Source organism: Juglans regia, chromosome 10, assembly GCF_001411555.2.
Source record: "Juglans regia cultivar Chandler chromosome 10, Walnut 2.0, whole genome shotgun sequence".
NCBI classification, from domain to species: Eukaryota; Viridiplantae; Streptophyta; class Magnoliopsida; order Fagales; family Juglandaceae; genus Juglans; species Juglans regia.
The window spans coordinates 8498854-8563780 of NC_049910.1; the positions used below are offsets into that span (position 1 = coordinate 8498854).

A 64927-nucleotide genomic window follows, 5' to 3' on the forward strand; every position below is an offset into this window, starting at 1 on the left:
GATGTAATTTTCAACAATGCCTCCACTGAGTTCCCCGAAATTCCTGTTGTAGTTGTAGTTGCAGGTGGGTGTTCCTTTCCAACCACCACAAAAAATTTAGTATTTTTTCAAGAATTTTTTTTCTCAAGGCACACCATGGTGGAAAATACAGGGCTCTTCACACAAAGGATGTCCATGAAAAATGAATCAAGCTGTTGCAGCGAAATCAGGTCCGGCGATTGAAAATTCACTAGTAAAAATGATATTTTTGGGCAACTTTTTGTCCCCGCAAATAAGCCCGTCAGAAAAGGGCCAGAAATCTCAACTTTGTTAAATGTTGTGGCGATAATGAATCGCGACAAATAATTTGAAAATAAATACTAGCACTTTTTCTCAAAGGCACAATGTATTTCCCTTACAATTATTTATACTATTTATTTTCTATTAATCTTTTATTTCAATTGGATTTATCTCTACCATTAGATTTAAATCAACCCCAAATGTAAGGTTAGGATCTAATTTCTCAAAATCCTAATTTTCCTTCATTTTCTTCCCTCTTTTCTCTTCTTTCTTTTCTCCCCCTCCCACTGCACTGTCTTGTCTAGCTTGTGCCTAGCACCCTCTGCCTCCATTCTCTCACACCGACCACCACCAACAGCCACAAAGTCACCATGAACAGCAGCCACCGCAAGGCTCACGCATGGCCAACCACCCTCCACGTAGTCACTATCGAACACCACCCAACCCAACCGTTCTCTCTCTATTGACCTCTGTTTCCGTCTATGTTTTCTCCCTCAGTCGCCATCCTTGCGCATTGTGCCACCAGGCCACCACTAGACCGTATCACTCTCAGAACTCCTCTCTCTAGATTTCTACCTTTCCCTCGTGATCTCCCCAACCATAGAGTGCTGCCGTGAGCCACTCCTTCACACCCAACACTGCCGTTGCCCAGAACCGACACCGACTCCTCAAACCTCTAGCCCCCACCCTACCATTTCCTTCACCCATGGCCATAACCATTGAACCTAGTGGAGAACCTCGTAACCCTCCTCCAAATAGCCCTCAATCAGCCGTGAATGTCTGCCAAAAACCACCCAGCCCCTCTATCAGTGTCTCCAGCCATGACAGTCTGAGACCTCCACCATCACATTCTCTATTTTAAACACCACAGTGAGCCACCAAATCCCGACATTTTCGTGCACCAAACCTGTCCTCTGTCTCAACTGTGCAAGTCTACCAAGAACCCCCACACGACATCCCTTTGATTTATTATATATTTCTATCCCTTACATTTAGAAAATATTATATTGTGAAGCTAAAATTATATTGTGTTGAATTGGACAGATTTTCTATATATATATTGGCTGTGCCAATTGTGGTAGATTTGAAGAAGTGAAGTATGGTTGAGATAGAATTGGAGTTGTAGGTGAAGTGTGAAGATTGTGAAGTAGGGGGTTCTGTTGGTTTTTTGTTTGTGGATTTTGAACGGGCCATGGGTTTAGTATGTTTCTTTGGTGTTGTTTTGTTGTATATTTAGTTTAAATGGATAATGAGTTTAATTATATGTGTGTGTAGTTGCATGATATGGTGTTGATTCCATGAAGCAAGGAAGTTTGTAGTTGAGCTAGCAAAGTTTTGTAAATTGGTAGGTTGTTGGATATTGAGTTTATATGTGCAAGAAATTGATAGTATGCAAGAAATTGGTAGGTTGTTTGTGTTGGATTGATGTACATGGGCAACAAGTATGTTAGTATGTTTTATGAATTTAAGTTGTACATATGAAAGATTGGAGTGGGATGATGTGAGTTAGTACAAAATTATTGAAGTGATATATGGTTGTGTTTTTGTGGAGCCATGGATTGTAACTTAGCAAATTTCATGTGTTGGATGTGTTGGTTTGGATTGCAATAGAGTGGATGGTATACATTTGGATAGATTTAATGTTTAATCTTTGACTTTAGGTGTGCTTAATGTTTGAGTATGTAAATGTTATGGATTTAATATATAAATCTATTGGTCTGGGAAGATGGTTTTGCTAAGGGCTACAACCAGAGCTCATTTTCAAGATGTCCCATGAGATCTACAACCATGAAGAAGGGTTAGTGATAGCTATATATTTAATATATAAATCCATAAACTCTCAATTATAACTCTGTGTGGTTGTACTGAATTAGCCCCATACATCACTTAGAAAGAAAGCAACATGATGTGCTTTGCTTCTGTATGTGGTTGGACTCTGATCAGTGCATAATCCAGGAAGATAAAGGCATGGTATTTTTATTGCATTTCACTTAGAAGGGTTCCCTTTATAATTGTGAGGCTTTAAATACATTAATAAGGTCAGAAAGTTGCATGGTATTTTTATCTTTGATTCTCTGACTTCTGTGTTTTCATTTATGTTTTTTTTTTTTTTTTTCGTTTTAAATTTTGAGTAATGCGGTTTTATTTTTGTGCCTTATTATCTTATTGCAAGAAATGATAGTGGAAGACATGCATATACATATATATTCATATCCAACAATAGCTATCCTAAGATAAAAGGGCCACAATAGAGCAAGTTGAATCAGATGTAAATGAATTATAGAATTAGAGAAGAAACAATTGAATAACAAATACTTATGATGCAATAGCCGTCCACACATTTTTAAATTTTTTACAATTTTATTAAATTTTATATAAAATAAAATAAATAATTTAATTTTTTAAAATTTTAAAATAAAAATAATATTAAAAATATATTATAATAATATTTTATTTAAATTTTAATTTTAATTTTAATTCCAATTCATTCATGATTATCTGTAAAAAAGAAACGAAGCGTTAATAAAGAAAAGTGTGGGTGCAAGGAGAAGTCAGAGTTATTTTTTATCTACTTAAATCCATGGTAGGTTTTGATGGATTGATGGGTGGGCAGTCCAATTAAGTGGCCCACCATGCGAAATGACAGGAGCCGCCACGGTAGATAAGTCATGTTTCATTCGGCGAAATGATGGGGGAATGGTAAGAGAAAGAGGGCTAGGCAATGTTAACAGAGAGTGCTAGAGAGAGAGAGAGAAAAGTCGAAATGGGTTGGTGGATTTCTATTTCATTTTATTTTATTATTATATTTTTTTAAATTTTTATAAAAAATAAAATAAACAATATTTTATAATAATATTTTATTTAATTTTAATTTTAATCTCAACTCATCTATAAAAACAAACGAGATAGTTGACTGAAGAAGACTAGCACGAAAATTGGCAAACACCCAATTTCAACTATCAATTCTTTGTCTAAAAAAAATACTACTTATCGTCCTTACACTATATACCAACATGTGATTTATCATTTTATTTAAACATATACATATTAATGTTAATCTCCATTTTTTGAACCATATAATTATCCTTCTAATTGTCTATGTAGCATTCAAATTTATTCCCATTGTTTGATCTTGCTAATGTTAATGCGCACAAGTTCACAAAATGGACATCTCTTTTTCCTTGAAAGGGAAGAACTCCTAATCCTAGCTATGATCAGAAAGCATATATACTTTCACCCTCTCTCACCACATTTACTCCATCTTGCAATCTAAAATCATGCACGTGTCATGAAATTCAGCAACCCAAATTATCATTTGAAGAAGAATGAGAAATAATAGGAAAATGACATTCATGCAATAACCACATGTTATTCCCTTTTTTAATAAAAATTATTTCCATTTCAGATTGGGACATATTAATAACTTTTCCAAATTCTAATTAGAGAAATGATGATATATCATGACAAGAATCGAATTATATAAAATTATATTTATAAAGTGATATAGTTTGATATAGTATGTCAGATTGTAAATTTATTTTTATCATAAAATAGATTTAATGGATTATGTGAAACCACATCATCTGTAACACTTTTCTATTATGACTTATCTATAATAATCTATTCAAAAGAGATAGATGCTTAAATCTCACCGTGTTTAATATGAATATCAACATTAAATATTGTGAGATCTACATACTATGTTAATCTCTCTCTAATTTAACATATATAAAATTATATATATAATAAATATTTTTTATTTAAATATTTGATATATACAATTACTTTAAATTCATTTGGATCACTTTCCTTCAAATTTGGGCAAACTTTTTAGAGAGAAATGATATTTATAATTGTGGACTGCGTAATTTTGAAAAATATTAATAAATATGATATTTATATAAAAAAAATTACTTTTTTAATAACAGAACTCATTTTCTAAAATAAATATACGACGTTTACAGAAATCACGACTGATGTAACATTTTTAATTTTAAAGAGTTTTTCTACTCATCATCTTCACACATCACACATTAATTTTTTTTTAATTTTATTTTTCTTAAACTTATTGAATTCTTCTACTCATCATTCATATATCACACACACATTTGGTAAGAGAGAAAAAAAAGTGATATGTGGTGTGTGAGAATGATGAATAGAATTTTTTAATCTTAAAAAAAAAATTTCTTATCAATTATTATTTATGATCTCATATCTTACACTTTATATTCTATGAAAAATATTTCTATCTTATAAAAAAAAATTATAAATATGATACGTAAGAGTGAATAGTCGCTGAATGCCTCGTTTTAAAATGAGCAATGCTAGGTACAGTCCCCACTTGGGGATTGCATGTGCAGGCCTAGGCTATTTTAACTTTAAAATTTTGTAAAGTTACAAAATTATCCCTTTTAAAATAATATTTTCTCTTATTTAAACATGTGCCTGCACATACAGTCCCCACTTCAAGATTACAAATAGAATTTCTCTTTTAAAATATCGGAGTAGGGATTGATTTCTCCCCGTAACTCAACTCCGAAGATGCCGGAGTGGACAAATCAAAGCATGTCACTAAAGGCACATGAAGAAATAAAAAAGAGACTATTGAGTCAACTAACAAATAAATAAGTAAAAGAAAATAGGAAAATAAAACGTAGTAGAGTTGGTTCCAACTTCTGTCTGTGTCTCAGTCGACCTCTCTTTCTTTCTTTCTTTTTAATGGAGAGGACGGAACTCTAAAATTCCATAACAGCTAAAAATTCAGTTTTCTCAACATTCTCTCCACTTCCTATTTGCGGCGCAATTTTCGAGGCCGATTCTCTCCTCGTCTCGAAGGTATGGAATCTTAAAACTTCTTGGTTCTTAGAGTTCTTTCTATGCTTTTGTTTGTCTCCTGCTTTCAAATGAGAATTGTTTGTCCTGGGAATCGTGTTCTGTTGAGACATATGGATTTTTTTTCTTTTCATCTGTTTAATAATTTTTTCTATGATTGGTGGATCTGTTTTGGAATTGAACAAATTCCGCTCGGGTTTTTAGCATTTCTTGTGTTGTACAACTGAGGAAAATGTTTATTTTCCTTTTTGCGATTTTTATCTGTTGTGAAGTTCGTGGATTTGAAGATTTTTGGTAGAGTAGGGTATGCTGTCTGGAAATACGTTTGTAAACTGGATCGGTTTTGCTGGCTGGTCAGTAAATGTTGAGCACTCGCAGGTTTCAAGTAATTGACCTGGAGTAAATTTGTACGGAAATTTATAACGCAACTTCAGAATAATATGAGCTCATGTGAGCTTGTTCGCGTTTCATTGTTAAGTTGAAATGTGAATTTTGAGAATACCAATCGAACTCTATTTCTTAGAGTTGTTGTGAACAATTGAATGTAGCAAAAAGGAGGAACCTGTAACCATTTTGAAGTTCTTACAAACAAAGATGAAGTATTGAAAACATATTGTCCGTACTGTGGTTGTGGGACTGCTAATGTCTGCCCACGGAATGCATTTGAATATACATAATAATCAATTAGTTGCCGATGTTATCATGCTGTTTCTCATCTATTATATTCAAGCTTTCGTTCAACTGTTGATCTAACATGTTAACAATAGCTGTATCATTTTTTTGCTTTATTCCTTCTTTAAAATTTGTGTGCATTTGGTTTAAGTTTCTCTCTCTCTCTCTCTCTCTCTCTCTCTTTTCTTTTTTAAATTTAATAGAGATTATAGAAAATATTTCTAAGGATTTTTACTAAATATTTTGTGTATGTGGATTTGTTAATATTGTTCTAGAAAGGACCCTTAAAAAAAAATCTACAAGGTAGTTGTTTGTTAGCTGAGAAGAGAATCCTTTGGCCTTACCTTGTTCTAACTTTGGGGATAACTTGTCTCCTAATGCAGATAAAATTATTGGCTTTTTGACATTCACGGGTAGTATTTGCTCTCATGAAGACTGAGCAGTAAAAATAGCAGTAAAAATACTGGGGAAAAATTCAGTGATAAAAAAGATGAATTCAGCAAAGATGGCCGATAAGAAGGCAACTCTTGACACTGCCGCATGGATGTTTAATGTCGTCACATCTGTTGGAATAATCCTTGTCAACAAAGCCTTAATGGCTAAGTATGGCTTTACCTTTGGTATGTTGTAGCTTATTACTATTTTTGTACACTACATTTGAATAATTTTCTCCTCTGCATTACTTAACTAATAAATTCCATGCTTCATGCCTTAATTAGTAGTTAATTTTGATACGATCACCATGTTGCATGCTATTCCTCGAGGCATTCTTGTGTTGCACATAAGTGTGATTTATCACAGCAAAAATCCCAGTCCTTATGAGTTATTCCCTTCCCTGGCAGTGAAGGCAGATGTGGAAGCTCAAACATAATCGGCCATTTTCTCACCTGTCTAGGCACCTTAGCCAGTGGTTTCTAAAGCTTTTCCAGAGTCCTTTATCTCCAGTATAACACCATCAGGCCTTATGTCAACCATTGGAGTTAAGCCACCACAATTACAGTCCATTAGGATTAAAGATTACTTTATACCAGCTCAAAGCCTGACATCAGTCGTCTATAAATTAAGTCCAAATTAATAGAGTCCTTCTAAGTCATATGCTAGATCATTACCAACAAGTTCTGCAATCCGACTAAAATACAACCAAAGCGCCTTGTAAAAGTACAACTAAGAATGAAATAGTTGAGAATCCTTAAAACAATACTGTTCAATAGATCAATACTTTCCATGACCACTAAGAAAGAGTTGGATACAGCACCGGCCTCTAGGTTTTTTTTTTTTTGGGGGAATGACACTATAAGGTCCTCTGGTCAAGAAGATGCCAGAAAATGTCATTCTAGTTGACAATGGATAACCCATCAAGACTTTTTGTTTCCGTGAAGGTGGAATCCAATAGATACTTTCATATATCATACAAGAGATTAGGACAATGTTGAGTGAACAAAAAGTTTCTCATTGCTTGTGTTTCATATATCGAGCCTGACATTGTATTTTTCATGATGACTCCATGCAGCTACAACATTAACTGGTCTGCATTTTGCCACAACCACGTTGTTGACTGTTCTTCTTAGGAGGCTGGGATACATTCAGCCATCTCATCTACCATTTTCTGAACTTCTGAAATTTGTTTTATTTGCAAACTTTTCCATAGTTGGGATGAATGTGAGTTTAATGTGGAATTCTGTGGGATTCTATCAGGTCAGTTTGGGTTTAACCTTTTCTTTTGCTCCTTTTTTTGTGAAATTTTCAGAAATTACAATATATCTTTCTTTTCCAATATTTATCATCAGATTGCAAAGCTTAGTATGATCCCAGTATCTTGTTTTCTGGAAGTTGTCTTGGACAAGGTGCGTTACTCAAGGGACACAAAACTTAGCATAGTATTAGTACTCCTTGGAGTTGCAGTCTGTACTGTTACGGATGTGAGTGTCAATGCTAAGGGTTTTATAGCTGCTTTAGTGGCAGTTTGGAGCACTTCGCTACAGCAGTATGTAAGTATTCTTTGCTCAACCCATGATCCTTTATAGAGATGGCATCAGGTGTGATAGGTGTAGGGGTTGTAAAGTCAGTTGTGTGATAGGATTAGGTCTATGGTGTTTGCATTCTTTGCAAGTATTTCTTTCATATATGTGAGTGCAGACAGAAATGTGCCTACATACACACACGTTGCCGCCTATATGTGTAGTTTACATTATTTGCCAGTTTGTAATTGTGTAACCCCAGCTATCATATTATATGGTCTCTATATGGGTAGGGTTTTCACATTTTTATTTAGGAATGTTTTCAGTTTCAAAATGTAATTTTCAAATTAAAGACTGGGTTGAGTAGAGTTGGTTCATTTTAAAGGTCACAGATTTCTAATATGACATTGTTGTCTTTATTATTATACTTTTGCAGTATGTACACTTCCTCCAGCGGAATTATTCTCTTGGATCTTTCAACTTACTGGGACATACTGCTCCAGCACAGGCAGCATCCTTGCTGGTAGTAGGACCCTTTCTGGACTACTGGTTGACTGGTGAAAGAGTTCATGCATATGGCTATAGTCTCACATCTCTGGTAAGTTTCCTTTCCCTTTATTTTAATGATAATTCTATAATTCTCAGTTGGAATAGTGTCATAGTGATGTGTATTTCTCTACTCTACAAATATGATAGATGGTTAACTGTCCAACATCACACATATCATTCTGTCACCTCATGCGGCTGTGTATACCTTTACATACATGTGAAAATCTATATATTTTTATGCTTAGTTGCATGCAATGGGTAGGGTTTTCACATATCATTGCTGGTAATCGTATCGTATCCTTTATGCCTATCGTGTAAATATCTTGTCGGCAGCCAAATTCTAATGGCTGCAATTACTTGGAAAATGCTCAATAGATGAACAGTAGCGAACTGGATAGACCTTTGTCAAAGGTGGCCAAGGCTTGACCAATTAAGAGAGCAATCAAGGAGCAAAACCAGACCATTGAATCATCTTTAACATAGATGCCCAATTTCTTTTTTTTCAGATAGTACCAAAATGACTCTTACTAGGGCCAACCAAAAAGACCATACGTCTTCTGCAGAGCTCAAATAGTGTCAAATAGTAAGTTCTGCAAGGTGTGGTACTGTTGGAAGTTGGAATCACAGGTTAAAATCGGTCTGAGTGACTTATATGGTTCTCTATACCAACACATTAGTTCCCAACATCTGTAGCACATTAAGATAAGACTTGCTTTTATATATTTTTCGCACTGAAAGGTTGGGATTTGTCCTTTTTTTCATTGCAAAGTTGGATTAGTAAATCTCTCCTTACAGAAGAGAGGTTCAATGGGGATTCTCCATGAGATAGCCTCATATCCTATATCCTTATACTTTGTGCTTTCAAAGCAAGGTTTTTCAGAAGGTAAAATGTTCATAATTCTTTATCCCTCTTCAATCACGTTCATGGCACAAGGTGGGGTGTTTTTAGGACAGACATTTGACTATCTTTAAAAGATTTATACAAGTTTAACCGGGATGATGTCATATTGCCTCGAAGCCGTATTACCTCTCCCCGGCAAGAGCAGTTTCTTTCTTTGAAGTGACACAGTTATAGAGCCTTTCTTCTTCTTCCATTTTGCCTTCTCTTTGCTTCCTCTATGAAGTGCTTTTTAATTATTTGAGAATCCCTATCAGCAACATGAATGGGTGCTTCCCTTCCTACTGTACTCACTACACTTCTTTTTATCCATGTATAGCATAAGTCATGTGAATGTCATATCTGAAATATAGTTGGGACCAATGAATTTTTCATTAACCTCGAATTGCAAGGAAAAGAAAGGCAGTGTTATCGTGCTTCCGTAAAAATATTTTATGGTCTTTGTTATGTACTTTTTTTGGTAAACGTGTCTCTATCATCTATGTTGATATGTGGTGAAGGTGGGAAAGGAGATCGTGAGGATGGAATAATTGTGGGTTGGGTTTAGGATTTATATTGGACAGATGAGGAGTCAGAAGACGAGAAAGAGAGAAATTTTTTTCTGATATTTAATTAGAAAACTAAGAGAAATAGAAATTGAGTTTTTGTTAGCTGTTAAGCTAGGTGGTGGTATACGCCACATGGATTTAAATTACTATGTTGGCAAAAATCTCTCATATTCTCGTATTGGTTGAGTGGTATTCCAGTTATTTTTGCCATTTGGTTTGGCATGGTGATAATTCTTCCCAAGTTAGGGGTCAATTATCCAAATTGAAAGTGAACTATAATTTTTCCAAAAAATAAGGGATGGAAGATATCAGTCTTGTATGGGTGTGTGAGTTATACTTACCTTATATATATATATATATAAAGAAAACAAAACTAAAGATTGCCTCTATTTTGCCACTAGAAAAATAGAGGGAGGAGCTCATCATTGTATAGCAACTTTCAATTACATTGATATATTGCCAAGCTCATCGTTAGACACATCTTCTCCAATCCATCATAGTTGCCAAATATCAATTCGGTTGGGAATTAAGAGTTACCCGTCTGTTAAAATTACAAAATATGATCATTATTTTCTAAAGAAAGTAAAATTATGAGCTTATGTAATAGTTATCCCATCACTTGTTTGTTTCTTGATTTTTCTTTTTGGAGTTCTCCCACATGACAAGTTTTGAGTTTTGGGCTGCTTGCTTTGGTGTAAATGAAGAAAGTGAGAAAACATTTTCTGTCAAAATATTCTCAAGGAAAAGCATTCTATTTTCATTGCCTGCTGAAGACAGAGGAAAACATTTTGACAGAAAATCATTTGCATATCACCACCACCAACCCATTGAAAATTGATCATATCACTTCCACCAACCCATTGAAAATTGATCTTTTATGAACATGATATTCTCATCATCATTTACTATAACAGTTTTTTTTTTTGTCCAAATTGCCTCTGTGAGTGAATTCTGCCCTTCTCTTTCATCATTAGTGACAGCTTACAACCTCGTAAAACGATAGATTTTCTTCCATATTTGGCCTAATCTTGTCATGTGACTGACATGACTTTTAGAAGAGAGAAACTAAAAAAAGATTAGTTTTTCCAAATTGCCTCTTGAGTGATTTCTGCCCTTCTCTTGAAACGATAGATTTTCTTCCATATTTGGCCTAATCTTGTCATGTCACTGACATGACTTTTAAAAGAGAAAAACTAAAACAAGATTAGGCCAGCATTTCAATCTTCAAATGCCCTGGCATCCAATTCAACAGCACCCCACCCAGTGAGTCCTTCCGAATGGTCATTTACCATTTTACTTGTAGAGCCTGGGTGACATGGCCAATAGCCTTGCAATGTCCTCAACGAAGGAATGAACCTTACTATGTCTGCCTCTTTGCCCAAGGACTGGATGTGTGTACGGCTGGTGCACACATGCATGCTTTTATGTATATATGTACGTAGACGTGCTTGGCATACATAATTGCTCACGAGTTTCCTTATTTTTTTAACATGTAAGCACAAATATTGCTGGACATGAGAACTTTTAGTAAAAAAGATCAACAAGACTAACTTCATTTTCAGCCCCTTGCTGTTGTTTTTCAAACGGGGGACAGTAGTAGAATGGTCCTACTTGTTACAGTCCACACGTGTGCATGTCTGTATGTCTGTGTGCAATACATGTTTGGTTGCAGCTATTTGTGAGTACTGTAAATGATTTGGCCACTGTTTTTTGTTTGTCTGCAGTCATTCATAATACTGTCTTGCACCATTGCGGTAGGGACCAATCTGAGTCAATTCATCTGCATAGGAAGATTTACAGCCGTATCGTTCCAAGTGCTTGGTCATATGAAGACTATTCTTGTCTTGGTGTTAGGATTCATTTTCTTTGGGAAAGAGGGTCTCAATCTACAAGTAGTGGTGGGTATGATCATTGCTGTTGCCGGAATGATCTGGTATGGCAATGCCTCGTCTAAGCCTGGGGGGAAGGAGCGGCGTGCCCATTCCATTCCTAGCAACAAATCACAAAAACATGGCGTAACATCAGAGTCCCCTGACCACCTGGATGACAAGGTCTAAAATCTCAGTGAAAGGAAGTTCAAAAAAAAAGAAAGGGAGAAAAAAAGGTTGGGGTTTATTTACACATAGGAGGCAGATCCCTCGATTACCATAAGAGATTCTCATCACAGTTCATATTCTTCTTCAAGTAAAAGAATTCTGTTGAAGGGGCTGGCTGCAATTTCCCCCATTAAAATTATTGATACAAATATTGTCCATCGCAATTCCTTCTTTGATTTCGAGCCTTTGTGCTCTCTCTCTCTCTAAATTTAGTAATTAGCATAGATAAATGTTTTTCTTTTCTTTTATTATAAAAAAATTATTTTCATTAATTACTATTCATCATTCTACATCTTATAAAAAAATGTCTCTATATCTCGTGAAAAACACTTCTATATTCCTTCAATGGATAAACTACAGGAAATTCAGCTTTAACCAACAGTCGTCTACACAGACTGACACATACACGCAGTAAAACACAGTTCTGGCATGCTAAAAGTCTGGAATGAGTGATCCTGAATAATTGAGATGTACAGCATTACGCACAGGAGTTTCTTCTATGTTCACTTTATTGTGGCCCTAACTCCTACGTACTAACTCGGATCTGCCTATTTAACAACTTCAACTACTTGGATCTTCGGTTCCCCAGAAACTGGTAGACAATAAAAACATCTAATAAAATCTCGTTTCAGCCATTGGGGAACAACTAATGCATTCATTCATGTCAATCCGTATTGAATCCTGTATACATTTATGTCGATTTTCTTAATATTTTACTGTATAGATTTCTCCAACAACATTAATTATTGTGAAGTATGTTTATGTTTCTTTGCCTTGTCCCGAAGTTAAAATAGATTTTTTTTTTTAAAAAAAAAATTGTTCAAACTTGATTTTAACCTTTCCTTTGCCCAATTGATTTTATTTTATTTTTTTTCTTGAATTTAAGCGTCCGTTTAATGTTACTGCTTTGTGCAAGTGTGATCAGTTACACTGATTACGACCATTGAGTTGAACTTTAATATTGAAACCAGAAATTTCGGAGACTGGCAAAATAATTGAGAATAATGTTAGGCCTGTCGAAGATTTGGTTCAATACAGCTGCTTTCTGGGTCCCGCCTTTTTTTTGTTCCTTTGCTTCTTAAGGTTATTATTATTATTTTTTAAATGTCTTCTTAAGTTCTTAAGCGGTAACCATTCCGTTTGCTTCTTAAGACTGCCAGCTATTAGATTGAAAGTTAGATTCGAATTTAATATCTAAATATTTAATTTTTAAATTATTAAATTTATTTTAAGTTAAAATCTCTTTATACAGATTTATAATTTTTTTTCAATTCAACACTTTTTTATATATGAGATCTATAATTTTTTTTAATTTTTAATAAATATATATAAATTCATCTTAATATCTAATTAAATCTAAACTCATCTTAAGTGAATTTTATAAAAATCACTCTATTATTTCAACTCACTATTATTCATAAAGAACTCAACACATTTCAATTCAGCTCAACATTTAAACGGAAACTGAGTTTCTAATTGCCTTTTTAATTTACTTTTTAATAAAAATAAATTCCAATGAATACAAACTGATAAAGAAATTCTGCTAGTTACAAGACGTTAGATAAATACAAAATTTATCGTGGGACATATTACAATTATAAAATATACCAAAATAATATAAATATATATTAACAAATAATCTCAATTTAAGAAGAACAGCCTCTCGGTTCTTTACTATTTTCTTTAGAGTCGCTTGTATTAATAACTTTATCGAATTATTTTATTTTTAAGTTGGTATGTATAGTATATTATTTATTTTATTTAAATAATAAAATTTAATTTTAAATTTTAAATTTTAAAATTTATCTTTCAAATACTTTATTATATATATATATATATATATATATGAGAAATTTTACTAACCTGTCACGATTCACATGCCCACTGCCAACCGGGAAAAACAACACGTTTTTGAGACAATACTATTTGTATGTAAATTTACGTTGGCTTCTTGTTCTCTCTCTCATATTCATATGTCATAGAATCACAAAATAATTTGGTAGGGCCAGTCGCTCTCATGTCATCTCCATCTCTCTCTCTCTCTCTCTCTCTCTCGTGGCACTGATTTTCATTTTTCCAATGTACTTTTCCCATTTCATACAAAGATGGATAGACCAAAATGCTAGTGTGTGTGCCCCCACAAACTTTAATCATATAAACCCCTTCATTAACTTCCAAATTTTACCAATATCTTCTTCCTCTTTTTATTTATTATTATTTCACCCAAAATCTTATCTTTTTTCAATCCATCCCATCAAGATTACATACAAAATATTAATTTTATATTTATTATTCCTTGACTCTTTTAAATTAAATTAATTTTTACCGTTAAATTCTCATTTATTTTTCTAATTATAATTCACTCGTCATGTGATGCAACATTTACGTGTGAAATCGACATGCAACACTTTATTCCATGTCGATCGGTCATTTTACTAAAGAAGTAATACAAAAACATATTATAAAAACAAGACTTTCTATATAATTTGCCAAAAAATGCAACTTCTTTTTCATTTTATGCATAAAACACCCAACCCTATTAAGTGGGTCCCCCCACAATAATTCCATCCACGTGTTTGTGCACGTGCGGTGTTTCCTTCCTTCCTTCCTTCCTTCCCTTCTTTCATTGCTTTCTTTGTTCTAACTTCTCTGTCTTATGAATTTCGATTTATTTTCCTTGTTCATGCTAGAGTCTTAATGCAAAGTTGAAACTTCGAACAACTTCTTTTCTTTATTAGCTGTGGTCCGTTGGATCGCTGGTTTATTTGTGCTACATATGGGCCTTTGCGCTCAACCCAAGAAGCCTCTAAGTCAAGAAAAAATATCTGCATCAGCCGGAAGCCTCTGCACACTCAACATGCAGCGAGTGAAAAAAAAAAAAAAAATCTGTGAGATGTGCTGCGGCTTCCGGCTGATGCGCAACATACCTCCTAAGTCAATATTTTTTCACTTTTACGTATTATTTATATATTTTATTAATATAATTGACTGTATTATTTTTTTAATATAAAATAATTATTTTAATCAATCATATTAATAATACACAAAAAAATATATAAAAATAACTATATATAACAGAACTATAAAAATAAACACCACCGCGTATCGCAGCATTCAATGCTAGTTAATAGACATATTGCTGCTAGAAAGCCTTTGCAATGATATCAAAGTTTTTATTTTTAGAAATTCTAAGTATATTTTTTCAGAAAAATAAACGTATTATATGATATTTATTAAATATTTAATCATTTTAAAGACACGCACATATAACAATAAAATATTATAAGACTCACAATCTTTATCCAGTTGTTCCAGTAATAATATAGTGCTAAAAGTTAACAAAGCTATTTTAAAAATCTTAGATAAGAAAAATGATACATGCACAATTATTTTTATAATATTTTTGTATAAAATAACTTATAAAAATAATATTATTATATAAAATGTATGGGTCATTACATAAAGCTTGCCAACAATTTAGGTGACCCTAATGCTAGATCTAGTACAGTAGGTTTGCATGGGTACGAATTATTTATAATTTTTTACTAAAACCATTTGTTTTTAATAATTTAAAGAGAGAATTTATAAATAATATTTATGAAATGTACTGTAGGTAGATAATTTAATGCAACTATATAAAAGACTTAGCATTTAATGTGGATAATGTTTTATTAATTACGAGCACGAATGAAAGTTAGATATTGAAACCGCACGTGTACTTGAATGTAATGATGCTGTCAAATAAAAAAAAAACAAAACGCGTCTGGTGAGAAGGAAATGAATGACTGAATCTAAATGATATATATATTTTTTTTACTCGGCGAATCTGAATGATATTGATGAGTAGTGTGGTTTATCTCAGAGTTTGGATTCAGGTATATAGTACAGTGTTTACAGGATCCCCACTTCCTCCTATTTCAACATTTTTATCTTCATGTATTTATTATAAAAAAAATAATAGTTACGGTAATGCGTAAACGTCGTATAATTATTTAAAAAAATAAAAAAATATAGAATCTATATAAAAAAATAATAATTTTTTAATAATAAATCTTACTTTTTTTCAAAGCGACTACATAATACTTGCACATTTCATAACTACATGTTGCGTTACTCTTATTTCATTATTTTGTCTAAAATTATAAAATGTACTTCTTCATTTTTAAATACAAATTAAAAACTTGGTCAAATGTTGTCCATTTGCTGCCATTATATAATTGATAATTAAATATATAAAGACTGTACAAGAGTTTAATACAATATGAAAGCGAGTCGGGTATAAAAAAGTTTTACCAAATAATCACTCAAATCTTGTCGAAAATTTACTAAAATATGACAATAGGTATCTTTATCGGATGGAATCATCAAATTGATAGCTACAAATATACTCATGGTATGTTTGGATGTTAAACTCAAAGTTTTAAATACGGATGCTGTATCAATTAAGGCACTGGAATGAAATATTTCGATATCAGTACCGTTTCGAAATAGTCGATATATGAATAAATTATATATAAATACATATATATATAAATTATAAATAACTTAATCTGAATTAAAGGTAAAAAAATGAGTTTATAGTTTGAAAAAAAAATTTAAAAAATAAAAGCCGAAATATTGGCCGATATCAGTCGATACGGACCGAAATATAGGCCGGTACGATATAATATTTAAAACAGTAGTTAAACTTATATCAATCTATTTCAAATCAATAAATAAAGAAATCTATTATTTTTTTAATTTTTTATTAAAAATTAAACATATCTCAATTTATTTGATACATTCAAATATATTTCAATAAAATTAATAAAATATTATTATTTATAAATCATATGAAATTAGCTAAAACATATGCACAGACTTCCGTGCATAAAGGGCCAACACTAAAATTCATATAAAAGTTTAGAAGATTCTTAAGAGGGGTGCTCCAAAACTGAGAAAGGCAGCCAAAACAAAAAAAAGATGGCTTAAATTAAAGGTCGTGAATAAATTAAAAATGATGGATTAACTTAAGGGAAGGAATCTCATTGACAGTAATGGACCAGTCATTGATCGCACGTACGCGGAAAGCTAATTGAGAGAAAGAGACAAAGAGACTTGCTTTAGAGAGATAAATAGTCGAAGAGATACAAATATTCTAACAGAGAAAAATAAAAAAGAGAGCCTTCTCAATATGGAATCCAAATTTTTTTATTTAAGAATTACTGATAACAAAGTAAACTTAAATTACTAAAGCAAATCTCTCTACGGGTATTTATGAGTAATATTATATATAAATTTTAAATAGATAAATTTTATATAAATTTTTTAAAAAATTCTATACATCATATTACTATACACCATACATGATGCCAATTAAATAATAATTTATTATATATTTTTTTATCATCTAATGATAATGATTGTGTCATATATCATTTAATATGATTAAAATAGAATGACAGTATCGTGTATGGCATTACTTAAATTTTTTATAAAAAAGTAAGTCTTATTAAAAAAAAATAATTTTTTTTTACACTTTTTAAGGTGTGATCTACTTTTTTATAAAGACTTATATAAAATTTATATATTTAAAATTTATACAAATCATTTCACATTTTATAATTATAATTTAAGAAGTAAGTTTGGTTTTTTTTTTTGAAAAACTAGACGAAATATGATTGAACTTCCGTGTCTCATGAGTCATATCTAACGATTTCAGTTCTAACTGAAATTGGGTCAAACCTCTAGAGCCTTTAATAATATATAAATATGAGATAATAATCTAAATGGCATTGTAAATGTATTATTATATTTAATGTTGAGCTCATATTATATTTATTGTGCTTATTTGGCAAAACATAATTAGGTTAAAGAATTAGGAAAAAATATTTGATTAATTGCTGATAGTATTTAATGTGCTTATTTGGCAAAACATAATTAGTCAATAATTAGAAAAAAATATTTATTAGTTTATTTATTAACACAATTATTTATTAAAAAACAATTACTGTTAATATGGAAGTTTTCTACGTTATTTAATATAAAAAATATTGATATGTTAACTTTTTTTTATAATTATAAGAAATTTCAAAATATAAGAGGTGTTTATAGGTTGATTATAAAAGAGAAAAATAGTTATTTTGGATAACAGTTGAAATGAAAATTAAATATTAAATTAAATATTATTTTTTAATATTAATATTATTTTAAAATATTAATTATATTTTATATAAAATTTTAAAAAAATTATAAAATAAAATGAGATTAAAAAATTTTCATTATCTTATTTTATTGGCAGGGAAGTGAGAGAGACAAAATAGATGAGAGAGAAAAAAGATTATAAACAAAGAAAGGGCAGCAAAAACCTGATGGAAGAGAGGGTGGCATGGCATGTCATGTGAGCAACAGCTGTGTTCCTTCTTCTGTCCACTCCTCCCTCTTCCTTCCTCTTAGATAAATACCGATTCTTCCCTTTCTCACTCCCGCTTTTGACTTCCCTTTCTCTCTCCCTCCCTCTGATAAACCCAGTACTACTTTCTCTCTCAAAAACCAGAGTTTTCTTATAAGCCCCCCCCTCTAATGGAAGCCCTGAGACCCTAAGACACCTAATCCCTTGCAGCATCCAAAATGAAACCTTTCTGCCTCTCAAGCTCTCACTTCTGTCTTTTTCTCCTCTCCTTCGCTTTCCTGACCTCCCTCCGAGCCTCTCCGGCTTCCTTCTCTTCCTCACCCGGTGAAGACACCCAGCAGCTCATCAACTTCAAAGCCGCTCTCCCTAACTCAACCCTTCTCTCCGACTGGCTCCCCAACCGAGACCCATGTGCCTTCACCGGCATTTCCTGTAAAGCCTTCCGGGTTTCCTCCATTGACCTTAGCTCCACCTTTCTAAGTACCAACTTTAGCCTCGTCTCCGCCTTCCTCCTCTCCCTTGACCACCTTGAAACCCTTTCTCTACATTCCACCAATCTCTCCGGCACCATTTCTTTCGCTCCCGGATCCAAATGTAACACTGTCTTATCCACCGTAGATCTCTCTCACAACAGCCTCTCCGGCTCTCTCTCCGACCTCTCCAACTTGGGTTCGTGCTCGGCTTTGAAATCGCTCAACCTCTCTAATAATCTCCTCGACTCTCCTTCCTCCACGAAAAATGCACTGAAACTCGGTCTCGAGGTTCTTGATCTCTCTTTCAACAAGCTCTCCGGGGCAACCGTTTTCCCCTGGCTGTTTTCAGCCGGTTGCAACGGTATGCAACGCTTGGCCTTAGAGGGAAACAAGCTCGCGGGCGACATAGCGACCGTCTCCACCTGCGCCACCCTGCAGTATCTGGACCTCTCCTCCAACAATTTCTCTGTGGATATTCCTTCTTTCGGCGATTGCTTGGCTCTGGAGCACCTCGACTTATCTGTCAACAAGTTCTCAGGGGACATCGGCCACGCTCTCTCCTCGTGCAGCCATCTCGCGTTCTTGAACCTCACTAACAACCATTTCTCGGGTCTCATTCCGGCGCTCCCTGCAGAGAAACTGAGTCTCCTTTCTCTCTCCGGCAACGAATTCCAGGGTGTAATTCCCTCGTGGCTTGCTGGCGCGTGTTCTTCCGGCGTCCTCGTGGAGCTCGACCTTTCGACCAACAACCTCTCCGGTACGGTCCCGGCCGGTTTGAGCGTTTGTTCTTCGTTGGAGTCATTTGATGTAAGTTCAAACAAGCTCTCCGGTAAATTACCAATTGAAGTATTCGCAAAGATGAGCAATTTAAAGAAGTTGGACCTGTCTTTTAATAGTTTCTTCGGTGCTTTGCCGGATTCTTTGTCGAAGCTAGTGGGATTAGAGACGTTAGATCTTAGTTCCAATAATCTGTCTGGCTCTATTCCCATCACTCTCTGCGAAGCTCCCGGTTATAGCTTGAAAGAGCTATTCTTACAGAACAATTTGTTTTCCGGTTGGATTCCTGCGAGTTTGAGCAACTGTTCTCAGCTGGTATCTCTGGATTTGAGCTTCAATTATCTCTCGGGAACGATCCCTTCGAGTTTGGGAACGTTGTCCAAACTCCGGGACATGATACTCTGGTTGAATCAGCTACACGGGGAAATCCCACAAGAGCTCATGTACATCCAAACGCTCGAAAATCTGATCCTGGACTTCAACGAATTGACGGGGACGATTCCTCCGGGGTTGAGCAACTGCACCAACCTGAATTGGATGTCCTTGTCGAACAACCGTTTGAGTGGTGAGATTCCAGGGTGGATTGGGCAGTTGTCGAACCTTGCAATACTCAAACTGAGTAACAATTCATTCCATGGGAGGATTCCGCCGGAGCTCGGGGACTGTAAGAGCTTGATATGGTTGGATCTCAATACCAATTACTTGACTGGATCTATCCCGCCTGCGCTTTTCAGGCAATCTGGCAATATTGCGGTAAATTTCATTAGTGGGAAGACGTATGTGTATATCAAGAACGATGGGAGTAAAGAATGCCATGGAGCTGGGAATTTGCTTGAGTTTGCAGGTATTAGCCAAACCCTGCTGAATAGGATTTCAACCAGGAACCCTTGCAATTTCACTAGAGTATATGGAGGTAAGATTCAGCCCACATTTAACCACAATGGGTCTATGATTTTTCTTGATATTTCGCATAACATGTTGTCCGGCAGTATTCCAAAGGAAATGGGAAGAATGTTCTATCTATATATATTGAATTTGGGCCATAACAATATATCTGGAACAATCCCAGAAGAGCTGGGGTACTTAAAGAGTCTCAACATTCTCGATCTTTCTAGCAATAGACTTGAAGGGACGATCCCACAGTCCATCACTGGACTTTCTTTGCTCACGGAGATGGATGTGTCGAATAACTATCTCACTGGAATGATTCCCGAAATGGGGCAGCTTGACACCTTTCCAGCGTATAAGTTTCAAAATAATTCTGGTCTCTGTGGTTATCCTCTTCCTAAATGTGGGGGGGATTCGGCCTCGGGTCCGAATTCCGAGCACCAGAAGTCCCATCGGAGGCAAGCATCCCTTGCTGGAAGTGTGGCAATGGGATTGTTGTTTTCCCTCTTCTGTATCTTTGGTTTGATCATAGTTGCCATCGAAATCAAGAAAAGGAGGAAAAAGAAGGAAATGACACTTGATGATTATAATGAGAGTCGTTCCCACTCAGGCATAGCCAATATCAGTTGGAAGTTAATCAGTGCCCGTGAAGCATTAAGCATTCACCTTACAGCATTTGAGAAACCCCTTATGAAGTTCACTTTTGCTGATCTTCTAGAAGCAACAAACGGCTTTCACAACGACAGCCTTATTGGTTCTGGTGGTTTTGGCGACGTGTACAAAGCGCGATTGAAAGGCGGGAGCATTGTTGCTATTAAGAAACTTAAATATATTAGCGGACAGGGTGATCGGGAATTCACTGCAGAAATGAAAACCATTGGAAAAATTAAGCACAGGAACCTTGTCCCTCTTCTGGGTTACTGCAAGGTAGGAGAAGAAAGGCTCTTGGTTTATGAGTACATGAGGTATGGAAGCTTAGATGATGTTCTCCATGGCCAAAAGAAAGTTGGGATAAAGCTGAACTGGGCTGCTAGGAGAAAGATTGCCATTGGGGCTGCAAGGGGATTGGCTTTTCTGCATCACAATTGCATACCACACATCCTTCACAGGGATATGAAATCGAGCAATGTTCTGGTTGATGAAAACTTGGAAGCCAGAGTCTCTGATTTTGGAATGGCCAGGCTTTTGAGTTCAATGGATACCCATTTAAGCGTCAGCACTTTAGCAGGAACTCCTGGCTATGTCCCTCCTGAATACTATCAGAGCTTCAGATGTACTCCTAGTGGTGATGTCTACAGTTATGGAGTAGTCTTGCTTGAGCTGCTAACTGGGAAACGATCTACGGATTCTCCTGATTTTGGTGATAACAATCTTGTGGGGTGGGTGAAACAGCAAGTCAAAGTGAGAGTAAGTGATGTTTTTGATCCGGTGCTCATGAAAGAGGATCCCGGGCTTGAGATTGAGCTTTTACGACACTTAGAGGTTGCATGTGCCTGCTTGAATGATCGGCCGATGCGACGACCCACAATGATTCAAGTGATGGCAATGTTCAAGGAAATCCAAGCAGGGTCTGGGATGGACTCTCAATCTACCATTGCCACCGAAGATGGAGCTTTCAGTGCAGCTGAAATGGTAGAGATGAGTATAAAAGAAGCCTCTGAACTGATCAAGCAGTAGATCAACAGTTTCAAGCAATTTTCAAGAGCGTCCTTTGGAACCAAGAAAGAAGAAAGGTGGAGATGAATTTCTTAGCTTCCCCCAGAAATTTCCCCTCTTCTTTAGCACTTCAAGTGGCATAAAAACTGCTGCTGCTGCATCTGTGCATGTATCTCTGTGATTTAATGTATGTAATCTTGTTATTTATACATAGAAGGTTGTTTAACTTGCAAGTTATAAAACCTGTATATAACAGTCTAAGTTGTTGTTCTGTTCTGGTTTTTAGATTTTCTTCACGAGTGAACTTTTCATTCAGATCATGTAATCCTCAAAAGTAGCCATTTGCATCTGTTACCTCAGTGATGGTGACTATAAGTGGAGGGTTCTTTTGGCCCTTTCTTCATGCTATTGCTGCTTGACTTGCTCTCTCTCTCTCTCTCTCTTTCTCTCTCTGATGACCCAACTTTTGTTCCATTTTTATAATATAAATTAATGCCAAGAAATGTCCCCTTTGTTCTGCAAAATATACTGAAATCAGGGCACCAATGGAGTCATAGATTCGTAACTCCATCATGTGTGCAAAACCTTCACTGATTCAATATTCGGATATCGTATTTATGAATTTAATATCGTCTTCATCTTTCTCTTATCTATGTTCGTAGTCAAATGAATAGCTCCGAAACTGTAGAAAGCTTTCTGCATTCCAAGGAACATCCAAAAAGTTCAAAGCATAAATGTGGGAACCCCCAAGCACTGTTTTTTTTTTTTTAATTAATTGTATTTAAAATCCTTTATACCACATACCTTATTGGTCATAATTTAATTTGTAAAATAAATTTTAATATTAATATATCTCGCATTTAACGTGGGCTTATCTATTAAGTATTTACATTAATATTTATTAACAAAAGATTACCTGGTGGAAGATTTTTGAACCATTTTTTTTTAGAGAAATGATATTTACAGTTTTAAAATATACAAGTTCCGTACATTCACTTTAAAAAAAATGAATAAATATGAAATTCACATAAAAAAATTATTTTTTTAATGATATATCCTATTTTCTCTTAAATAAAATATATTTTATTTGCACGCTTTAAAACTGTATCCCGCCCAACTCTATTTTTTAATTCATACCCCATTTTTTAAGAAGGCAGGGACCATTTCTCTTTAAACCCCTATTCTATTTACTCTTTGGGAGTTTCTCTATTTCTTTTGCCATTCATCACATCTATGGCTGGACCATCTATAAACACTAGTCCAAATCTCAATAACTCCAAAACCTATGCACAAAACTGGCAGCATGCATGCTCCTCAAAGTATCAATAATAATAAATCTTGGAATTTATTTTTTATTTTTTAAAATATTATCCTCTCCTTTCTATAAAAACAAAGCAAATTAAAAATATAAATTTTGTCTCTTGTCGATCGACAAAATGTGCACATCACACGTGGCCTTGACCTAGGAAGTAATAATTTATTTATTTTATTTTATAAGCATGCATTAACTTAGCACGAAAACAAATGTATACAAGTTGTTTAATTGCTGTCATCGATGAACATTATCAACAGGATGTTGCTTCAGATCTTGACTTTTATAGTCATGAGCACCAAATTATCAATCACATGGCTTAGGCTATAAAATATGCAAATATTAATTTAGAATTAGCTTTCTCCAATACTATCTTGTATGTATATATAAATAATAAAAGTGGCCATGATGGAAAATTGTATAAATGTTGGGAGTTTTGAATGGAGGTAGCAAATGATGCCAAATAGTCATTATTCTAAAGATTAAAAAAACAAAAAACTAGAAAATGTATAGATTAACACTGATGCAGTTTATTGTGTTACATCATATATTTTTACTGAAAATAAAATCCAATTTATAAACTTTATTATTGATTGGATTATAATTTATATTGTTTTGATTTAAGATTATGTGAGAAAAGTTATAATTGGTGGGTCAATTTAGTGTTGGCACTGTTATGCATGAAATTCAGGATTGAATTAGTGGACATTGTAAGAGAAACTGAGTTTATATTATAAAAATTATACGCGTAGTCACTTTTATTTATTTTTTGTGTATTCTATTAATGTGATTGACTGTATTATTTTTTTAAATATAAAGTAACTCTTTTGGTCAATCACATCAATAGAATCTACAAAGAATACATAAAAATGAATGTATGTTGCATAACTCTTTATATTAAAGTTCATTACTCCACTTTTTGCCAATGATAGGGAAAAATGCCAATATTTGGCTAATAAAAAAAGTACTTTATGCTTCAAAAGTATCTAATAATTTTCTCATTCTCATAGTTTTTGGTATCTTTAAAATTAGAACCGCTTCTAAGCGGTCAGACTGTTATATGAAGTAGAGCAACCCTCCTATCAACTACTGCCACGTTAGAAATCACATAATAATTTCAATACTCTCAACCACACATTATATATCATTTGCAAGACATGGATTTCACTCAGGAGCCCCTCCCTTGCATATTTTCTTCTTCCCTCTTCCACCGATCACAGACCCACCATCCATTTGCACCGATCTCACCTCCTCCAACTGCAATCGAAAATTAATATAAATCCCTTCACTCGTGAGCTATCTGAATTGCGAAACCCCTTCCCCAGTATTTTAAACACTGACTTTCGTCAAACAGTTAGGGGACTTAAACAAGTTTCATAAAAAAACACTGGTTGGAGTATTCAAACACTGACTTTCGTATTTCTACACGCAATGTAAACAAGCCATAAGTATTCAAAGACCAAAGAGAACATTTTTGTATAGATATCATAAATCGAAAGCAAATGCAGAGGCAAAGAAACGTTCTGGGTTGAAAGCAAACTCAAGAAACTCAGAAATTGAGTTTCGGATGGCCACGCATGCGAGAGTCGCCCACCATCGTTCGCCTCTTTCGCATAGTTTCTAAACCCTTCCAATCGATGTAGCTTTCTTTTTCCTTCTAAACACAAATGTATTGAATCTAATCACTTCTCAGAATTTAAACTTCGTAATTAGTGAGTAAAGGGCATTTTTCCTTATTGGTTGGGCCCCTTGAATTACTGGTACTAGATCTCACAATTTTTTTGGGATGAAAATGGTTTTTTGATATAAAAAAAGATTTTTGGTCTAGAAAATACATTTGTGTTGCAGTACTGAGGTTTGATATTATGTTAATCGTTAAATGCTTTTAGAAATTGGAGGAACAGACATGATGTTGAAGGTGTTTTCTATATTGATAGGAACAATTTGCATGGCATTGATTTAAATGATATATGGAATAGACATCTGTAGCTGACTCCTCGATCCCCCTTGTCACAATGTGCCCAATTTGGTGTTCACTATAAATGCAATTCATGTTCATTACTCGACACTCGACATAGGCCATTGTTTTGAGGTCATATGACAACATGTGTGTCTCTGGGAAGAGTCTTATTAATTGGAATCGACATGCTAGCTGTCTCGGAGGTGATTGATTATAAGATTGTGAAAACATCGCCATTAGTTGTCTATCTTACTAGAGAAATGTTAGGTCTATAGAAATGAAGTTTGAGTTAGAAACACATTTTTCTTTTCTTTTTACTAATGTTATTTCTAGCGATGTTAGCAATAATAATAACCTTGGGAACCTAGTGGAGATACCTCCGATAGAGAGAAAGCATGTTCTCTTAATCCAGTCAAATCATGTTTGCATTACCTACCTGTGGATATATTTATAAAGACGAGCTTTGTTACTTATCATCCTCATATACCACACATTTAATAGAAGAAAAGAAAGTGTAGTGTGTGGTGTATAAAAATGATGAATATAATTTTTCTTATAAAGATTGAGTTGCCTTATATGGTGTGCTTTGCATGTTCTGAGATAGATTCCGTTGGTTGAGGTTTCTTATCGATGACGATAGTCCCCTAAGAGCCTTATCTTAGGGTCCTAAAGTGTGTTTCATTTAACTTTAACCTTTCATCGTCTTATATCATGCAGATCTCTTGTGATCGTGCCTTTGGCGCCCGTTATCATTTCCTCGCCTATTGCGTGTAATGAACCCCATCATTAATAATCCATCATTCTTTCCTCGCCTGTGACGGGTAATTTTGCCTTACACTTTTCATTCAGGTGCTGCTACTCAGTTACTTGAATTTGTCCCTTCAAAATTATCATTAGTGCAATTATTTTTTTTATTTTTTCTCTTTCAATTTTTTTTAAACATTATTAATTATTAAGAGAAAAAAAATACACAACTTCATTAATAATTACTTCCTTAACTACTAAATAAAAAAAAATTAAAATATCCGAGCATAACTTTGAGGGGGCAAATTCATGGAGCCAAATAATTTTCCTTTGATTAATTGCCAAGCTGAAATTGTATTGCAAACGTATCGACTAAATTATTAATAAGATAGAAACGAGAGATCCTAATTCCTTCTCCGTTGGTACTTAATCAACATTCCAAAGTCTACATTTCTTATTAGACTAATTAAATTTTTAATCCATTAATACCTTAACTTATATGTGTGCGTTACCTCTATTATAATTGATTCGCCAAATCTTTAATTTGAAAATACTCCTGATATATATGTTACATATGACCTAGCATACATATGCAATTAGAAAATAGTTTTCGGATTGAAAGCACTTGTGTATTATTTATATATATATATATATATATATATATATATACTATACGTGTGCAATAAACGGTACATTTATAAATTGACATGAATTGACGTGATACATTAGATTGTAAGATTATAAATAAATATAATATATTATATTAAATCATGTAAATTTATAAATTGATTGAGAAATGTCTTTATCTATTGGGATGGTTCTAGCAGGCCCAACATTTACCGTTGAGCATACTGCTAGTAAAAATTTTTAGTTTTTTTTTATTATCATTCTTAGTACTTTTTTAACATTTTTAATTATTAAAAAAATATATATACTACTTTACTAATGCTAAGTAGCATTTTCCTATCTACTGTACCACTTGTCTTCCAGTAAACCACAGATATATATCTGCGACAACCGAGGTCCAGGCATGTAATTTTCCGTGTAACTAATACATTGCTGTCACGCAAAGTTGTTTTTGGAACCGAAAATATGCAGGATCGTGTGTGTACACGTGAGACAGGGTTGGTTGGCCTGGGTAAGCCAGCCAACACGTGCAAAACAGAACAGCGCAGAGGTGGGCTGGGCAACACGTGGGGCTACGGGCCACGTGGGTCTGTCGGAGGGGTTACCCTACAGCGTCGCCTTCTCCTACTACGCTGCCGTCGCTTTCCGGTCCCCTGTATAAAATCGACCTCCAAAAGTGACTTTCCCACCGTGTGATCCCTTTATAGATAACTCTCAAATCATGGCCAGGCAACCTTAACTTTGTTGTTTTTTAATCTGTCAAATTCTGTTCACGTCACATTATTTCCTATGACTTTTGACCTTAATCTAGGACATAATTAATGACTAATATTAATTAAAAAAGTGTTAGCGAAAGACTTTTTTTTTCTAATATTTTTTAAATCACTTTAAATATTTTTAAAAATAAAATAAAATAATTAAAAAATACTTCCTTATTAAATAAAAAAAATAAATACAAAAATTCGGTGACTTTATCATTTATCAAAGATATTTACATCATATACCATCCATCTCTTGATATAATTTAAAATTAAATTATGGTTCTGTATGGTGTAAACACATGTAAATAAAATTAATTTATTTTTTTATAAATAATAAAATTAAGAAAATGATATTTCTGAATGGACCAAAATGGCAACTGTTTTACAAACACCGATCCTTTTCGAAGTCAGCCATCAACACCAACTCTACCGCACGTGGAAACTTGACCGGATAAGGCACGGGCAGCAGACAGCTAACGGGTAGTGTATGGTGGCAACTGGACAAGAGATAGCACAGTGAAGATCCATAATTGAAAGACATGCCGTATGCAAGCCCATCTATAATATCAGTGCTGATGCAATTTATGTGAAATCCATTTTAAAAAAACGTTATTTATTATATAAAAAAAATATATAGATTTTTAAAATGGATCTTATTTTTTTTAAAAAGATTTTTTTAAAAACTTTGTACACATGATTTTTTCCTAAATAACTGTACCTTGTTCATCTATTTTTTAACAGGACAACTATGCAATTTCTTCATTAAATAATAAATCTAAGGACTTTTCTACCGCTCCCAACTGGCATGTCCGTGCAATTTCACTTTTTCCCAAAAATATTTTTTTAAAATATTTTTTTAATCTAATCAATAAATAATCATTATTTAAATATAACAATCAATACAATTTGTACAAATTTCAAAACAAAATACAAATTTTATAAATTTCAAAGTAAAAATGAATATAATTTTTTAACTTTATAATATTTTTATTCAATTTTTTTTTTCTTATTTCTCAAGATCCAACAAAATATTTTCGTTCAAACTATTTAACTACTACTCATAAAATTTTGAGACAGTAATCCAATTGTCCAAACACGCCTAAGAACACTAGCAATGGTTTAGGCAAACACTAATATTTAGCTAATAATTCCATTAAATCTACTGTATTGGAAGAGCCAAATGTAAATTTTTTACTTACAAGCTACAATGTCTCTACATATTTGAATATATACTGTTCACCATTTATTGATTATTTTATTACTTATTTCTCTATCTTCTCACTTGCTCTCACTCTTGACAGAAGGCAAAATAATAATTTAATTAAAAATTAAATTATTAATTAACATATGATCAATATAATTGTAAAATATGAAAAAATTAAAAAAATTATTTTTATTAAAAAATAATATGTTATTATTATTTTAACTAATAAATAGATAATACAATATGCGAATCTCTCTTAAATCACAAAGACAAAACATGTAATTTTAACTAAATTTTACTTTTGTCTTTGCCTACACCATTGTTAATGCTCGAACAAGATAATTGATTATGATAAATAAATAAAATCTGTTTATTTAATAATAAGAAATGTTTTCATATAACTTTAAAACTTATAAATTTCGTACATTTTTTAAAAAAATAAAAATATGAAATTGTTTTTAAAAAAACCAGCGGTCCAGCATATATGAAACTTACGCGACATAAACATGCATATATATAAATCATTTTCTTTATTTCAAAATGGACGGAGATGAGTGTCATGAGACCTTGAAACGAGGGTTTGAACGTGCGGGTCACAAGGGACAACGTGCATGGGGTGTGCGGTGAAGGAAACTCATGCCGACCTGATTTCTGGGCTCTTATATATATATATATATATAGCTGCTGCTTTACGTGATGGACTCATCTTTTTACGTATTCTCACTAATATCTTCTAATATTTTTATTGAAACATGGGATTTTTGGAAGTATGTGATTTTAATATATTATGCATGTTTTAGTGAGTTTTGTCAGATTAACGTAGAAATTGGTAGACCTCACGTGCTCGTGTTTAATTTCCTTACGTACGTCACGATCCTTGATTTTTCTATTCTAATGGCCTCTAACATTGAGCCATACAAGGATAAGGGTATTCATTAGGTACGACTATATTTTTATATATAATAAAGTCTAGAATAATGATGAAAACATGTTTTAATTTTGAGATTAAAATTCTCATGTTCTTTTTTTTATTTTTTCGTCGAACATTATGAAATTCAACTCAAGCTCATGAGCACTAGTCATGTAAAGGGCGGCTCAACGTGAATTGAGGCTAAGATAAAAATTTAAAATACTTAATATCATTTATTTTTCTGAAAGAATTAATGTAAGTTTTTTTTTTTTATCACTCATCAATGCATGAGCTTTCTTTCATCATCTTTATAATAAACTTATAATAACATGAATATTTATCCTATTTTTTGGGACAATATTGCTCTTGGGGGCTTTAGACAATTGCCATAATGGCCTAACCCAAGTTGAAGCTGAATGTGTAGCTATAATGGAAGACATATTGCAGGCTATATATATATATATATATATATATATATATATATATATATGATGATCAAGTTTGTCCAAGGAAAGCCTGTACTGTGGGGATAATCAATATATATTATCCCTCAGAATCTTATAAACATGCATAAAAATGATCATCGAGGTTTGGTTACAAGAAAACAGAACGTCAGAGTAGAAAATGCATATAAATATATATATATATATATATATATATATTTATAAGCAGATCAGGTACCCCTGCGGCCTGCCCATTAGTGTCATGGATTTATGGAGTTTGCTGATTACAAATTCATGCAAGTACGTACGTGAAGTATATTGCTCGTAGATATTCATCACAGTACGCATGCTAGCTTTCACCTTTGTCTTCATTTGGTCAGAAAAAAATGGGGGAGAAAACGATGTCCACGCATGCATGCATGCCTACACATGCATTTATATATAATTAGATGCTCTTTATATATATACAAAGTTTACAAGCAAATTAATCAATTTGGTACATGCATCTCACTTGAGTTCAATTCATTCACTTGCATATATATATATATATATATATATATATATATCAAGTTTTTTATTTTATTTTTCTTGTTTTTTTTCCTGGCCTTCTGAGATATATGATTCGGTCGACGCAATCAAGCTAGACAGATTATAGAAAAACGCCCTTTTCTTCTTTTGCTTTTAGGTCCTATCTGAAAAATCGTGTACGCGCGTTTCTTGCATTTGTATCTGAAAAATCGTGTAGTTGTGCCAGTCCGTCATGTTTCCATTAATATATATCTGGATAAAAAGATTTTCTTAAATTTGTATTCAAACTTAAGAGCTAAGACATGAACACGTGAAGACTTGAAGTGAATTTTTCATCATCATTTAAATATTGATCAGTACTCTTTAATACTGCACGAAAAATCCACCCGAACATGAATAAATATTATAGTATCTATTTTAAGTATTTATCTCTCTTTCTCTTTCACTTAAATCCCTTAAGTTTGAACACAAATTTGAAATAATTATTTTTCTAGCATATTTATGGTAGGAGCAGAGAAACTCTTGCTTCTCTTTAGAAAAGTTACCAATCCTTTCTAATATGTGTTAGTCAGAAGTATAAAATCAATGAAGTTTGGCTCAATTAATTACTAGTTGCTTGAGTGTATTAATATATATAGATGAGTACAGACTAGTTTAAATTACATTATCTAGATAGATACAAGAATTCAAATATTTAAACATCTACTAAGAGAACACTAACAAAATGAAATCTACAGTGATTCACTAGATAATTACAACAACAAGTACTAGATAACAACTGTAACAGATTTATCTTGATGAGACGCTGATTTATCAGAGCTAATATGTCTAACATCCCCCTTCAAGGTGATGAGAAGATCTCGAACCATCATCTTGTCACGAAGGAGCAAAAATCTGGCTAAAGTGAGACCCTTTGTAAAAATGTCTGAAGGTTGAGCTGCTATCGAGATGTAACCTACTTGTATGTTTTTTTTTAAATATCTTCTCCCTGATAAAATGATAATCGACCTCGATATGTTTGGTATAAGCATGAAATATTGGATTACAAGATAGAGCCAAAGCACCAAGATTATCTACCCATAGGCAGAGAGCACTGGTTAGTGGCATGTGTAGCTCCTTAAAGAGCATGCGAAGCCAATAGAGTTCAGCCACAATGAATGCCATAGACCTATATTTTGCTTCTATGCTTGATCTTGCTACAATGGGCTGCTTCTTGGCTGACCAAGAAATAAGGCAGGGACCAAGATATATACAATAGCTAGATGTGGACTTCCTGTCATCAGGAGACCCTACCCAATCAGAATCACAAAAACCATTAAGTTACAAGGAGCCATTGCTGAAGTTGAGACCAAACTGTAAGGTGCCCTTTAGATACCGCAACACTCTCTTAGAGCATCCTCAATGGATTAGCCAAAGCTAAAGGACATTTTTTTTATGAATATAAGAAAAATTTGACTTTTGACTATTTCATTCACATAAATCTCCACATGGAAATAACTATTTTTTTTATTATATAACAATAAAATAATATAAGATGAATTTGATTTTGGCTATTCACATCAAATCTCCACATTAGATTATACATTTATTCATTATATAATAATGAGTAACTAATAATTTCTAAAACATTTAATTTTTTTAATCATTAATTTATTTTATTTTATCATATTTTACTATTCTACCTATTATATATTAATTAATAATCATATTCTAATTAAATTAATGTATTACTAACTCAAATTAATATATCAATTATGATAAAATATGTGATAGAAAGAAAGTGAGAAAAAAATAATTGATAAAATATGTATTTGATGTATGTACAATAACCTTCAAATTTGAAATTTTTTTTGAAAGTCACTGTAAATAATTTGAAATTTAACTAATCCATTGTGAGCATATTTTGCTATCTAATAGCTAAATACTCAATGAATTTAATTTTTAGCTAATCCATTGAGAATGCTCCTAGCTGCTACTAGATGGTCAATGGTTGGGCAATGTAAGAATTGACATAGCTGGTTCATATTGAAGGATAGGTCAGGTCTACTAAGTGTGAGATACTATAGAGCTCCCACCAAAGTTCTACATTCAGTAGGATCATTGAGTGGATCCCCTAAAAATTTGGAAATTTTTTAACCTGAGGTGCAAGGTGTGGAAGCTGGTTTAGCACCAGCCATACTTGTGCGATTCAATAGATCAGTAGCATAATTTCCTTGACTGAGATGGAGACCTTATGACGTTTTTGTGACCTGAATTCCCAGAAAATAAGAGAGGGGACCAAGGTCTTTAACAACAAACTCAGCACTAAGGTGAGTAATAAGATGATCAATGGAAGAAGATGAATTACTTGCAACTATTATGTCATCAACATAAATAAGCACATAAACAGAAATGTTGTTCAAATGGAATGTAAAAAGAGATGTATCAACTGTGGAGCCATTGAACCCGAGAGCAAGTAAGGCTTGTGACAATCTAAAAAACCAAGCTCTAGGAGCTTGTTTGAGTCCATTGATGGATTTATGTAATCTGCACACATGACCAAGAGATGAGGATCTTCAAACCCTTTAGGTTGTTCTATGTAAATCTCCTATTCAAGAAAACCATGTTAAAAGGCATTAGAGATGTTAAGTTGTTTGATAAACCAGTTATGATGAACAGCTAATGCTAGTACCAATCGAATTATGGCTGGTTTAATAACAGGGCTAAATGCCTCATTAAAGTCCATCCCATCAATTTGGTCAAATCCTTTAGCTACTAATCTGGCTTTGTAACGATCAATACTCCCATCTGATTTTTGTTTGAGCTTAAACACCCACTTATTCTTGACAACTTTCTTATGGCAAGGTCGTGGACATAAAGTCCAAGTTTTGTTGGCTATGAGGGCATTGTATTTAGCCTGCATAGCCTCAAGCCAATGCTGGTTCTTCACTGCTTCCTTATAGGTTTGGGGTTTAGAAGGTAAAGTGATGGTAGAGAGAGCTTAGATAGGATATTTGGTAGAGTTGTAGAGATGGTAGTCTAGAAATTGTTTAGGTTTGCAGGAGTTGGTCACGGATCGTGCAATAACTTGAGTGGAGGAGGAGGCAGGCATATTTATGGTGGTGAGAGGAGTGGAATTAGGTGAAGGAAGTTGGAGATCAGGTGAGGAGGAAACATGTGGAGTTTCAGAGATAAGATCATTATGAAGAGCAGGTGGAGAAGGAGCAAGTTGTGTTTCTGAGATGGGAGCATCATGTGGAGCAGGTGGGCTTGTGTCATTGGGAAAACTAGGCTCAGGTGAGACAGATGAGGGTGATGTATCAAGGAAAGAGGTTGTGACAGTGAATGTAGGAGGAGTAATAATAGGAAAAGAAGAAACTGAATTAGGAGACAAGGGATTGGAGGAAGAACCTGATTGTGAGGCACTGACAAAGGAGGGAAAAATATCCTGCAAAGGTGAGGAAGCAGCAGCTGAATCCCTTGTATCAGAAGCATGGAAATTCAATTCATCAAAGATGACATGCCTGGAGATGTAGACTTTCTGAGAATTTAAATCCAATCATCGATATCCCTTCTGATTTGAGCTATACCTGAGAAAAACACACTTGGTGCTTCTAAAGGCTAATTTGTGGGTTTTATAAGGTCTAAGCAAATGGTAACATACACAACCAAATGTATTTAGGTATAAGTAATCTGGTGGTTTGTTAATAAGGTAAAGAATGGTGACTAATTGCTAAGGACAGGTGTATGAAGCCTATAGATGACATATATGGCAGTGAGAAAAGCATCAACCCAGCAACATGATGGAAGATGGGATTGAGCTAAGAGTGATAAACCTATGTCAGTAATATGCCTATGTTTTCTCTCTCAAGTCCCATTTTGCTCAGAAGTATAAGGATAAGTGAGTTTATGTAAAATTCCATTGGTAGAGAGGAAAATTTTTAAATCAGTGGAGAGGTATTCTCCACCATTGTCAGTCATAATTTGTTTGATTTTTCCAGAGAATTGAGTTTCAACCAGTTGTTTAAACTTAAGAAAACAAGAGAATACATCAGATTTGAATTGCAAAGGAAACAACGAGGTAAATCTGGAAAAATCATCAATAAATATAACATAGAGTTTACATCCACTCACAGAAGCAACTGGAGAGATCCAAACATTTGAGTGTATTAACTCAAGAGGATGTGTGGATCTGTTATTGGACTCGGAAAAGGGAAGTTTGTGACTTTTAGCAACTTGACAGGACTCACACAAATTATTCTGTTTTATAGGACCATAAATAGGAAACAAAGCTTCTCAAATGACCCTAGCAATTGTGGACTCAGAGGCATGAGCTAATCTGGAATACCAAATATAGATTGGAGTTTTGACACCTTGTAATGTAGTGAAAGAGGAAATATGAGCAGCTTTCGGATTAGATTTCTTGAGTTTCAGCTGTTTGAGATACATGGGATACATTCCAGCTTCACTCTACCCTTGAAGAAGTGTTTCCTTGGTCTGTAGGTCATTCTCAAAGAAATGAGATGATGTGAGCACAAAGTAATAGTTATTGTCATTGCAAAATTTCTGGATGGATAAAAGATTAGAAGATGTATTAGAGGAATGTAAGATATTGTGTAAAAGAAACTTGTTTTTGGAGTTAAGAGAATAGAAGAACTAGTGTTGGTGATGAGCAGGCCTCCTCCATTGCCCACTGTGACCTGATCAATGCCCTGATAAGGCTGTTGTTGCAGGGTCAAGTTGTCCAATTCAGAAGTAATGTGGTTGTTGGCTCCACTGTCAAGATACCAAGGCTGTTCAACTTCTTGTGTGCCATGAGTGTGGGCTGCCAACTAAACTGGAGGATGTCAACCTTGGTAAGTAAAGTCCATCCTGTGAAAACAATCAAGTGCCTAGTGAGTATTTTTGCTACAAATTTGGCATGGTGGGAATTTGGTGGAGGTGAAGGGGCAGTTGGATGATTGTGGCTTAAGGGAGAAGTTGCTAGTGTTTGAATTGGCAGGAGGTCGATTATGGTTGGAAGGCTTGCCTTTCTGGGTGGGGTATTTGGGTTTCTTGCCATGGCTAAACTTTGGTTTGTTTGTAAAGAAAGCAAACTGAGTGCCATCACTAGGAAGGGTCTTGTTTTGAGATTTAAGTAATTGCTCATAATTGAGCAATTCAGTTTGAAAATCATCAAATGAAATTGGCTTGTCTCGGGTGGCAAAATTAAGAGATGTGATGAAATGATTATAAATGGAATTAAGACTCTCAATGACATAGGAGATCAAGTCTTCCTCATCAACAAGTTTACTTGCTGCTATGAGCTGATCAGACCAGTTTTTGGCAAGGATCAAGTAATCAGAGCAGGTTTTAGTGCTCTGTTGTAATGTTTGGAGCTGTCTTTTGACGTGGGAGATGCGAGATCTGGACAGAGGAGCAAATCTGCTAGCCAATGTATTCCAGACCATTTTGGATGTTGTCAATCCACGGACTGTGCAGAGGATCTTCTCACTGAGAGTGGCATTTAACCAGGCCAAAATAAATTGATCTTTCTTCCTCAAAACCAAGTAATATGGGTTGAGATTAGAAGTAGATTTCCCAATGGAATCAAGGAGATATTGAGAGGGACATTTCTGACTCATCAACAGTGCTTAGTAAGTCATGGCTTCTAAGTACATGAATGAATTGGGTAATCTAATTCAGATAATTGGTTCCATTGACAGAAACCAAAGAGGTAATGTTTGGGATAACAAAAGAGGGATTGGATGAGGCCATATAGGTTCGAGTTGCGTGAACAATTTAATGCTCTAATACCAAGTCAGAAATATAAAAGCAATGAAGTCTAGCTCAATTAATTACCAGTTACTCGAGTGTATTCATATATATATATATATATAGATGAGTACAGAGTAGTTTAAATTACATTATCTAGATAGATACAAGAATTCAAATATTTAAACATCTACTAACAAAATGAAATTTGCAGTGACTCACTAGATAACTACAACAACAACAACTAGGTAACAGCTGTAACAGATTTATCTTGATGAGATGTTGATTTATCGAAGCTAATACGTCTAACAGTGTTTCCACCAGAGAGGAGGACAGAGCCGTGACTCCCACCCTCCTTTCCGTTCATTTTCTAGTACTTGTCTGTGTAGAAGTTTTTCTACTAGTATTTTTAGGGCAGGTTTGGTAACCAAAACAAAACACAAAATTCTCATCTCATCTCATCTCATCATTACACATTTTTCAAATCTCTATACAAAATATAATAAACAATTCGACTTTTTCAAATCTCAATACACATTTTTCAAATATCAAAACAATAATAATATTAAAACATAATATTTTAAATTTCAAAACAAAATACAAAATTCTCATCTCACCTCTCAAACCTGTCCTTAATCCCTCATTTCCATCGGCTTGATTTTGGTCATACTTACTGCACTCTAGCGATTGTCAACCTGCACGCACCCCACCATGCAACCCCCTAGCTGCTGATCTATTGGGATGAAGTGGAACCGCAACATACTCACGCGCTGTTTGTTTCGCACGTGACTGTTACGTGCCGCCGCGCCAAAATGTGTCCAATGGTTATACGCACCGTATTAGTAGATTCACCACTTCAAGATCTTATAGATTTGACTCATCCCATTCCACAATGGCCGACGTGTGCTCTCCACGTGCCGCCCCAAAAACTCGATCAGTCGCAGTCCAGGCCATTCGATCCTGATCTTCCTACTATGTTTTCAGTTTCCCTAACTGACGATCTTGAAGAAGGGAATATGAGTCTTTTCAAGAAACATCTCACGACAACAAATTGTAGGGCACTTTCAACATCTTGTGCCTTTAGCGGTTGAATCATAATTGGCATAGCTACGTGAATTATAAAAAATCATCATTTAAGATGATGCTCTCTTGGCAGGATATGGGTGAGGATCAAGATTTTGATCCCAAAACTTGATTTTTTGTATTACTTTTGTGTTGTGATTGTCGTAATAGAGTGTAATTTGTTGAGGAACTTCACCCTCTATTCCTGGATCTCGCTATCTATATCTTAATGATATATTTGCTTGTAGAAAAAAAAAAAAAATGCCAGATGGTAAATTGATGATAACAGACTTGAGTTAAATTTATTATTTATTTTGAATAATCAGCAAAATAGATTACGTACGGTACGAAGTTGTCGAGCATATAATTAATATGTTGTTCCTTCATGGTCGACATTGATGGTATTTTTGCTAGCTGGCAATGCTTTTTATTTGGAAAAAAGTCAACATCCATACAGCTGCATGCGTATATTTACAACGTGCCATCGATGTTGAATTATAAGTCACTCAATTGATGCCGAATGGTTGACTTTTAAAATAGAAATAATAATAAAATAATAAAATAGAAACAAAAAGTCCTTAATTACTATTTTTCTTTTCTTTTCTTTTTGTAATTTGCATGATTTATGCCTTATTTTCATCGATCTTTAATGGCTAGATCTAAACTGATTAATTGTTCAGAAAGTGATAATATATGATAGTATTATCAGTTGAAAAATTCTATTATAAACTTAGCGTATAAAGTACGGTAAAAATTTAAATCTTACAAATCAAATCTTATTATTTAAGTGATATGAATAGTATACTCTACAGTTTACATGGACTTAATAATAGAATAACTTATAATTTTCGACGCTCGGCACTTTAGCTTACGGGAAATTAAAAAGTTTGTAAAAAGAAAAAATAATAATCCACATGGATGATGTTGCAATGCTGTTTCCCTAGTTTGTTTGTTTGTTTCATACCTTTATATCGGGCCGTGCTTCGTTTGGGCTTTTGATTTGGCAGAGTGAATTTCTTAATTACCCACTATCTGATAGGGCCCTAGCATACCGAAGATATGGCCCAGACAGACTAAAAGGCTTTATGGCTGTTAGTAGGAGTAGATAGATAGAAAATGATCGGGACTTCCTGTAATTTTTTTTTGCTCAAACATATTCAATTAACTCCACAATATAATTGCACGTCTCAGCAAGGAATTCATATTAAAGCTTCAACCACAAGTTTTAATTACATATATGTGTAATATATAAAGAGAAGTGCTATAGATACAAAGAGATTTTTTGAAAGTAAATTTATAAACTGACGTGGATTCATATGATTCGTTAAATTTACTTTATGATAAATGTAACTTTATAATCTGACGTATTATATCAAGCCACTTCATTTTGTAAGTTTATTTTGATATAATCCTTTTATGGTTAAAATATTTCTCATATAAATATATATATATATATATTATATGTAATTCAAATTTGTAATCCACATCGATGGCTCAAAGTGTGGATATAACACAAGTATGCATGCAGTGCATTGCATCTCATATACAAATTAAATTTAAACACACAAAAATCCACTTTAACGACATGTTCTTAGGCCAAATTTGGACTGTTAATACACACACACACACACACACACACAGAGGAACAATATACCCTTATACTCTTAAACTGCTAATTAAGGGTTTTTGCACTTTACAATCCAAACTATCAAAATGGATACATTGCGTCTTTAGAGTCTCATACTATAAAAAGTGACAATTTGCACTTCTTAGAGAGTAGACTCGTTTGTTTTCGCAGATAAGATGAGATGAATTGAGATTAAAGTTAAAAAGTTGAATAAAATATTGTTAGAATATATTTTTTAATATTATTTTTGTTTTGAGATTTGAAAAAGTTGAATTGTTTATTTTATTTTGTATTGGAAGTTGGAAAAGTTTTAATGATTAGATGAGATGAAATGAGATCTTTTCTAAAAACAAACGAGAATTGACTAGATCCAGCCCTTTGAAAACCTATAAACCAAAAGAAGTTGGCTCAGACTCCTAAAAGGAAAAGTCTTCACAAGACAAGTTGAGACTCTATCACTTCAAGGAAGAAAACATATCTCTATAAAAGGAGGAGATCTCTACAAATGAAGGACGGACTCTCCAGAGGCTCGTGATGACTTATCTATTCCTAGACTAAATTTATCCATTGTATTAATCGATATGTGAGGCTATGAGAGATTATAAAATCATCGTGGGCCAGAGATGATTCTTTCCTCCCTTCTGGTCTGTTGTGAAAATTAAGGCATTAATAGTTAGCGTCGTCTGTGGAATTTTTGTCCTGCAACTAGTGTGCTACTCACATGCCCACCACGACACAGTTTCAAGGAACTAGGGATTAGGAAGTGTCGTCAATAAATATGGAAGGAAGGATCGCATAAATGGAGGAAGTAGTGAGAAAACTCACTGCTGAAGTAGAATCATTGCGGAAAGAGAATGACACCCTCAAGTCAAAGAACAAACCATCAGGGGAAGATACAACACCAAGCCAAGCCGATAGGATTGACATGGAAGCACATAGCGTAGTAGTAGACAGATCTCCCCAAGCAAATGAAGAGACGAAAAAGATGTACCACGACCTGCGCAATTTAATGGACAAATACAAGCAAATGGCTAAGAGGATAGGGATATCATCATAGCTTGATCAATTGCTGACCAACACCAATATGCCGTACAACGCAAGAATCATGGCAGTACCTTTGCCACCAAAATTCAAAGTACCTGCAATAGACCTGTACGATGGATCCAAAGACCCAGCGGAACGTTTAGAGACCATTAAAGCCCACATGACTCTTCACGGGTTTTCTAGCAAAATTGCATGTAGGGCATTCCCTTTGACTTTAAAGGGAATAGAAGTCAAATGAAATAGCTAGAGGATGGTTCGAGGTGTTACAACTAGGTTCTGTCGACAGTTTTGAGAAACTAGGTAGACATTTCTTAACCCAGTTTATGGCTAGTCGGAGGCGAAGGAGACTAGCGGCATATCCCTTGACCATGAAGTAAAGAAAAGAAGAAAGCTTTAAGGCATATTTGGCACAGCTCAATAAAGAAAGAATGATAGCCGACAACCAAGATGACAAGATCATGTTGGCTGCTCTACTCGGGGGTATTTGGTAGAGGAGCTCTTTATGGCCGAGTTGGCAAAGAAAACCCCTTCCACTCTACGAGAATTTATGGACAGAGTAGACGACTTTGTCAATGCCGAAGATATGCTACTCGCCTTAACTGTTAGATCGAAACGAAAGGAGGAGTAGGTGATGAAGGGAGGTTAAAAAAAGAACGAGAAAAGGGACAAAAGGGCAGGATAAGCCAACACGAAGTGAGCGAGACATTCACACCGGATGATACAGTAGCGATCACGTACACTATTTTAGTGTGCATGGTAAAGATAAGGTCAAAGAAGCCAGATGTGGCGAGGATCAAGGGTCACAGGCCTAGAAGTATTTGCATGTACCACAATGCAAGCAGGCATAGAAATGAAGATTGCCACATGTTAAAACAAAAGATTGAAGAGATGAGGGGCAATGGCAAGCTAGAATGCATTGTTGTTCAGAATGCTACTCCACCATCGCATTCGCACGACAAGAAATAGGGGCGCAAACCCTAACGAAGCGAGAGCACAAGAAGGAAGGGTCGCCAAAAAGAGGAAGGAGATCATAGGAACGACGAGATCGGTGTCCTAGGCAGGATGCAGATCAAAGACATCCACCATCGGGAAAGATACGAACGATCGCTTGAGGATATGCAGGGGGTGGTCCAACTTCGTCTGAGAGGAAAACATATGCTAGGTAGGCCAGGTACGAGGAGGTATATAATGTGGAATGATCAATGAAACAATCGTGGATACAGGTATCACCCAATATCTCATTCGACAATGATGATCACAGCGGAGTAGTCTACTCGCATGATGATGCATTGGTGGTTACAAAGCTGGTGGAAAACTACATCATACAAAGGATATTAATTGATAATGGGAGCTTTGCTGATATCCTTTTTTGGGATGCATTCACCAGGGTGGGAATTAAAATAAACCAACTACGCCCTGCACCAACTACATTGAAAGGTTTCACTAGGGAAGCGATGCAACCCATGGGCTCCATCACGCTACCAGTGTCAGTAGGGGTAGATCCTCATATTTCTACCGTCATGACAAACTTCCTCGTGGAAAGGACCCAGTCAGCATATGATCCTATCATTGGTTGGCCTATGCTAAACGCCCTGAGAGCGATCACCTCCATGTATCATTTGAAGATGAAATTCCCTATAGAGGCGGGAATTGGAGAAGTTCGTGGAGAATAGGTACTCGCCCTAGATGTTACATTTAGGAACTTAGACAAGGAGAAGTAGAAGTAAAAGTGGTTGAGTTGCGAGGAAATGATGCCAAGATCCCTTTGTTGCTACTAGAAATACTAATGATCGAGGCAGAAACAAGGGACAAAGACGCTTTGAGGCAAGGGGAAGTGGATGAACCCTTGGAATTTGTTGCCCTCGATACAACCAAACTAGAAAACACTGTAAAGATCAGAACTTGAATAGCGAGTAATGAGAGACGACAACTAAAACAGTTCCTTACCGAGCACGAGGATGTCTTTGCATGGAGTCACAAAGACATGCCTGGTATTGGCAAGGAGGTTATAGAGCACAGATTGAACATCAGCCAAGGTGCACGACCTGTCAGGCAGAAGAGATTTTAGCTACGAAAAGTACAAGGAGATTGTAGAAGAAGTAGACCTACTATTGGCAACGAGATTCATCAGAGAAACGCAATATCCTGAGTGGTTGTCGAACGTGGTATTATTGAAAAAGTCCAACGAGAAGTGGCACATGTGCGTGGACTTTACAGACCTTAATAAGGCTTGTCTAAAGGATAGCTTTCCTCTCCCGCGGATAGATCTAATTGTCGACGCGACTACATGACAAAAAATGTTAAGCTTCATGGATGCTTATTCAGGATACAATCAGATCCAGGCGAGCCAACCGAGAGAATACGACCTTCATAACTGATCGAGGATTATACTGCTACAAAGTCTTGTCTTTTGGCCTGAAAAATGCGGGGGCTACGTACCAGAGATTGGTAAACAGGATATTCAAACATCAAATAAGCCGAAATATGGAAGTTTATATGGACGATCTATTGGTGAAAAGCATGGAATTCGAGAAGCATATGAAGGATCTGAGGGAAGCCTTCAGAGTATTACACCAGTACGGGATGAAGCTCAACCTGACAAAGTGTGCATTCGGGATGCAATCAGGCATGTTTCTGGGGTTCATGGTGTCGGAGTGAGGCATCAAGGCCAATCCCGAGAAACTGCGGCGATCATTGAGATGAAGTCTCCCACGAATCTAAATGAAGTACATAAGTTGGTGGGAAAAATAGCGGCCCTCAATAGATTCATGTCCCAGTCAACAGATAAATGCCTCCCTTTCAAGTTATGAAAAAGGCCCAAGATTAGGACTCTAAATGTGAAGAAGCTTTTTTAAGATTGAAGGAGTACTTGGCGCACCCGCCATTACTTAGTCAGACCAGGCAAGGGGAACCATTGTCCTTATATCTAGCCATGACCCCAGAAGTTGTATCCGCCGCGTTGGTAAGGGAGGAAGGAAAGGAGCAATTGCCTGTGTATTACGTAAGCATAACTCTATGAGAAGTAGAAACAAGATATCTGAATATAGAACTAATCGCTTTCACCTTTGTGACTGCTGCACGACATTTGTGGCCTTATTTTCAGGCGCATTCCATAAAAGTCATTGCCTCGGAGCCCTTACAGAAGGTATTACAAAGACCCGATACTTCGGGAAGGCTAGTTAAGTGGTCCATAGAATTAAGCGAGTACGAAATCAGTTACGTTCCTAGAACTGCTGTCAAGGGATAAATTTTGGCTGACTTCGTATAAGAATTCACAAACTTCCATGAAGAAATGTCAAAGGCTCCAACTGGGAAGCCATGGCGGGTATACGTGGATGGATCATCTTGCCGAATAGGGGGCAGTGTAGGAGTGTACATAGTAATAGGTGACGGGGTTAAGATGAACCATACAATACGACTGAATTTCAAAGTGACAAATAACGAAGACGAGTACGAGGCCGTGGTCACTGGATTGGCCATAATAGAAACTTCGGGCGGGAAAGAGGTAGAAATAAAGGAAGACTCACAAGTGGTGGTTGGCTAAGTCGTGAGGGAGTATCTAGCAAAGGGAGAAAAGTTAATAAAGTACCTCCATTAGGTGCAGGAAGGGTTCAGTGGACTCCAATATTTTCGGATCGAGCGGATCCCTTGGGTTGACAATTGGAAAGCTGATCGGTTAGTGCGAGCAATTTCGACGAAGCGGGAAGAAACTTTGTCGTGAAAAGTAAGCGTTCGGGCAATTGACACACCTGCTATAGGATCCGAGATCATGGAAGTAGGAAGGCACACCCTGACATGGGCAGATGATATATTCAGATATTTGACGACTAGAAACCTTCTTGCCTCCCGTGAGGAAGCAAGGAAGGTAAGGAATAGGGTGACCCGATTCAAATAAAGATGGAACATTATACAAGTGAGGATTCTCAGTGCCATTACTGAGATGCATCTCAAAAGAAGAAGATAACTATATCATGAAATAGGTGCACGAATGAGTATGTGGAAATCACTTGGGAGGGAGATCCCTCGTCGCGAAAATCCTGAAAGTAGGATATTACTAGCCAAACGCCTTAAAGGATGCTAGAGAATTTGTAAAGAGATGTGCCTAATGCCATTATATGCACGGGTCCCGAACAACCCTCTTGAAGAGTTGAAGTCAATAACCTCTCCTTGGTCATTTGCTCAATGGAGCATAGACCTGGTCGGTCCTATGCCCTCGAGCAAGGGGCACTAAGTTCATTATGGTCGTCGTGGATTATTTTACTAAGTAGGCCGAAGCTGAAGCATTGGCGATGGTGACTGCCCAAAGCGTTACTAGGTTCGTGTGGAAAGTGATAATATGTAGATTTGGGATACTGCAAAGCATTATATTTGACAATGAAAAACAGTTTGACTACGAGCATTATCGTAAGTGGGGTGCTAAGGTCAGAATCAAGGTCAAATTCTCGTCCCCAAGCCACCTTCAAGAGAACGGGCAGGTTGAGGCAATTGACAAGACCATTATAGGAATATTAAATAAGAAGGTAGGCGAGAAGAAGGGGACCTGGGCGGACGAACTCCCTAGAATATTGTGGGCATATAGAATGAAGGTGAAAGCATCAACCAGCGAAACACCTTTCGCCTTGGCCTATTTAAGTCAAGCAGTCATACCAGTGGAAGTGGGGTTACCTAGCCACATGAGGATAGACTACGACTTCAAGATAAATGATGTGAAGCTAGATGAAAATCTCGACCTGTTGGAAGAGATAAAAGCAGATGTAGGGGTCAGAATGGTAGCCAACAAAAGGAAAATAGAACAATATTTCAACAAAAGGGTAAGGTCGATGTCCTTCAAGGTGGGTGACCTAGTCCTAAAGGAGACTGGGGTAACTACAGTAGAAAAAAGAAATTTAGGGCTGCGACGGTGAAGACTATACATCATGGTAGCCAGTCATCGCCCTAGAGCTTATCACCTCAAAGACACCACGAGACGTGAACTGCCCCATCCCTTGATTGTTGAGCATTTAAGAAGATGCTACGTTTAATTTATGAATGTATTAATTTCAGTACAATAAATACATTATTTTGATTGGATAACATCTTATTTACTCTGATTGATTTATTTTACCTCATTGCCTTAGTAGTTGCCTGGCTAATACTCGTCGCCAAGGTTACGCGGTCGAGGAATTCTCCTGTTACATATCTTGCCAATGTTACACGGTCGAGGAACTCTCATAGTACAACTCTCGTCAGCGTTAAGCGGTCGAGACACTCTCTCGCCACACTCTTTGTGCCAAGGTTACGCGGTTGAGGTACTCTCCTGCTACACCTCTTTCTGAGATTATACGATCGAGGAACTCTCTCAGTACACCTCTTGCCAGAGTTATGCGATTAAGGCACTCTCCTGCCACACTCTTTTTGCTAATGTTAAGCAGTCGAGGCACTCTCCCACTACACCTCTCAGTAGAGGTACGCAGTCGAGACACTGTCCCACCACATTCTTTTCGCCAAGATTACGCCGTTGATGAACTCTCCCGCTATACCTCTTGTTAAGGTTACCTGGTTGAGGGACTCTCATTACACCTCTCACTAGAGTTAAGCGGTCGAAGCACTCTCCTGCCACACTTTTTCCACTAAGGTTACGCGGTTGAGGCACTTTCCCACTAAACCTTTTGCCAAGGTTATGCGGTGAAGGAGCTTTCCCTCTACACCTCTTGTCAAGGTTACACGGTCGAGGAACTCTCTTGCCACACTCTTTTTACCAAGATTACCTGAGAGAAAAACACCAAAGCTAAGAGCAAAAAAAAAAAGAAGAAGCCAATCACCACATAACCAAAAGCACAACACAACATCGAAACAATAAAACACATTGTTAAGATCAAGAAAGTTCTTTAGAACATACACATTTTAGTCCAACATACACAAATTTTTAACTAAACGCAAAAGTTAAAATTTTTTAAGAGCTACAAGGAGGAGAAAAGGCTTCCGACATGGTGTCTCTCCCAAAGTAGTAGAAGACATGGTAAGCAGCGGATCTGGCTCTGATTGACTTCTAGTCTAAGGTGTGAAGATCTGCCTCGGGATTATTAAGCAGGAATTCTTGCAACTGTTTAACCCTAAGCTTGAACCATAGACCCCTGGCTCAGCCTCTAACAATGTAGGCGACATTCAATTGAGGAAGAATGCGAGCAATCTCACTTTGAGAATGAGCTAACTCGACGTCCAACTTTGTCACCTTCGATTCTGACTTGAACAACTATTTTTTATGGGACTCCATGATTTGGTTCAGCTTTAAGTAATGTCAATCATGTTCCTTAAGTTATTTCTTCGCCGCTGCTAGATCCTATTGCGCCTTGGCTTTCTCGCCCTCAGCTATACTTAGTCGGGTATTTGCTTCTCGACTTCCTTCTTCTGAGTTCACCAAGCGAGCAACATAATCAACTTTCACTTTCTCAAGTTCCACAACCTCTTTCTCCATCTGATTGTGGCGAGCGACCAGACTGTCCCGTTCAAGTCTGCTGGCTTTTGCTTCGCGTCGATACCGACTGGTTTCTTCTAAGGAACTCGCCACCTCTGATCTAAGCGAGTCAACCTGACTATGTAAAAAGACAACCTCATCCTCAGGTTTATGAGAGCAGGATTCAGCTCGAGATAATAAGAGAACGACCTTTCCTTCTCAGTTCCTGAGGCGATGACACCATTATGAGCGTTGTCGATAAAAGATCGCATTGATTGGTTTTCCTCCTCCAATTCCAGGCGGTCCTCAACCAATGCAGCTGCCAATTGGTCAACTCCTTGAGAATCCATCCAAGTCAAAAGCAGCGGGGTAAGGAAAATAAGATCTTTAAGACATAGGAACTTACTGGTGAAAGGATGCAAAATGACACCTACTTTTTCTAAATGCCACTATCCAGCACATAGTTTCTTCAACTTCAGATCATAATCCCCTCTTGCTTAACACCATGAAGATAAGGAAGAATTTGTCCTTTTAAATTTGAGGAATTCAGGACTCGAAAGCCACTCAGCAATGCTATAATTCAAGAGGTATGGAGCCATCAATTATATGAGAATCCAGCTTTTATTCTATGCAATAAAATTAAGGAAACAAAAAAGGCACTCAAGCATTGGAATAAAATCCACTTCGGGAAGATCCAGACCAACATCCAACATCTTGAGTCAGAGCTAAGCAATCTCCAGAGTAACCCACCGAACCAATGGAGCTTACAGAGAGAGAAATTCCTTCACCAGAAGCTTCAAGAACAACTAAAAAATGAAGAAACTCTTTAGCGACAAAAATCAAGAATCAACTAGCTCACCACAACTGACCTAAACACAAAGTTTTATCATTTGTCAACGACTATCCGTCGAAGAAGAAACGAGATCGACTCAATCAAGCTGAGCCCAGGTGATTGTACAATGGATCAAGATATCATCGAATCTACTTTCATAGATTATTTCAAATCCATTTATACCTCCACAAATCTTATTTTCCCGGAGCACCTTGAAAACCTTTTTGAAAGACAAATTTCAGAGGATGAAAATAAATTCCTAATAGCCATGCCTTCGGAATTGACAATTTTTGGAGCACTCAAGGAAATCCCAAATCATAAAGCATCAGGACCAGACGGGATGACAGCTCTTTTCTACAAACATTACTGGCATATTATCAAAAGAGATGTGGTTGCGGCTGTTCAAAATTTCTTTAAAAGTGGGAAACTTCTGAAACAAATAAACCACACCTACATAGTCTTCATTCCAAAAATAGTAAGCCCAGTTTCCCCTCAACATTTCCGGCCAATAAGCCTGACAAATGTCATTTATAAAATCATCACAAAAATTCTGGAAAATCGGCTAAAAAAATCCATTCCATCCATAATCTTCCATTTCCAAACAGCCTTCGTACCTGGTCGCAATATCAAGGAAAATTCTATAATAACTCATGAGATGTTTCATCATCTAAAGCATCACAAGGGGAAGAAAAGTCAGATAGCATTAAAGATAGACATGGAAAAAGCTTTCGATTTGATTGAAGGAAATTTTCTTTATGCTGTTATGAGGGTTTTGGGTTTCAACTCGACCTGGATAAATCTCTTTAACGAATGCATTTCTACAACCGCTTTCTCTATTCTCATCAATGGATTCCCAAAAGGTCTCTTCAATGTACAAAGGGGCCTTCGGCAAGGCGACCCCATCTCACCCTTTTTGTTCATCCTATGTACGGAGGTACTTTCAAGACTATTGGCTAGATCAGAAGCTTTGCAAAAATTAGAAGGTATTAAAATCAGTAGAGATAGCCCTCCAATATCTCACATTCTTTTTGCAGATGATTTAATTATCTTTGCAAAATCAAAAGGAAGGTCGATTCAGGCGATCAACAATACTCGAGATAAATATAATGCTTGGTCTGGCCAGTGCATCAATCAAAGAAAATCTTTTATCTACATTACTCAAAATACTAGCCAAGTAACAAGAAGAGTAATCTCAGAGAATATGCCATATAAAGAGTTGACATCAAAAATAAAATATTTGGGAATGCTGACAACTTTTGGTTGATTCAGGAAAGAGGACTACAAAGAAATGTTGGGGAAAATAAATAAAAGGCTGGATGGTTGGAAATAAAAAATGCTCTCTTAAGCCAGTAGAACTATGCTCATCAGAACAGTAACAAGCGCCATCCCTGCATATAAAATGTCAACGCACATGCTTCCAAAATCAATTTGCAAGAAACTGAACACTAGTTTCAAAATTTTTTGGTGGGGAAAAGCAAATGATCAAAAGCACAAGTTCTACCTAAACTCATGAAAAACTATCTGCCAACCTAAAACTAATGGTGGATTGGGATTAAGACTGATGAAAAATATGAATGTAGCATTATTAGCAAAGACAGGATGAGAAATGAGCCAACCAAGTAATAGTATCTAGCACAAGCTCCTATCCAAGAAATATTTGAAATCAAGCGTCTTCGAATTAGCAACCCAAACGGTAACTGACTCGAGTCTCTGGAAGGGAATTCTAAAGACAAGACCATTGCTGGAAAAATGTACATATTTTAAAATTGCAAATGGTTTGTCTGTGAGAGCTTGGCTTGACCCCTTGATCCCAACTCTGGAAAATTTTGAACCTTTTCCTCTCACCCACACGGTTGATCTCTTGACTACCTTCAAGGTCTCAGATCTGATTATTCAGAATAATAGATCTTGGAATCTCTTAATGTTAACATCTTTGTTCCAACAAGAAAGCATAAAGGAAATTCTTAAAATTCTTTTGCCCAACTCCAATCAAATTTCGGATTGCACCATTTGGACTAAAACCCAAAATGGAATTTTCTCAGTTAAAAGTGCCCACCATCTTGCATCAACTATTGCAAACTCTTCTAGAGAAGCAATCCCGTATATTTCATTGAGGAAAATTTGGAATCTCAAAATCCATGACCGCCACAAGCTCTTTTTATGGAAGATACTTTGGAATATTCTACCAAAAAGAGAGCACCTTAAAAGGTTCATTCCGAGCATTCCCTCTATAAACTATCCACTCTGTGATGAAAAATAAGAGACTCTCCTACACCTATTCATTGAATGCTCCATAACTAGAATTCTCTGGAGTTATAGCAGATGGCCTTTAAATCTATCCTCCCTGGCGGTAAACTCAATGAAGGATTGGTTCCAGTTCATTTTATACCCCTAGAAAAAACTCAGCCTTACCTCCTAGGAAGAACTTCCTTTCAAAATTTTCGCAGGTCTGATTCTAGATTTTATCTGGAGGCTTCGAAATGACCAAGTCCATAATCATAAGGAACTCTCTCTACACAATCTTTCACAACAGCTGAACCTCTCTTATCAAGAAAATCTACATGCAAAAGAAAAGATCAATACCAAAGTGGAGAAGGAATGGCAAAAACCTCTCACAAATCAAATATGCATATCTTTTGATGCAGCAGTCAGGAATTCTTTCTCCTTGGTTTCAGCAGTGAGCAGAAACTCAACAGGAGAAGTTATTGAAATTTGGACTGAGAAAAATTTTACTACAACTCCGGTGATTGCAGAGGCACTTGCGGCAAAAACTAGCTTTCAAAATGGTGGAACATCTCAACTATCCCTCCATCTCTCTAGTTGGAGACGCTCAGTTGGTGATTTCTTCTTTTTATAAGGAGGAATAGATATGGTAAATAGCATCAATTTCGGACGACATTGCAAACTCTTTAAAATCTCACATAGGTTGGAGTTTTTACAAGATTGATCGATTCCAAAATCGATTTGCGCACTTGGTTGCGTAATGGCCAGCTACAAACTCTTTGTTTGGTAGCATTCCTTTAGAGATTATTCCTATTGCTATTTTGTATATCGATAATGAAAAAGATCCTCCTTAAATGTCTGAAATATTTTATATTTTATTTATAATATGCAAGCTTGCTTAGAGAAAAAACAAAAAAATATAGGCTTAATTGTGGGCGAGGCGAGCAGGTATTGAGTGCGTGCTAGCTTGTTGCGGTTGAAGTCATGAGATCAATTAACGATGGAGCTAGCTAGCTAGCTAGCATGAATATTTGGCAACTCTGCCAATTATTAATTGACAGTAGTCATACCTAAAATCTTGAAAGTACCAATATTTAAGCTGTCTATAAGTCCCTTAAATATTAATTACCTACATATATAATAACTATATATAACAAATTAAGGAAGAATGAAATTAACCGGTGAAATTAATTAAGATCAGGATCGATCGAATAGTACTTCAAGGTTAATTTTGAGATCGAGATAAATTATAACCAAACAAGTTATATTAACTTGATAGCTAGGTGTTCGATCGGTCGACTTTTATCACTTTCCCGGCCCGAAATTAGTTGAAAAGTGGTGCCAATAATTATTAGTTCATTGAAATGAAAGTTTTTCTTTATGATGCAGGGCGTTAAACTTAAAGATCTACCTAGTACGTACATGCAAGGACCCAACAAACCTGGGCATGTATTATACAAAACATTAGTACTGTTTATTTCCAGTGTCCCCAACATGACTGTCCGTCAAAGGCATGCACAGCTAGCTAGCAATGCCAGCAGCTCATGATGATCGTACGTACAACAAGCACAATGGATCGATCGAGGATCATTATATAATATCCATGATCATTCAGTACTACAACAGGAATTAATGCTTTCTTTGGACGACATTTTGCATTCCAAAAAGTCAGTCATTTTCGTTTTAAAAATCTTTTTGTGACGAAAAAAACATTTTTTGAGATGAAAAATCTCGTCCAAAATAAGCAGTTATATTAGATCATCATCATGTAAGTATTACCAGAAGAAATTATTAAGGTGGGATGGAGTTTGGGACTGATCCTCCATATCGTGGGACGGGGAATGTGCGTGTCTTCCTTCGTAGGTTGTAATAACCATCCTTGGGTCCTCCGCTAATCGCTCCACGCGTTTCTTTACTCGACAGTTATCTTGTGTGCAACGATAGTAGCTCCTGCATTCATGCATCAAAATTATTCAAAAATCCCAACAAATTAAATTAGAACTTTAATTATTACAGCTAGTTCGAGATGATCATCATGTTTTGTTGCGAGTCACTGATCATGATCACAATATATATTACATAAGATATTAATTATATATGAAGCTAGCACATCGTGATAATTAATTTATTTTTATTTTTATTTTTTTAATACAAATTGACAGTGCATGGCTATTTAATTAAGGTACAAATTAACATATATGATCAAATACTCTTTAAGAATTTCTGTTTGAATTCTAAGGCCTAGATGATCAATTGGGAGAGATTTATAAATACAATATATAAGATCACATGTGATTCGATAATAGTACTACTGATTAAATCTTTAACAATAATTACAACTAAAAGACCGACAACAATATAAAAAGGTAATAGGTCCCATATTTACTGTATGATATCCTTTGATCAGCTGATGTACAATAATTAATGAGAAATAATTATATTTGTAGTCATTGAATGCGCAAACGTCACACACTCTTTTGAAAAAAAGTGAGTAAAGATGAGACATACATGAAAAAATTAATTTTTTAATAATAGATTCCATTATTTTTTTAAATGAATGCACGGTACTTACACAATGTATGACTGTATCTAACATTACTCAATCTACAAGATGATGGATTTACGACTAATACTATGATTTTTGTGCAACACTATATATATATATATATTTATATAAATTATATAAAGGAATGATTACTTTTTAAATTTTAATTTAGATTATTAGAAAAGGAATCTGATTTACTCAAAGAAATTCAAATGATCATCTATATATTCAGCTTCGATTTTGTAGTAACACTACAACAAATATGGATCATTTTCATGAATTCTTTTTTCAAGATATTTGATCGTAGTAAATAATGTGCTGATGACACGAAAACTCTTTTACCACCAGATCACGTCGGCATGTAATCACCAGTACCTTATAATTAATTACAAGGCAGGAGCTAGCATTCGAGATGGCCGGGGGAATATTATATATATAGAATTGGGGAACGATACTGGCCCCCAAAATTTTGTTAAAAATAATTTTTTTTAACTCTTAAAAAATGTTTTAAAAATCTATATATATATATATATATATTTGTAATTATCTAATTACTAATGTGGGTTCCCTAGAAAGATCCCATATAATGCAGTACTCCAAAATGCATGGTCCCTCCTAGACATGAAAAGCATGCATGATTACAAAGCCTTTCTCCGGTCCCTCTGATCGATCCTTGAGTAAACAATCATCGTGATATTTACTTATATAAGATCAAGAGCTAGCTAATTGTAGGAAACTTCGTTACAGCTACACGACAGAAGAGACAGATCAAACCAGGGTAGTACTGCTAATTAATTACTTAATTAGCAGTTCCTTTTAAAGCTACTTTTCATTGTGTCATCAACTTTAAAAGGGTATCATGATCATCGGGACGAGAACCCAAATTAATTAACCTGGGTAGAATTAATACGGGGTTAATTAGCATGATTAGCATTAGTACCCTAATATCCAAACATCTCCAACGACGTCGTACCCACGTTTTAACGGTCAAAATTCGACCCTTCAACAGTAAAAACCCTAACCCAGGTTCATGTTCACATTAACTGGGGAAAAAGCTAGGCAGCTAGCTCGACACTTGGAGTACAATTTTCTCTCGAGTCCATTATTATTTGTTGGAAAATATGAACCACATGCAGAAGAAGTGAGTACTTCAACAATATGTATCATTATGCATTTCTCTTTTTCTACCTGCAACTAGCTAGACTCGAGAGGACATGCCAATTCAGAGCCGAAATCATTCATAAAAAATTATTATCCTTGACTTTATATATATGACAAAGCCGGATTCTTTTATACAGTAGTCTCTAGAATATGCACTAATATTATTAAATTTACTAATATTATTAAAATAATTAAATCATTAAATTCATCTTTTTATAAGTTAATTAAGCTTAATGCAGTGGTGACATCTGGGTTAGTGCGTGGTCTTGAGTTCAGATTTTAACTCTATTTCTGTTTCATATGCATGTGGGGATCATTTATCAAGGGATCATCAGAGTATATATGACAGACATAAGAAAGTGCTAGAATATAAATTAAAAAAAATTAAATTAAATTTATATTTTCTTTACTAAGCGGTCGATCACATGCAGAACCGCACCAAAACAAAAAGTGGTGCTAACAAATCATTAAGGAGGAATTCCAGTTATCCGTGCAATTGCTCGTGAGTTGCATATATATATATACACAGAAAAACGTGTTTTATGATCTGGCCGTGTCCTGCGCCACATGAATCATCAACACTTAGATTTGCTTTCTCAAATCCTTCATCAACCACATAATTAACAAATGGAGACTTCGTAAAACGTATATATGGCACCTAGATCAGGAATAAGTAGTACTGATCTATGCTTTCTTTGTTTTGAGTAAAATGCATGACTGATATGTACTCTGTGTGTGTGTGTCTAATTATGATATCGTTTACTTTTGTACCTACCCGCTTACCGTCGTTTCGTAAATTCAATCTCACTTCTGTTCTTGGTCTTAATTTCCGCAGGAAGAACATGCATCTTCTGATCTTAAGCTAAGAAATTGGTACTAGTGTTAGTGCAATTGCACTTTACCCCACACCCACACACAGATACATATATCTATAGATATTGTCATTAAACGTACTGCGCCTCAAGTTTGTTTTTACCCATCTAATTCTTCTGCATTAACCGTTTAACATACTAATTATGATAACATGAATTAGAATATTAATGAAATCGGAAGGGGGACATGGCATCCATATGGGGTACACCATAGCTCAATATTATGATCTAAACTTTTGATCTTGACGATCGATCGAAGGGAATAAAGAAAAAATGAAAAGATTTTGATTTGTCTAACCTGGGATGCTGGGTGTTCTTTACCACTTTCTGTCCGTACTTCCTCCACTTGTAACCATCATCTAACACGTCCACATCGCTCATGGTCTTGAAGCAAAACCGAGGTTCCCTCACCTTCCTCCTCCCCTTTATCTTCTTCATTTTCATGGAAGAAACCCCTAGATGATGATGATGATGATCTAGATCTCCACCGCCTCTCTTGCCTGTTAAGCTCTCACCCACATCTCCCCATGCCCTAGATTAATTAACCATTCATTCAAAACCCAACTCATTACAGAGAGAGAGAGAGAGAGAGAGAGAGAGAGAGAGAGATCGGAAAGAGAGATAATTTGCATGTAGCGTTTAAAAAAGGAACATAATTACATGGATGGATATAAAAAGCTGCTATGTCACTTTACCAGAGATTTGCGCTTGATCTATTCAAGGAAAGTAGCTGGGATCCTCTACAACCTGGAGATGTTATGTCTTCTCTTTGCTTAGTAGTGGCAGAAGAGAAAAAAGTTTCGCTGAGATTACTGGAAGGTGCATCTGATGCAAGTGAAGGAGGTATGGTACTGAATGCTTTGAGAGATCTAGATTGGTGGAATCCCAAAGGAGGCAAGCTGGTCAAGTTGGAAGGGAAAGGAAAAAAACCCATATGTGGAGGTACCGGATCTTGATCCTCTAAGAGGCCATGGTTGAGCATGGTTTGGGAAGTTGTTGACATCTCTGCTACGAGATCTCTATGAAGAGTACTGTTGAAGATCAAATATGAAGGTGCTGAGTTCCTTTTATAGGAGAGGATCAGTACTGCGATAATCAGGAATATTATCTATATATATATCTAGGACTACAAACAGTACTTACTACTCGAGATTAGAAGCAGTACGTACGAGAGGCTCTCTCAAACGATTCTAGGATAGATATACTCAGAATTACAGATAAAAGAAAGTACTGTTCAAATACCTAGCTAGCTAGATAGCTAGCTAGCTATATATACCGACCGTTTGCTCTTCCTGCTTTCTCTTTAATTTCTCCGATCTCTATCTCTAAAAGACCCTCTTTTTGAATTATCCAATTAATAAACAACCTTACTATCAAAGAAGAAAAGAATATCAGAGAGAGAGAGAGAGAGAGAGAGAGAGATGGAAAATAAAGAAAAATGGAAGGAAAACCGGAGGTGGTGATTTGGACTTTCACCAGTTACTATTTGACCTGAAAAGGATTAAGATAAAAAGGTCATGTGTCGCACGGGAAGCTAGTGGAATGTGAAGTACTTACTACTTTTTACAAGGAGGTCAACAAAACACGACAAGTATTGGGAGCTGAGAGCTAGCAGACTAATTAAGCAGTGGCGGGTTAATTTGGTTGACACATGAGCTAGGATGCAGGTCATTTGCATTAATAAGTACGTACTGTACAGAAAACCCGTGCTACTGCTAGTTGCCTAAATGGATCCAAGGATAAAAGTGAAAATAGATGAGTGCACAATAATAGAAGACAAATCCGAAAATACAAAGTGCACAAGTGATGATCAAAATCAAAATTATTATGATTCACCACAAACTTTCAAAAAGAGCAAAATGACGTTTATAATTATATTAATATCGATCACTCACTTTCTAGCTAGGGTTTCTTTTGCATCCTCAATTTAATTTCTAGCTAGGGTTTCTTTTGGGCAGCCCGAAAGGAATATGATCAGATGGCAATGATGATGAATCTTTGGTGCAAATCTCTCATCTCTTTGTATCAGCTGTGAAGATATCGTTATGATTAATAAAAGAGGCCCTATTTGACCTTTTGCAGAAAATAAAGCTTCTCGCCTTTCTCATCATCTTTCTTTTGGTGATTATAACAACTTTATATACTTCACTCAGCTGCCCCGGCCTGCATCCAGCTACTCACCATTTCTCAAACTCCAAACCATGCACCCTATTATAATATTGTTATCATCCCCTTCAATTAAGCATATAAAAAATATTTGGTAAATTTTTTGTTCTTTCTGATCTAAGCGAAAAAGTTCTGCATGGACCATCCACAGCCTTGTAAACATGCATTTTACGGATCATGGGAAATTATAATTCTAAGCATACCTTGGATTATTACTTATCGTGGTACCTGTTTGTGTTGCATCCTCATGATCCGAACAGATCATATATATGATCATTATATATACCGCTTTTGGTGGATATGCTTCATTAATTAATACTTTATCATGAGGGTGTAATTAGTGGCGCTTTTTAATCCACTACAAGAAAAATGAGTATTAATTGTGACTGATTAATTGTGACGAGAATGACTATTTACGACAAAAATATACTCATTTTGACAAAAAATTATAAGTATTTTCGTAGAAAATAACTGGCTAAAAATAAGCAATTTTCTTGTAGTGATCAAACGGCACCCGTAGCAATTGAAGTCTAATCTCTCTAGCTACCAAATGTTACTTAGTTCTATTGTGTTTAATTGGTTATCATCGGCTAAGTTAAAGTGAAATAGCGGAAACAAATCAAAAGAAAATTAACAATCACACACAGAATACCAAGATATAAGTGGTTCGATTCAGTGTGAGCCTACGTCCATAGGTGGGGTCGGCCTCAATGAACTCACTATCAACAAAGGTGGAGTAAAAGAGACCAATCACAAAATCTTCAATCACATAGCCCCAATATTACAGCCAATGAACTCTCAGGAATCTCATAAAATGATCTCTTTTTCTCTCTCTTTATTCTGGCTACTCAAAATCACACAATACAATGAAAAATAATATGGATTTATACTATACGGCATGGAAAAATCCTAATTTCGAACATTCATTCGAGCAGTATGTCGAGCGAACAATTTGCCTGGGGTTCTCTCGAGTGGACTGTCAAACGGATGTCAAGTGAACAATCTGTCTAGGGTTCACTCGAGCCACAGTTGAGCCAGGGTGGAGCCACAGTCGGTGTGGGCTCCGGCTCTGACAGAGTCAGAGTGCCCACCTCTGACCTCCGACTCCAATTGGAGTTCGGAGCTCGAAATCGGAGCTTGGAGTTTCAATCGAAGTAGTGTACACAGGATAGTCACCAAAATTCTTATGAACTCTAGAATAATTAAACATGTCTCATAACTCAACAACATTTCACAATTCACTGTTTCATTTTCACAAACACGTTCCCTGTATACACTGGTGCCATTTCACAGTGTTCCACTCCACTGTAATCCATTCTCTTTTACATTTATAAGCAACCCAACAACCAACAACTAGACCCAAAACAATTGTTATAATGTAAAGCATCAAATAATTCCAGGCAAGCCATCATCATGACAAAAAATAAAAATTATGAAAATTAATTAATTTAGGGCTCAGAGCCTCAGACTATACTTACGAGTTACGGCGTCACAAAGGCTGAACGGCGCAAACGACGACAAGATCACGACAGCAAATGGGAATAGAGCAATAGAGACTCAGAGAGGGAACAAAGAAGATTCAGAGAATCAGAAGAAGGGAATGAGAGTGAGGGGAAGAAGTAAGAAAGTGGGGTCTTGCATTTTGAAGAAATGACGTAGTTCCATATTAAGTGGAATGGTATCGTTTGGTTTTTTTTTTTTTTTAAATTCAGATGTACGTCGTTTTACATCTGTATTTTTTTTTTAAAAAAAGTAAGAGTTCGGAGTTCCCGTGAAGCTTCAAACTCTGAACTCTGACTCCGATTCCGAATTCCGACCACTCCAACTCCATCGAAGTCAAAATCAAAACGAAGGTCGGATGAAGTTAGAGTTGGGGGAGGATTTGCACATCCCTAAGCCACAACCAAACCAATATCTGGAATGACATTTTTAATAGAATTCAAGCCACACTCAACAAGTTAAATACTCCAAGAGAAATTTCAAAGCATTCTATATTGGTAAACCACGATAATATATATATATATATAATAAAAAGGACTCGAAATCAATTTCGAGATTATTTAACGAAAACTCATAATTAGCCTTTAGCTTTAGGTTTTCATTACTTCATGCATGCGTGGAGCTGACGTGTTTATGAGGTGAGGATGTTATACCGCGTACGTACTGTGGGAATAATAATAATAATATGTTGCTTCACCAACAACGAGTGATCTTAGATTCTTAAATATGTTTTTTTTAGGGCTTGGCCCTAATTTATAAGTAACTTGGGAATAGGGAATTGGGGGTAGTGGCTGGCAAACAGGCCGCATCATTTCTTTTTGTCTCTGTTTATAGATATAGCTGGCCATTATGCCACTTAGATTACATTCCATTACTTCATTTTTGAGCTTTTATCGACTTATTATTTCCAGCTTTGGCCAAAAAGACATAAAAGTTTATTAAAAAAGACTGTTATGATTTTACTGAATGTCCTTTTTTTTTTTTAACTTTTTAAGAGTACTTTTTAATTTTAAAATATTCTCCTAAAAAAAGTAAGAATTAAATTTAAAACCGAAAGTAGAACTTGTAATAATGCGCCGAAAACACCAGTTTAGCATATTATATATTTGTTGTATTACGATCGATGTCCCTTTTGTTAGTCATGAGATAAAGTGTTTTTTATTTTTCAAGTGATCTTTGGTGGTGCTTCGTAATTTTCTATGATAGGGCTCTCTGTGATCTAGACGTTATACGTGCTGATGATCATCCCCAAGAATTCTTAAAGTAATTACATTCATGTTTTTTTTCCCACGAGCAGTTCTCGTGTAATAAGCTTATTATTTGCCACGATTATGTGTCTTGGAAAAGAAATTCATGGCAAAAGAACAAATTTCTTGTAGTGAGTTTATTATAATAATTAACAGATGGAGATTATTTCCTTAATTTGATACAGATCAAATAATGAAGAGAAACATGTAACGTACTGAGTGTGAAAGACAGGTTTAATTTGATGATCAGGGTATCGATCATCCCCGCCAGTTCCATGGAATGATTGCACCACGCCCACCTCTCTCTTATATCTTGATCTTTCTCTATCTTTTGTCTCTGATTCTTGTCTCGATCCCCAAGAGCCAAAACTCTCTCACACTGCAATCTGCTGTCTAAGATCCTGCCTTTGCAGAGACATCCCATGCCCTTCTCACCTCAATAATAAGCTGTCATGAAATGACTTCTCTCTCTCTCTCTCTCTCTCTCTCTCTCTCTCGATTGTATACATGATGATTTGTACGTATTTCTCAGTCTAATTCCTCCCTGGCCTCCATCCCAAATGTGAAGAATCATCAGTACTCCAGCTAGCATATATATTAATATATATTATTCCAAACAAAGGTGCTTTAATTAATTACTTTAGTGATGTATGATTGGTTTATATATATTAAGATGATCAAGTGATCAAGTCTCTCTCATATATATATATATAGAACTCGGAACATCATATTAATTTCCTAAAAATACAGCTTGGTACTCATAGAACAGTGATGAAATACTCTAACAACGTCCATATATGCACTCGATGATGTACATAGTAATCGACAAATTAATGGTGCTAAAAAAATATTTTTGCGTCCATTTTTAATCTACACAAAACTTAGAAAAATATTATTTCCAAGAACATATTAATCACACTGGAACAAGCTTCAAGAACTTACAGTACTACTGATCATAGCTTTTAATGACGACACCAATCAAGACCCTAAAAGATCAACACATGAGTGAAAGCTAATGTGGACCTAACATATATCCAGATAATTATTTGAATGCAACAATTCGAAAGGTAGGACCATAACCTGCATGAATTAATGGAGGCCATTGAGAAAAGCAGAAGCGGCTTTCCACTTGGGAAATTGCTCTCTCTCTCTCTCTCTCTCTCTCTCTCGCTCTCCACGCGCTGGTCTCCAGGCTTAGGAAGAATAATGGGACTAACTATATATATACCGTCCGTACATGAGTTCTGTCGATCGAATAATTTCAGCAAACACACAGATATATATACCTTATTCAAACTTCAAATTTCGAAGTAGTACTGTGTAGAAGCAGAAGTTCTCATGCACTACTGATCATCTCAGTTAATCTGTACATGATTCTCTTTCGCACAGAGAATGTGTTTGAAAATGACTGTTCAAATATGAGAATATTAAGGGTGGGGTCTGGCTTTGCTTCGAGGATAGTACTGGCTGGGTGCGCTCAAGAAGCTGCTGACATGCGTGCGCCAACTTATACATATATTGTTGGTGCCGCGTGAACCTTAAGATCAGTACTGTACAATATATATACTGTGCAGCACTGTACTCAAATTACCTTTTGTCTTCTTGCTGCTGGCCTGAAATAATGTCTGATCTGAATTCTCACGTGTTGGGAAAGGGTTTTTGTTCATAAGTACTCCACAATAAGGTTTTGAAATTCTCTTTGCTAGCAAGCTAGGAGCCAAGAGAAGAGGAAAAAAAAAAAAAAAAAAAGACTGATAGGATCTAGTGCGTGATGCAGAGAATAGAACATACATATAGTTTTTTAAATATATATTCCAGTTTCATATGGTAGATTATTACCATTGGTCAATTTTTTTTCCGAATAATATTGCTTAGGCCACAGGAGAATCCTCACCGGTTTGATTTTCTTATTTTTTTGACTTAATGATTAAGAAAATATTTTTTAACGAGTTTGTGATTTAATTTTTTTTAAAAATATGTGAAAAAAAAATTTATCTGTTCCATGAGGATTCTCACCTCGGTGGATATATATAGCAGGCTCCTTTTTTTCCTTGCCAATTTTACTGAGAGCAGGTTTGGAGGGTGAGATGAGAATTTTATATTTTGTTTTAGTGTTTAAAATATTATGTTTTAGTATTATTATTGTATTGAGATTTGAAAAAGTTGAATTGTTTATTATATTTTGTATGGAGATTTGAAAAATGTGTAATGATGAGATGGGATGAGATGAGAATTTTGTGTCTCATCTCATCTCCCAAACCTGCCCTCAAGTGTAAAAAGCGTGCGTGTGTGTTTTAGAAACTCTAAATCAGAGTATACAACAGATGTATTTACCTCGAGCGGAAAATTTTGGATCTGATACAATTGTTCCATGGATTTTTTTCACGAATATTGTTTGTCCAAAATCATCCTCGTCAATGCTGGAATGTGCTATGTAGTAAGACCATAACAACACTCACATATTTCATATATAGCCTAAATATTGAAACTAGATATATATACACATTTCTATAGAGAGATTTTTTTGATGTGACTCTTGGATTTGTGGAGCATGATTTATTCTTGTGGTAGCTCGATTTAATGATCCAACTCGACAAGGGTTCGTCATATTTTTTGGTGGAGTTTCAATGAGGCTTGGGCCATGGAGCGCAGGATTGAGCCGATAGCTAGGCTTAGACCCAGTTTGTGGACTTGAAAAATGCCAAAAATAAAGTTTTCACGACAGGTAACTCGAACAAAATTCAGGCGGAGAGTTCACTTAACACTCACAGAAACAAACATCAGATAAAACATTCACTTGAGGCTTGCTCGACACCTTACTCAAGCGAATAACGCAATAATTGAAATTTTTGGACTTTCGTCATGTAATCCTATATATGTCTATTATGAATAGTATGAAAAACCTGAGCAGTGTAATTTCGCACCAAGTGTAATTTGTCATTCCTCAAGATAATAAAATCATCTGTAGTTCTAAAGACGTAGGCCGCACGTTACTGAATCACGTCAATCTAGGGCTGCAAACGGTCCGGTCCGACAATGGACCGAAAATTTTCAGTCTATCATTTTTCCGGACCGGACCGGACCGAACATCCAAAGGGACCGGACCGGTCCAGTCGGTCCGCCCTCTTTTTTTTTTTTAATTTTTTAAATAATTAATAAAAAAATTTATTTAAAATACTAAATTAAATTAAGTGACTTATTAATGTGGATTATGTAACAAACTAAATAAAAAAATATTTTATATGATCAATGATAATAAATTAGATGAAAATTATATTATTAATTTATATAATTACTATATAATTAACTAATTGATATTATATATTTATTAATTCATAGAATATTAACAAGTGTTAATAGCATATTTAAAATTTTATATTGTTAATAGTGATAGGTTAGATGAAGATATATATAAAATATTGTTAATTTATAGAATATTAACAAGTATTAATAATATATTTAAAAATTTATATTGTTAATTGTACAATTATTATATATAAAAAATATTTTTTTATTTTTATTTTTCATTCGGTCCGGTCTGAAAAAACCGTGGACCGTGAACCGGACCGAATGTTTTCGGTCCTCTAAAATATGGACCGGACCGGACCGGTCTAAGTCTCGGTCTGGTCCGGTCCGGTCCAGACCGAAACGGTCGGTCCGGTCAGTCCGTTCAGTCCGACCGGACCGTTTATCACCCTTACGTAAATCTTTGTACCATGTGATTGATTTCTTGTTCTGTTTTACTTTTCTGTCATCGTTTTTTGCAACAGTGACCAAAATGAATCAGTACATAACGAAATACTTTTTGAGATGTTATATATGCTGATCTTCGGTCGGAGAAATTTGATATATATAATGCTCTAATTTTTCTTTTACATATATGCTTGGTGCATGGTCACACAATCTATTTGTTAGTGTGAAAAAGATTGAGAACATATTAAAAAATATAGATATGAAATCTTGTCCACAACGTATGACAATGAACCTTATAGAGCATGTAAAATGTATAAATGTGAGTACTTAAATGGAACTCAATGGAAAACACATATAGATATTCTCCGGCCGATCGAAGCACATGCCTGCGCTTCGAGTTTTGCAGTCAGAGCTGCAGCTACGTACTAACAGCGGTCAGCAGCTGCATGCGGGTCCCGGCCCCATGATTATGAGAGCGGGGACTTGTGTTTTATTGCAAATTAAAGAATGGGCAAAAAATGGGAACCAAATTATTAAAACTTCTACTTTATGCAGAAACCTAACCTCCACACAAAGATCATATCTTATCTAATTCGATGTTAACGTATTATATGATCAATGAAGCCAAAGTTGAGTTGGCCGGAAGCTAGCTTGTCAAATCAACTTTTAGCCTCCTCCTCCTCCCAACAACTCACACGAGGCGCATGTAACAGATCGAGAGTACTAGCTACCTGTTCATTTCCCTAGCTCTTCATCCTTAGGATATGTTTGGAAACTAATTATAAACTGTTTTTAGATTAGCTATTTCACATCTGAGATACTCTTACCATCCAAACGGAATTTACGTACGTTTGGAACTACAAAGTATGGAACTGATCTTGATCACCGGCCACCATTCTCTTTGATTTAATGAGATGTGTCGACTCTCAATTTGTTTTTCTAAAACCTGTGAGCGAGACATGATACATATTGATCAAACGCAATGTAAATGTCGTGTAATAAACTGCTAGTTATCATTAATTTCCAGTATATATTGCCATTTTCCACAACATATATAGCATGGTACTTTTTCCCCCCCGATTTTAATTTGGAGAAGAATATTAGAAAATTATAAGGTTTGCTATGATTTCAGAAACAAATTAAAAAAAAATCATGATCACAACGAAAAAAGAGTTAAAATATATATATATATATATTTTGGTTGTGTTTTGGGCCTTTGGCTTAAAATAAAAACAGAACGAATGATCAAAAACTACGTACAAATAATTAGAAACCCTTAATGATCAATTAAGAATCAATCTTAAGTGCTGATCACTAGCTAAACTCAGCTAGCTGGAAATGGTATTATTGTGGCAACCCTTATGAAGTCGATTGCTCTTGGGATTGACTTTTGCCGATGCTGTATTTGCGAAAGTACTGGAATACTAACAACTAATCATCGTTGCAAATAGTTTTTTATAAAAAAATAAAAAATAAAAAAGTTATTTGTATCGATTTTTTTACTTGTAAAAAGTCGAATCTCTTGTAATACGCTTGTTAAGCATTGGTCTTTTACACCACTACTTAACATATAAGCGAGATTAAATTTATAAGGGAAGTTTAAAATTAAATTTTCTTACAAATTAAATCTTGTTAAAATTAAATTTTCTTACAAATTAAATTTCTCGTAATCTTTTACGCCTTTTTTATCCCTTCAAATCTCATCAAAATAATAACCTAACGAATCAACTCACTTGGGAGCGCATAATTGGGCATCAACAAATGATTGAAGAGGCTTATCTTCTCCTTTTGGTAATTAGGATTATTGGGTTTTTGGGGCCTACCCTAAAGAGTAAAGAGAGTGATCATATGCTATAAAGTCTTGGCCATTATTACCCATGTTTGCCATTACAACTTACCATGTCTAAAAGTTTTCTAACAAGGTAATTATGTTTCACATAATAAGCTTGACATTGGGACAAACATCCAAGTTCTTATAATTTGTTGACAAAAGTCATGATCAAGAGAATTATTTTTTAATCGTGTTGTGCTTACAATCATATTGTTTTAATCACACTCCAAGGATATTCTACTACCTTTAGTACTAGCTTGGAAGATCCTGATTTAAAAAACCTAGCTAGCTTCTAGTTCTATTAATATTGATACTCTGCCCAATCCAACAGATTGATTTAAGGAGCCAATTATGGCCTCTTTAAGCGTATCACTCAAAGTTATCGCTAGTATATATATTTTCTTTTGTTTTAAAATGTTTATTTGTATATTTTTTTTAACATTTGAAAAAA

The 64927-nt window shown here is 35.4% G+C and overlaps 3 protein-coding genes and 1 non-coding gene across 4 annotated transcripts; 2 read left to right on the forward strand and 2 right to left on the reverse strand.

Annotated features, from left to right (window-relative positions):
* The first annotated feature begins 4930 nt into the window (after positions 1-4930).
* Positions 4931-12018, forward strand: LOC109009982 (UDP-rhamnose/UDP-galactose transporter 5-like). The gene is made up of 6 exons (XM_018990667.2): positions 4931-5115; positions 6168-6404; positions 7295-7479; positions 7572-7772; positions 8179-8340; positions 11462-12018. The coding sequence occupies exons 2-6, from the start codon at positions 6275-6277 to the stop codon at positions 11792-11794; spliced, it is 1011 nt and encodes a 336-aa protein (XP_018846212.1). The 5' UTR covers positions 4931-5115; positions 6168-6274; the 3' UTR covers positions 11795-12018.
* Positions 12019-18205: 6187 nt separating this feature from the next.
* LOC109009981 (brassinosteroid LRR receptor kinase-like) lies at positions 18206-22437 on the forward strand. The gene has a single exon (XM_035694551.1). The coding sequence runs from the start codon at positions 18443-18445 to the stop codon at positions 22037-22039; it is 3597 nt and encodes a 1198-aa protein (XP_035550444.1). The 5' UTR covers positions 18206-18442; the 3' UTR covers positions 22040-22437.
* Positions 22438-35629: 13192 nt separating this feature from the next.
* LOC118349751 lies at positions 35630-35777 on the reverse strand. The gene has a single exon (XR_004802670.1). It is a non-coding gene; the product is annotated as a small nucleolar RNA Z247 (small nucleolar RNA).
* A 15107-nt stretch (positions 35778-50884) lies between these two features.
* On the reverse strand, positions 50885-55382 carry LOC108980803 (probable WRKY transcription factor 13). The gene is made up of 4 exons (XM_035694445.1): positions 55183-55382; positions 54735-55070; positions 54338-54571; positions 50885-51411 (listed from the first exon to the last, which is right to left on the reverse strand). The coding sequence occupies exons 2-4, from the start codon at positions 55040-55042 to the stop codon at positions 51237-51239; spliced, it is 717 nt and encodes a 238-aa protein (XP_035550338.1). The 5' UTR covers positions 55043-55070; positions 55183-55382; the 3' UTR covers positions 50885-51236.
* Between the last annotated feature and the right edge of the window lie 9545 nt (positions 55383-64927).

Coding starts and splice junctions, on each gene's coding strand:
- LOC109009981 (XM_035694551.1), top strand. CDS start 18,443: ATGAAACCTTTCTGCCTCTCAAGCTCTCACTTCTGTCTTTTTCTCCTC.
- LOC108980803 (XM_035694445.1), bottom strand. CDS start 55,042: ATGTCAACAACTTCCCAAACCATGCTCAACCATGGCCTCTTAGAGGAT. Junction 54,572..54,734: donor AGATCAAGCGCAAATCTCTG/GTAAAGTGACAT, acceptor TAATTAATCTAG/GGCATGGGGAGATGTGGGTG. Junction 51,412..54,337: donor AAGAACACCCAGCATCCCAG/GTTAGACAAATC, acceptor GCATGAATGCAG/GAGCTACTATCGTTGCACAC.
- LOC109009982 (XM_018990667.2), top strand. CDS start 6,275: ATGAATTCAGCAAAGATGGCCGATAAGAAGGCAACTCTTGACACTGCC. Junction 7,480..7,571: donor ATTCTGTGGGATTCTATCAG/GTCAGTTTGGGT, acceptor ATTTATCATCAG/ATTGCAAAGCTTAGTATGAT. Junction 7,773..8,178: donor GCACTTCGCTACAGCAGTAT/GTAAGTATTCTT, acceptor ATACTTTTGCAG/TATGTACACTTCCTCCAGCG.